The 72,089-nt window shown below is 41.4% G+C and overlaps 1 protein-coding gene across 1 annotated transcript; it reads left to right on the forward strand.

Moving 5' to 3' along the window:
- Positions 1-5,456: 5,456 nt before the first annotated feature.
- On the forward strand, positions 5,457-52,091 carry PIWIL4 (piwi like RNA-mediated gene silencing 4). Its single transcript, XM_041730360.1, has 20 exons — positions 5,457-5,561; positions 6,789-6,867; positions 10,113-10,244; positions 12,489-12,703; positions 17,482-17,603; positions 18,809-18,889; positions 20,346-20,543; positions 22,418-22,529; positions 27,259-27,382; positions 30,568-30,685; positions 33,382-33,493; positions 36,297-36,481; positions 38,873-38,945; positions 43,315-43,515; positions 44,659-44,762; positions 46,955-47,025; positions 48,585-48,738; positions 50,323-50,448; positions 50,560-50,707; positions 51,565-52,091. The coding sequence occupies exons 1-20, from the start codon at positions 5,475-5,477 to the stop codon at positions 51,679-51,681; spliced, it is 2,559 nt and encodes an 852-aa protein (XP_041586294.1). The 5' UTR covers positions 5,457-5,474; the 3' UTR covers positions 51,682-52,091.
- The last annotated feature ends 19,998 nt before the right edge of the window (positions 52,092-72,089 follow it).

Genomic DNA, 72,089 nt, shown 5'->3' on the forward strand with positions numbered 1-72,089 from the left:
TGTGTGTGAGTCTAGGTGAAGATTTGTTAGTTTTGTTGCTCTTTCAAAGGACTGAATTTTATTTAGTTAATTTCAGGTATTGCTTGTATATTATGTTTATTTCCTCTCTAATCTTTACTTTTTCCTTCTTTCTGCTTACTTGAGGTGTAGTTTCTTCTATTTATTTCTTTGACATAAGGTGGAAGTTTAGGTAATTGTTTTGAGACGCTTCTTTTTTTTAATGTATACATAACAATTATAAATTTCCTTCTCAGCACTGCTTTAATAACATCCCATAAATTTTGACATGTTGTGTTTTCATTTTCATTAATCTCAAAGTATTTTCTATTTCCTTTTGGTATCTTCTTTGATCCTGATTATATAGAAGTGCATTGTTTAATTTCTGCACATTTGTGAGTTTCTAAAATTTCTTTCAATTATTGATAAATTTCTAATTCAGTGCCACTGTGATAAGATAACATATTTTGTATTATTTCTATCTTTTTAAATTTATAGAGGTCTGTGGCTTAGCAGTGGTTTATCCTGAAGAATGTTCCATATGCATTTGAGAAGAATGTATATTCCTGGATGAAGTGTTCTGTAAATGTCTGTAAGTTTATCCTGTTGGTTCATAGCATTGTTCAAGTCTTCTCTTTTGTTATTGTTGATCTTCTGCATAGTTGTCTTATCCATTATTGAAAGTGATATACTGAAGTCTCCAACCATCATTATTGTACTGTCTATTTCTCTATTTCTGTCAGTTTTGTTTTCATGTATTTGGTACTTGTTATTAGGTGTATATATGTTTATAATTGTTTTATTTTTCTGATGGATTAGCCCTTTTATCATTATAGAATATCCCTGTTATCTCTACACATATTTTTTAAAAAGTCTCCTTGGTCCACTCCAGCTTTCTTACAGTTGCTGTTTGCCTGGGATATATTTCCCATCCTTTTAATTTTAATCTATTTTTAATTAAATCTCAAGTGTGTCTGCTATAGATAGCATAGTTGGATCTTGTACGGTTTTCAGTCTAATAATCTGTACTTTGATTGACTTGTTTAATCCATCTACATTTAATGTGAATACTGATACAGTTGGATTTATGAAGCCGTTTTCTTTGTTTCTCATGTACTGTCCTTCCTCTTTTACTGACTCCTTTTCATTAAGTGGGTGTTTTTTTTTTTTTTAAGATTTTTAATTTACTTATTCATGAGATACACAGAGAGAGGGAGAGAGAGGCAGAGACATAGGCAGAGAGAGAAGCAGGCTCCATGCAGGGAGCCCGACATGGGACTCGATCCCGGGACTCCAGGATCATGCCCTGGACCAAAGGCAGCACTAAACCACTGAGGTACCCAGGGATCCCCAAGTGGGTGTTTTCTACTCTAATTTTTAAGTTATTAAATGATTTTTCACTATGTTTCTGAGTTATTTTCTAAGTAGATTTTTTGTTTTGTTTTGTTTTCATTCATGAGAGACACAGAGAGAGAGAGAGAGGCAGAGACACAGGCAAAGGGAGAAGCAGGCTCCATGCAGGGAGCCGGTCGTGGGACTCCATCCCAGGTCTCCAGGATCACACCCTGGGCTGAAGGTGGCTCTAAGCGCTGAGCCACCTGGGCTGCCCTCTAAGTAGTTCTTTTGTCATTTTTCTGCAGGGGCATTTGTAATTTTAAATTTTTTTCTTTTTATCATATATAATATTTTGTTTTTGTTTTGTTTTGTTTTATGATAGTCACACAGAGAGAGAGAGAGAGAGAAAGAGAGAGAGAGAGAGGCAGAGACACAGGCAGAGGGAGAAGCAGGCTCCATGCACCAGGAGCCCGATGTGGGATTTGATCCCGGGTCTCCAGGACCGCGCCCTGGGCCAAAGGCAGGCGCCAAACCGCTGCGCCACCCAGGGATCCCCCAGGCCCACTATAAAATGAAATCATGGCTTGAGGTTATTTTGGGCCAAAGGGTGAAGCAAATTTAGACTACAAATCACAGAAGGGTTAGCTCATGATTGCAAATTCCACCAAAGAGTTGTTTGCTACTTTTATTGCTATCCCAAATGCAAATTTCCTTAGAAAACTCTTGTATTGGAGGATAGAGCAGATTTTGTTTTGTTTCACCCTTACTCTGGGGATATGAATCTTGCTTTCTCAGATTTTCAGGGAGAGGATATCTCATATGCTTCCCACATGAGGCTCTAGTCATCATTTCCTGTCTCTTAGAACTCATGAGCCTGAGAAAACGAAAGCTAAGATTTTTATAGATTTGGCAAATGTCCTAAGGATAAAACCAAATTATCTTTCTTGATTAGTGTCCACATTTATATTTTTGGACTAAATGATTATTCTCTTGATTGTTGTACTATACTTTTAGATTTTTAAAAAATATCTTATCAATTGTTTTTAAAAATTTTTTTTAATTTTTATTTATTTATGATAGTCACAGAGAGATAGAGAGAGAGGCAGAGACACAGGCAGAGGGAGAAGCAGGCTCCATGCACCGGGAGCCCGACGTGGGATTCGATCCCGGGTCTCCAGGATCGCGCCCTGGGCCAAAGGCAGGCGCCAAACCGCTGCGCCACCCAGGGATCCCTTATCAATTGTTTTTAGTGGAAGAGGCAACTTAAAAATCTGGTCTATTATGTTACTGAACATGGAATCCCATTAACTATTTTTTCCACTACTGCTCTTTGTCTGGCACCAGGACAGGTCCTGGAATAGAAGTCCACCTAAATTGGTGTTATTTTGTATCTTCTGTAAGCCAGTGCTGGTTTGTCAACTATTTGTTTTCAATATATAGACAGGAATTGAAAGTGAGTGTAAATGACTAAACCTCTACCTATCTTGTCCCAGACTAGTAATTAGTCTAGTCACTAGTAACTAGTAAAAAAAAAGTAACTAGTAAAAAAAGATGAGAATTTTTATTATGTCAGTGGATCTTCATGAACCAGAGATTGAGTAGTACAGTCTCTAAACTAGGACGGTTTTTTAGACTTTGGCTGGGCCACATAAAAACTCATGAATGTTATGGATACTCTCCCCAGAAATATGTGCACATAAAAAGAAATATAAAAGTTAACGTAAAATATCAGTGTATAGATAGATCCTCTGAAATCTTATAGATCTCGGTTTTTTTTTTTTTTAATCCTAGGAACAAACAATGGCAAGGAGATGCTGAATAATCATTTCATCGTTCAACTTATTTGCCACCTCACTTATTTTTGAGTATAAACTGGAGTAGACAAAAGGGGGACCCCATAATAGACTATCAAAGGAATAAGTTGAAAGATGTCATTTATTAGTCACTCATTCATCCAACCAAACCCAAGTGTCTACAATGTACCAGATCAAGTTCAAGATCTCAGATCATTGCTCCAAAAATTAAAATTTACCATTCTTTTTTTTTTCTATCCTTTGCCCCAAGCTCCACCTGTACAATGTTCCCACATTAGAATTTCACACTTACAGAGTCTTGGTAGGAGGCAGACCCCACTCCCCTCTGTAAGAGAAGTAAACTCACTTTGCCAAACATTCCTGCAATCTGACAGAGCATGAGGTTCCAGCACATGCCAGCCTCTAACTCAGGATGTGGTGACTGGCTGGGACAGTGCAGAATGCATTTGGCACAGATAGTATGAATTGCAAAGTGTCATTCAGTTGCCAGGAGCAGCAGAGACAGCAATCTTTACCCCAAGATCCAGTGTCCTGCGTCATTGGAGTGAGTGTTGTGGACAATGGCATTTGTGCTCAGCTGCTCAGCAGCAGGGGCAGTGGTTTCTATGTGGGACCACACAGGGTGGGATTTTGGATTCTGTTCCTGGTTGTGTGGCTGCAAGTCTCTTCTATAGTGTTCCCTGAAATAAAACAAGGCATTTGTATGTCTGTATACATGTAATAAATATAAATAAATATCTCTGTATCTATCTGTCTACCTATGTGTTTCAATTGGAACAATTTGGAATTGATTGTTCACACCAAGAAGTGAAAGAGAAATTCAAGTACCAGAATAGTCTCAGCCAGGATTCAGAGATTTTTTTTCAGCTTTATTGAGATATAGTTAACATATAACATTGTACAAGTTTAAGATGTACAACCTAAAAAAAAAAAGATGTACAATCTGATGATTTGATACTTATATATTGCAAAATGATTACCAATCCAGTGTTAGCTAACACCTGCAAGTTACATAATTACCATTTCTTTTTTTTTTTTTTTTGTGGCGAGTACATTTAAGATCCACTCTCTTAGCAACTCAGATTTTCTTTAAGTTGAGCTGATAATTACTTCCTAAATCTTCTACCTGGCTCTCCTACACAATAGAGAAAACAACGTGCATGTCCCGTAGCGTATGTCTTGACTTTTCCTTCACAGGAAGAAAAAAAAAAAAAATTTAAACGTGGACTTAAGTCCCTTCCCCACCCTGAGGGTTCTCTGATCACTGACTTTAATGGTTCCTGATCTGGTTGAGTGCCAAAGTTGCTTGTGTGTGTGTGTGTGTGTGTGTGTTTAGATTTTGTTTATTTATTTGAGAGAGCGAGAGAGCACAAGCAGGGGGAGTGGCAGAGAGAGAGGGAGAAGCAGACTCCCTACTGAGCAGGGAGCAAGGGCAGGGCTTGATCCCAGGACCCCCAGATCAAGACCTGAGCTGAAGGCGGGTGGTTAACCGGCTGAGCCACCCAGGTGCCTCATGCTTGTGAGTTTATTACAAAATACTCAGGTCTCTTCCCAAATCTGCTGTCTTAGAACGTTGGGAACAGAGCTCAGGGATCACTTATTCAAGCCCTCCGTGTGCCTTCAGCCCAGGGCGCGATCCTGGAGTCCCGGGATCGAGTCCCGCGTCGGGCTCCCTGCGTGGAGCCTGCTTCTCCCTCTACCTGTGTCTCTGCCTCTCTCTCTCTCTCTCTATCATAAATAAATAATAAATATTAAAAAAAAAAAAAAAGCCCTCCGGATGAGGCTGATGCACAGCCCCGTGGCACCTGGTCTCCGTTCTTCCCACTAAATGTGTGATCCGAAGACCAGCAGCAGCAGCAGCACCAAGCTCCTCGTAAACTGGCAACGGATGGAAACGGTTCGCAGAACGGAAGGCTCTGCGGCCGGGGACACCGGGAAAGGGCAGCGCGACGCCACCTTCGCACGGAAGACGGGCGGGAGCCAGGGGCGAGGAAGCCAAATGGGGGCGGGGGGGGAGCTCGGGGGAGCCTGGGCCCCGCCCCGGTCACGTGCCCCGGCCGCCGCGGGTCGGGGGCGGGTTGGGGGCGGTGCGCGCCGCTCCCCCGCGTGGACCGCAGGGTCTGGTCGGCGCGGAGCCGGGAGCCCGGAGCCCGGAGCCCGGAGCCCGTCGCCCCTGCGTGCCCGCGGAGCCCCCGCGCCCCCGCGCCCCCCGCGGAGCCCCCGCGCCCCCGCGCCCCCCGCGGAGCCCCCGCGCCCCCGCGCCGACACCCCGCGCCGACACCCCGCGCAGCCTCCGCCGACACCCCGCGCTCGTCGCCCGCGGGGAACATGAGTGGCCGCGCCCGCGCCAGGGCGAGAGGCAGGGCCCCCGGCCCCAGCGCCACGGAGGTGGGGCGCCCCTCGGCCGCGCCCTCGGTGTGTAGGACTCACGTCCCTCCGGGACGCCACCTCCCTCTGCTCCCACCTGCCTCTCGCCTGTCTTCCCGCTCCACTCCGGGGCTTTCCGGGGTTTCTCACATTTCCCCTGGGGGGGCTTCTCCGAGCTCGGCTGGAGGCCAGGGCGTCCCCCGCTGCCCGCGGTACGTCGACGGTGCCACCGCAGGGCGCGTGACTTAATGCGGTTTGTCGCACCTGTACATGAAATAAGTAATCTCACACGCAGATGTGGTTTCGATTCCCTATTTCTTTTGCCTTTTTTTTTCTTTAAGATTTTATTTATTTATTCATGAGAGACACAGAAAGAGAGAGGCAGAGACCCAGGCGGAGGGAGCCGGCGTGGACTGGTGGACTCGGTCCCGAGACCCCGGGATCACACCCTGAGCAGAAGGCAGACGACGGCTGAGCCCCCCGGGTGCTCCCCAGCCGCTGTTTCTTGACCCACCACTGTGGGCAGGGCCCCCGGCTAGACTTAGGCAACTAGATTAAACTGGCTGGCAAATCCGCAACTTCTGAGCAATGCTACTCCTACCTATCAGTATTTGGAGCTTAGACCAAAAGTTCTCAAGTGAGGAGGCTGTTGTCATTGTGCCTTTAATTTCATGCCGTTGTTTTCTCTTGACTTCATGCATTTTTTAGCAGGCCAATATAAACTGCTTCCTGAACAAGAGGTAGATACTGTGAAAACAAAATATTAATGGTTCATTTGGCCTATTTTGTGATCTAATTTTTGGACTCATTTATTCAGGAGAGTTATTACCTGAGCTGGTGACCCAGGTCCCCTGCGCTCAATGTATTTTTTTGCTACAGATGTGTTCACACTGGAGGCCCCCGTCTGGAGGCGGTGGAAGTATATGAAGGCTGTGTTCATGTGTGTTCATGTGTACGGCTACTGCCTTCCCTCTGAGCTCTCTGGATGTGAGACTCACAGCTCTACCTCTTTACACCTCCAGGTGTAATAACTGTATCTGGTTCATGGTCAGCATTAAAGTTTGAGAAGGGGGAAAAACTATAGCAGGTCCATATCCTTTTTTTCTAGAATGGGCACTCTCTTCTCATCATCTCTTAAGCATTTTGTCTGTTAACATTGTTAGCTCATGGTAATCTGATGACTTAGGACATGCCACAGTTTTTATTTTGTATTATCCTTTTGGGTTATGATTTAACATATTAAATCTGACCAAGGTGTTTTTCTCCCCCTTTTAGCCTACATCTGTTGATACTGGTGACAAGGAAGCATCCTCTTCCAGTGGCTTCGTGGGAACAAGCAGGGTTTCCCAGCAATGTAAGTGCAAGTTGGTCTGCTCCATTCACGTCTGTCCTATCTGAATGGAGCAGGAGTGACTGCTAAGCTTCACAGCAGCTGCTTTATAGCAACAGAGTCACTTCTAGAGCATCCCATATACCTTTTCTCAGAGGATCACCTGTGTTTGTTATGTTTCTTTGGGACTCCCAAACACAGTCTGCCACTGCATTTCTTGCTACTGCCTGGCAGTTGGGCTACAGGCAATAGGAGTACAGTCTTCTGATTTTTTCTGTTCACTGAATAATTTTGAAAAATATTAAAAAATTCTTTATGACATAGGAGTGTCAATGCCACTGCCCTGCAGGGATGGTAGAAACCTGGTACACAACAGCTCCCACTGCTCTCTTCTTTTTCCCCACCCATGGCAGACATCACCTTCTTTTTTTTTTTTTTAAACTTTTTAATTTATTTATGATAGTCACAGAGAAAGAGAGAGAGAGAGAGAGAGAGAGGCAGAGACACAGGCAGAGGGAGAAACAGGCTCCATGCACTGGGAGCCCAACGTGGGATTCGATCCCGGGTCTCCAGGATCACGCCCTGGGCCAAAGGCAGGCGCCAAACCACTGCGCCACCCAGGGATCCCCAGACATCACCTTCTGATGGTAGCTCTTTTCACTGCAAGTCCACATTTGGACTCAGGATATTTATCAACATGCTACTGCAAGTAGCTGCTATCATGGTGTGGGTTGGCATGCCCCATACCCTAGTTTGCTAGGCTGCCATGACAAAGTATCATAGACTAGGTGGCATAAACAATAGAAATGTGGTGTTTCATCATCCTGAAGGCTAGAGGTCCAAGATCAAGGTGTCAAGAGTTGGTTTCTTCTGAGGCTTCTCTCCATGGCTTGTAGATCACTGCCTTCTTTCCGTGTCTTCCCATGGTCTTCCCTCCGTACTTGTGACGTCATCTCTTCTTATAAGGACAAAGTCATATTGGATTAGGGGCTCATGCAAATGACATCATTTTAGCTTAGTTACCTTATTAAAGATCTCATCTCCAAGTAGTTATATTCTGAGATATCAGGGGTTAGATCTTCAATGTAGAGTTTACCCCATAACCACTGCTGAAACCTGTTAGGCATCTCCCTTGCGCTATGATGTTAAATGATTGATTGCTAATAAACATATAACCTCTAAGCACTTAGGTTCTCCCAGACTCTGTGGATCATCACTTTCTCCACCATCAACTGCTTGGCTCTTATTCTCCACTGGGGTTCTTTTAGCTCTACTCAAGTACCCTCTGTGATCTGAGCTCACAGGAGTATATATGGTCCTTCAGAAGACCTGTTCTTAGGGGCCATGCATCAGGTCCAGCACTACTGCTACCATTCAAATCCTGTTCCAGCTTCTCTTGGGACTTTTTTTCTATGTCTGCTGCACATTCTTATAACTAGTGATGGTTGGGGATTGATTTTTTTTAATTGTAGTAAAATATACATAATGTAAAATTTACCATCTTAACCATTTTCAATTGTATACTCTACTGGCATTAAGGACATTCACATTGTTGTTCAACCATCACTACCATCATGTCTAGGACTTTTTTTGTCTTACAAAACTGAAACCCTATACTCAGTAGACAGTAACTCCCCATTTCCTCTTCCCTCTAACCCTTGGCAGTTACCATCTTTTTTAAAAATTTTTTTCTTTTTTAAAGATTTTATTTGAGAGAGAGCCAGTGAGAGAGAGAGAGAGCATGCACGCACACAAGCAGGGGGAAAGGGCAGAAGGAGAGGAAGAAGCAGATTCCCTGCTGATTGGGGAGCCCAACCTGGGGCCTGACACAGGGCTCTATCCCAGGACCAAGAGATCATGACCTGAGTTAAAAGCAGACCCTTAACCAACTGAGCCACCCAGGCACCCCTCGGAACTACCATCTTATGGAAGATTGATTTTTTAGAAACTACCTAACATCTTTTGAAACCTAGAGCAGTGAATGATATGGATAATCTAATAAGAATAATTTTTAAACATTTAAAAAATTAAATAAATGTGATTTTCCTGGAAGACTCAGACTCCACAGAAAGGGTATGAGCAGCAGTTTTGAACAAGTGATGGTGTCATTTGAGAGAATTGCAGTGGTTGTTTCAAAAGACAGAGGTCAAGTCAGAGTCCTAGAGATTGGTCATATGATTACTCGTAATAATATTACTACTACACTTGCTTCGCAGTAATATTCTTTACTTTTATTTATTTATTTTCACATTATCTTCGAAGTGCCAAAGTTGTATCCAGAAATCCAACGTCTCTATGCTTGTTTAAGCAGAAAATGTTCATTTGGAAATATATTTTAATTTCATATTTGCCAGAACCTAACAATAAATAACATGCCCCAAGGTGAAATGCTATCTTTCATTGTCAAAGAAATGATCTAGTAAAAAACTGATAGCAGTGTTCTGGGTGTTTTTCTTCTTTTTTTTTAATTTTTATTTATGATAGTCACAGAGAGAGAGAGAGAGAGAGGCAGAGACACAGGCAGAGGGAGAAGCAGGCTCCATGCAGAGAGCCCGATGTGTGACTCGATCCGGGGTCTCCAGGATCACACCCTGGGCCAAAGGCAGGCACTAAACTGCTGCACCACCCAGGGATCCCCGTTTTTCTTCTTATGATTGAGAGAGGTAAGAGATTTAGCCCCAATCTGGGAAGAAGTTGATGTGGACAGTCTTAGTTTGTGAGTCTTTAGGGTGTTATGCCAGAGCTGATAGAGGGAGAGCTACCCTCCTTAAATGAGTGTGGAGCGGGGCTTTTTCTCCTTAGCCAAGAGGAGAATCAGACTAGACCTAAATAGTATGAGGTATAATTAACTCATGGTTTGTTATTTCTAATAAAACATACGGTGCTTCCTTTACAATTTTCAGTTGTTAGGCTGAAGACTTCTGTATAGTCACGATTGTTTTCAGCATTGGGGGCCAGTTTTAATTAAACCCACAAAAATCTGAGGTTTGGGAGCACTTGGGTGGCTTAGTGGTTGAGCATCTGCCTCCAGCTCAGGTCGTGATCCTGGGGTCCCGGGATGGAGTCCCACATCAGGCTCTCTGCAGGGAGAGCTTCCGACTCTGCCTATGTTTCTGCCTCTCTCTGTGTGTTTCTCATGGATAGATAATAAATCTTTTTTTTTTTTTAAATCTGAGCCTTGGATTTAGATGCAGTTCTGATATAGTATTTGTAAAACAGTATCACTAGAATGAAATATGAGATATTATGGGATTCTCTTCGTATTTTAGGTGAAGATGGTATATCTTCTGGTGATGCTGGATGTACTTTCATTGAAAGAGGTGGGAAAATCAGACGAGACGTCATGGATCTGGGTATCTGTACCAGAGAGAAATTGGCCCATGTGAGAGATTGCAAAAGAGGTACCTCGTTTTCATATTACTTACTCTTTTAGTGTTGACAAATCGTGCTTAAGGAATTCTAATTTCTAGATCTAAAATAAAGTTTATTTATTGACTTAAAAGATATTTATTGAGCATCTGTTATGTTCAGGGCACTATCTAGACACCAGTTGTTTTAGCCTTAACTCTCTCTTTTATTAGTAGAAATAATATTTCCCCCAGACATTTCACTTGTTGAAAAGATTTTCTCCTTATCCTTGGGGGTAGGGGTTAAAAGAGATGCCCTCTTTTCTAACACTTTTCCTATATAGGAATAATAATGTTTCTGGACTTAGCTATAAAAAGGAAGATGTAATCTGTTTTTGGAATTTTTAACATGGTTTCCCGAGTCACCCCTGAAATTGCACCCAGAATTATGGGCATATGCATTTTCATTAGATTCTTGAAAGGCTTTGTGACACCCTCCCAAAAGTCAAGAAAGACTCCCTGATGCAGATCAGTTTTCTTCAAACTTTTTACAACACTAAACAAACAAAAACCAAACCAAACAAACAAACAAAAAAACCCAGATGCATTGTTATCTACCATACACGCATTAACAAAAAATTGAAATAAAGTTTCATGGAACAGTGCTTGCCCTTACTATGTGCCAGGCTCTCTGGTCCATTCTGTTTCATTCTAGTCATTTCATAAAACATGATGGGTTGTCTCATATATTTTCATATCTTCCGCACTAATAGGTCATGATTACAGTTTACAAACACTGGTGTAGATGATTTCCAAGGGTCTTGCCAGCTCTGACATTCTAGGTTGACTCCTCTTTATCCATGAATATGAGCAGCTGAAATGTGTTGCCATTTCCCAGTATACAAGAGAACAAAAGAAAGCTTTCCTTGAATTAAAATAGCACAGGAATTCCTTAGTCCTAACAGATGTCTACCACACGTAGGAACAGAGGACGTACTAACACACACGATGCTCTTTTTCTTTTGACCACCTTGGAGGATCACGTTTCCACTTCCTCCATGAAAGGAAGCAAAATAGTGCCCATTTAATAGAATTCCTTTTTATAAGACAAACACTGGATGATTCCCTACACGAGGAAGTCAGAAGTAGCTCCTTTGTGCTCTCCTAGATTCTGTCCTGGAGGGAGCTTATGTCATCTTGAGGACTGAATAACTATATTAAGGCCATCTCTGAATTTGTCTGACTTTGAAGAGGTGAATAAAAAATTCTGTAGAGGATGGAGTTTCTGGAAGCATACAGGGCCTCCCTATTATCTGTAGAACACAGAAGCCCAGAGACTTTGTGTTTTCATACAAGAAAGGCATATAATTTCTTTCTCTCTCCCTGTTCTCCTATCAATCTCTGAGGGCTTTCCTTGTTCCCTGATTGAACTTTTCAGAATTTTCAGATGTATGGTTAACTTTAGATTATCTGGATTTCCAAGGGGCTGGGGGCTGGTGCTCATAGTAAGAACTGGACAGGGTTTTTGTAATCTAAGAGCAGCATAATTTCAGAGCAGCATGTGAAAATATTAATTGAGCTGATATTTTTTAATTTTAAGAGTTTATTTATTTATTTGAGAGAGAATGAGCAAGCACAGGAGCAGGGGCAGAGGGAGAGGGAGAAGCAGGCTCCCCACTGATCAGGGAGCTTGAAGCATGACTCAATCCCAGGATTCTGGGATCATGACTTGAGCTGAAGGTGGGTGCTTAACCAACTGAGCCACCCTGGTGCCACTCAGAACTGAAAGGCAGGCTCTGGAAAGAGTCCTATGGTAGTTGAATTCTGATGCTTCTCTTCTCCGAAGGACAAGAATGTCAGTGTCTTCTCTTATGTTCTTCTTTTTTTTTTTTTCTTAATTTTATTTATTCAGGAGAGACACAGGGACATAGGTAGAGGGAGAAGCAGGCTCCTCTCAGGGAGCCCAATGCAGGACTCCATCCCAGGACCCCAGTATCCCGCCCTGTGCTGAAGGCAGACGCTCAACCTCTGAGCTGCCCAAGGCATCCCTTCTCTTATGTTCTTATGAGGCCTGCTTTACACATGATCCCTTTTTAATTCCTAAATGTATGTTTGTAGGACTCCATAATGTTATCAGGCTATAGGTTATTAGAGCTTGTTTTGTGTCACTAAACAAGACTCCTTGCTTTACAGCAACAACTATGCATAGGCAAATAAAAATTTTAAATGATATGATTAAGATTAACATGGGGTGATTTTATTTTGGTTAAAAAGTGTATTTTTATTTGTCTTCCTCAGGTTCCAGTGGAGTGCCTGTGAAACTGGTCACAAATCTGTTTAGTTTAGATTTGCCCCAGAACTGGCAGCTATACCAATATCATGTGGCATATGTACCAGAATTAGAATCTAGAAGGCTAAGAATTGCTTTGCTGTATAGTCATGCAGAGTTTTCCAACAAGGCAAAAGCATTTGATGGCACCATCCTTTTTCTTTCACAAAAACTGGAAGACAAGGTACAGTATGGCTAATTTTTATACCTGCACACACATGAATATGCTTATACTCATCCATGTATATTTAAGAGGTTAGGTGATTGTCATAACAATTGGAATGAGTGTCTCACTCATGCCTGTACTCTTTCCTGTTCCCATGCCTGAGAGCAAAAAGACTTCCTAATTAAGACTTCATTAGTAATTGATTTCTTAATTAAAAAGCTGATGATGTGACATTTTAAAAATAAGAACTGTAATACAAACACTGCTTTTTTTTCAACTACTTTCTTTTAGGCAAAGTGTCCTTGAATTAGACATCTTTTTTAAACTTTTTTGAAAATAGGCAAGACTTTAAGAAACACCATTTAGCCTAAGGCTTCAGAGCTTTAAATTTGCTCTACATTTTTTTTTTTTACTCCTGCACAGTAGCATCTGTCTGTCCAAATAACTTGATATCAATCTCTGATTCAAAACCTGTCACTTCTTTCATCATATTAAATACAAATTATTAATATCAATCTTAAGGATATCTTTTAATGGCATGATCATTGAATATGGCAGTGGCATGATTCATCTTCTTTTATCCATGTTTTTGTATCTTCAACATTTCAGTCCTAAAATAAAGATACTGTTATTGATGTTTTTATGATATGCTTTGTTCTAAGGCAGTATTAAAATTCCTACAGGGAAAAAAGAACCAGTTTCTTTATAAAAAATTAAAATTGAACGTTGAATTAGAACTTCATGCTTCTATCCCCAAGAAAGCTTAATCCTTTAGTTCAACATTTTGGACAGGGTGATACCAAGGCATAAATTTAAATTTCAAACTCCATATAAATCTCTGTGAATTTCCTCAAGAAATGAATTTCTGAGCACTCTTGGGACCTTTATCTTTTTATGAGAGCCTGAGATTTATCGGAGCTGCTTGAGTGATTAGTTTCTCTGGATATGGAATTTAAAAATTATACCATAGACTTAAATTTAGGGGCTTTGAAAATCTGGATCTGTAAATTTAGAAACATTTTAATTCATCATGATTCCTTATTGATCCTTCAGTATTTTGTCCTATGACCAAACATCGATAACATGCTAATATCGTGCTTCTCACACTTAAATGATACATTTCAGATGTATTGCTATCGTTAAAGGTCATCTTGTTTTTTTTTGTTTTTTGTTTTTTTTTGTTTTTTAATTTATTTATGATAGTCACACAGAGAGAGAGAGAGGCAGAGACATAGGCAGAGGGAGAAGCAGGCTCCATGCACTGGGAGCCCAACGTGGGATTCGATCCCGGGTCTCCAGGATCGCGCCCTGGGCCAAAGGCAGGCGCTAAACCGCTGTGCCACCGAGGGATCCCCGTCATCTTGTTTTTATAGACAAATTTGCAGTAACAGTAAATTTAATATGTTAATATTATATACCCCCTTTGAGTGGTCCAGCTTACTTCAATTGTACCTAACCAAAATGGAGAAATTTTACTCTACAGATGCTCAGAATAAGTTAATATTACTTGTTTCTCATTCAAAATGAGCATGTAGTATGCACCTTAGAGATGTAATCTAATGAAGAGGCAGGTGACTAAAGAGATTGTAAACACCTAGTGAGACAAATCAGTCCTGTTGACTTTATTTCCCAGGTGATACTAGGTTTTGACAAAAGAATATTGTCCTTATACTTCATTGACATATGGCCTAGTGACAGTGAAATAGGAATAGTAAAAAGAAATAGTGTCCTATCAAACGTGTTACTATGCTCATCTTTTTATTCTGGTCTTAATATTGACTCAGGCTTAATTCTGCATTCCCATCCATCCTCTACACACTTTGTAAGATACTTATTTTTGTTGAGAAAGCCTCTCCACTAATGCATTCATTGCACTCCTGCATAATGCAGTTCACCCTGCCTGTGTATCTATGGCCACAACCTGCTCTCACTGGTCACATCTAGTTGCCACTCTTACACATTCATTCCGCACTTGTAAAGAGCCTAGTCTGTGACTGCCAGGGTGCTACCATCATAGAGGTAATAAGGACAGATAAAACAAGGTTCCTGGCAAAACATTTCAACTTTAGTACCAAAGTTATTTACAACTAAATATTGTGCAAGTTTCTTTATAAATAAATACAGTACAAGATTACATTTCTTGAGTAATCTGCCAGGCTCTTTGTGTGTGTGATCTCACTTAATCCTCTCATCACCTCTGGAGACTTAGATGTCCACGGTCTTCATACAGAGTTTGATGAAAGGAAAGATCTTGCCTGGCAGGATACTTCAGTGTGAGCAATACTGGTCCTGTGGGTAGGGTTTGGGTCAATGAGGGGATGTTGGGGGTAAAGGAGATTCCTAGATGGGAGGATGGGAAGAAGCAAAGGCACAGTGATAGAAGGCGAAGGGCATATTTTAGAAACTTCTGATTGTTCATATTTAGCCAGAAAAGAATGGAACTTGTGCCTCCAAAGGTAGGAAGAATCTTAAATGTCCTGCCAAGGAATAGGGACTGTCTTCCACAGGCCAGTGAAGCCTCAAGAGAGTGTTTCCATGAGAGTTGTGTTAGATTACAGTTACTCTGATTACATCCTGTTGAATGGTTGACAGGAGACAGTGAGAAGATTAATAAAGCGCCACTGGAATCAGCTGGGCAGGATGTCAAAAGGGCTTGGACCAAGGAACAAAGTGCTATTTATTTAACCTTCCTGGGTGCATGTGCTATGGATAAGGATAAGATCAGTGAATTATCCCATTTAATCTTCACAACACTGCGACTGATCTGAGACTTGCTCCCATTTTAGAGGTGGGGAAAGTTCTTAGAAATTGAAGTGGCTTGCTGTGTATCACATAAGCTGCAAGAGGCAGAGCACCAGGATTTGTCCAATTCTCAGTCATATCCTCGTAGGCTCTGTGGTAATAACTGGAACAGCTGAAATAGATTAAAGGTATTGATGGCGTAGGAGTGCTAAGACTTGCCGACTAAATGATTAGCTGACAGACTGAGAAATGAAAGTGCCCTCTGATGCTAGCAGCCAAGGACTGGAGGTGTGTGTGGGGGGGGTGGAGGGGGTGGGGGGGGATGGGCAACAGACACAAGAACCCAAGAGGAGTTGGCCCTTTGGTGAGGGAGGTGCAGGGAGGTGACTTGGCTTAGATGGCTCTTAGGAATGCAGTTCCTGGATGGCTTTCTGAGGGGGGATCACCTGCTGCCACCTTCATGCCAACCCTTCAGCCCAATGTCCTTTGTTGTCTTAAGCCTTTGTCCTGAAATACCTACAATAGTGTAAAAGCATCTCACCTCTTTTGCCTGCTAGACTTCTCCTGGGTGTTGATGAGCTCTTCCTACAGCTATCCAACTCTCCTATCTCACAATTTGAATAAGAAGTCACCTTGGTGAAATATTTTATCCCCTGTGGAAGGACCTGTTTCTTTTTCCATGCAATGAGCCATTCCTGCCCTACATTTTTAGTTCAACCTGAAAGTGACTAAAAGCACACTTTACAGAAAGGAGGAATAAAATATATAAATAGTTACTAACGAACTGACCTCTTCTGATTCTTTACTATTTTGAAAAATTCTTGGTCATTGATTTTTTATTGTCTGATTGGATCACTCTTTTATCCCAAAAGCCTGTACCAAGTCCTATCTGGTCTAAGAAGCTTCAAATTTTGTTGGGCAGCTGGCATAGAAACCTATTCATGCATTCATTCTCTTGTTAGAACATTGTTCCAGGTTATAAGAAACACACAAATTTCTCTAGACCTTTCAAAAATTGATAAAAGCAGATTTCCTGTTTTAATGTTTACTGATCCCCACTTTCACCATGTTTACTTCCCCTCTTGCAAGTCTCCTTATCTTTCCTTCTCCCTTCTTCTCTCCTTTTCTGGTTTTACTTTAATTAAAAAAATTTTTTTTTAAGATTTTATTTATTCATGAGAGACAGAGAGAAAGAGAGAGAGAGAGGCAGAGACACAGGCAGAGAGAGAAGCAGCCTCCGTGCAGGGAGCCTGATGTGGGACTCGATCCCGAGACTCCAGGATCATGCCCCGGGCCGAAGGCAGGCTCTAAACCACTGAGCCACCCAGGGTCCCCTCCTTTTCTGTTTTTTAAAAGATTTATCTATTTATTTGAAAGAAAGCAAGCCTACCCTGCCTGTGAGTGGGGGAGGGGCAGAAGGAGAGGGAGAGAATCCTCAAGCAGCACCCCGCTGGGCACATAGTCTGACCCAGGGCCCCATCCCAGGACCCTGGGATCTTGAACTGAGTTGAAATCAAAAAGTCAGATGCTTAACCAACAGAGCTAAACATCCCTCTGCTTTTCTGTTTTATGAATAAACTTTTGAGAGGCTGTCCTCCAGAATCCATGAACCCAGGATGAGCTGGACAGTTCATTAATAGGCTTCTGGGTGTCTATGAACCCCCTGAAAATGGGCACGTCATTGTGGTATATATGTATGTGAAGTTTTCTTGGGACAATGCCCATAACTTTGATCCGACTCTCAAAGCAATTTGTGACCTGTCCCCCGCACCTCAGCTAAAAAGGTCAAGAAACCCTTTCTTTTTGGATCAAGTCTCTGTACTCCAAGTCTGATTTTGATTTTCTGTTACAAAGTCAGAGAAGAGAGAGAGATGTTGCTTTTCTCGGATTAGCAAGACAGGAAAACCCTCTGAGTGTCGTGTGATTAGATCAGTACATGCTAACACCTGCAGTTTTGTTTGGTGAATGCATATTAAATTGTGATGGCTGTATCATATCTAATTCTTCACATTCGAGGATAATCTAGAGTGCACATTAAGTACATCTCCTTCCAGGTCACAGAATTGTCAAGTGAAACTTCAAAAGGTGAGACTGTAAAGATGACCATCACTCTGATAATGGAGCTGCCAGCAAGTTCCCCCATATGCATCCAGGTCCTCAATATCATCTTCAAAAAGTGAGGTGCCTTCCCTGTTGTGTTAATTGGGGCAAGTGATGCCTTTCAGTACAATGCCTGGGTATGACCACTGTCAACCATCCTGTGGGCCACGTGCCAGCTTTCACGTGGTTGTGCGGTGATGCAGTCCCACAGAGCCTCTCACTGGCTCCCGACTCATCATCCAGTGCTCTTTGGGTTGGGACAAAGAACTCAAGATTTGTAATGTCTCAGCGATAGCAGGGGTTGGGGGACAGGGGTTGGAGTTAGGTGAGGGGCCGGGTCTGTCTTTTCCTGCTCTTCTTTTTTTTGTACCCTCTCCCACCATTCCACCCAGACTGAAAAATCAGGTATGTCTGGGTTAGTAAGCCGAAAGATTTGTTATTCTCCTGGCATCATCAGCTGCTCTCTGCTCTGGCCCCACTCTCCGTACCCCGCCACATGAACCCCTGGGTAGAAGTAAGGTGGTGACCACACTTTTCAGAATCCTTCAGACTAACGTGGGGATCACTTGCCTCGGTGTCAGCTCAGGGGCTGTTGGGTAGAACTCCATAAACTACAGATTTCCTAGCTTCTCCGTGGACCTAGTAAAGAGAATTGAAGAGTGGTGCCTGTAATTCACATTTTTTAGCTCTCTTCCCAGGTGACAGGTGGGAATACAAAGGCTTGTAAACCTGTATTTTCCACACCACTGGTGTGGACCAGCAAGATGATATGTTCAAAAACCTTTGACACCAGCCCTTTGCTGAAGAACAGCCTCTGGACAGGAGGAGGACAGAGGAGGTTGGGTTTGCTGGGGAGGGCATATACAAGGAATCTCCTCTCCCCCACAGATAAGTTCTTTAATTCCAGTCAGATGTCTTGCTAAGTAGCTTTAGATCATGTATTCGACATGATCAGATATGGAGGCTCAGTGACATTTGGTAGCCAAAATCATGCAGTTGTAACCTGTGTTTCTTGACTTACAACACTTCCCCCATGTAATGGGCAGACTCAGAGCAGTGATGTGTGCAGTTCCAGAGGTGGCCAGGGTTAGTTGCTGAAGAGGCAGCCAGGCTACATGGGGAGCTTGAGTAGCCTCATTAGAAATAGCCTCCCCATGTCAATCTACAACTCCCCATATAGTTTTACGTATTTTTGTAATATGTTCAACATGGGTAAAAATTTAGAATTATACTGTTATTAACTGATGTTGATCAAAGATTTTAAAATATATTTATTTGTAGGATCTTTAAAAAGTTGGCCATGTACCAAATTGGACGGAACTTCTATAAGCCTTCTGAGCCCGTGGAAATTCCCCAGCACAAGTAGGTTTCTTTATATTTTCTGTTACCCTGAAATTATTATAATGTGAAGAACATAATTTATGATGCAATATTATACCCTTATGCCTCCTACGAGAGACTGTGTTATGAAAAGTAATGGATTTTTTTTAATTTTCAAGTTTTTTATAGAACGGTGAATGCCAGTGTGAAGCTAGCAGCCTGTTTTCTTATATTAGTGTGCTAGATCATTATCATAAATCCTAGAAGGAATTCTGAAACTGAGTTTTCTGTGTATGACGAGTAACAGTGGAAGCAGAGTAAGCGGCATTATGTTATACCACAGAGTTGAAATTCTGTTTTCCTGCTGACAGGGAGTTAGAACAGCCATGATATTGGGTAAGTAAGGGCCAAACAAGTCAGCTAAACTAAACTGGGAAGAATTTCTACTCTAAACTGGGAAGTAGATGCTTCAGGAAAAGTGATCAGTGGTGTCAAAATGGGTTGTTTGACAGAGAGGCAATTGGCACTCCAAAGACAGATATGTAAACAAAGGAAGGAGTGCATAAAAAGTAGAAAATCAGGGGGCAGGCTGTTTAGCCTCCTGCCAGGTAGGGGGGAAATGATGGGGTTTCCATATGTTAAGTCATTGGGTCACAGTGGTGCATTTAAAGCATCCATCCATCCTTGTCACTAACCTCCTGACCTGGATGAGAAGTTCTTACAGGTCCAATGTTGTGCTGAGCTGGTTGACACCAGTGTGTATGCTCATCCTAAAGGCTAGCTTAGCATCACCGTGAATGAAGTCCACAAAATAAACTGAAATAATAAAAAGAAAAATTTGCTCTTTCTTTCATGTCATTTCCATAAGTTTTTCTTATTCAAAACTTTAGTCCATGGTATTCCTAAATGTGGAAAGGGACTGTAGCCTCTGCTACAGTTTCCCTTGTGTGTTTGCACATAATATCATTTAGATTATGTCTTACTCTCAGGAAGTCTATACACTGTCTGAACCATCGAGTGTGTGCTTTTCTGAACCTGGAGGTTTTCATGCTGGGATAGATCACTCTATAAACCTGTCAATCCTACAGCTGTGACTCTCAACCAAGGGCAGTTTTGCCCTCCCCCAGGACATGTGGCTTTTGGTTATCACAGCCTGGAGACTGCTACTGGCATCTAGCAGGTAGAAGCCAGGAGTGTTGCCAAGCATCCTACCAGGCACAAGATAGCCCCTAACAAAAAATGATCTGGTCCAGAATGTCAGTAGTGCCAAGGTGGAGAAATGCTGCTCTGTGGGAATATATTTATCATAAATATATGTTTAAAGACACTCCAACTAGAAATAAGTAATGTTTTAATCAGCAACTGGAAGAAATCAGAGTAAAGAAAAATTGTTTCATAAAATCTAGAAAATTCGAATGTAGAATCAGCACTTAACAATGATTATTATTTTATGATATGACATTCAAAATATTTACTATTAAATATTTATTTATTTTAGGTTGTCCCTTTGGCCTGGTTTTGCTATTTCTGTGTCACAGTTTGAAAGCAGGCTCCAGTTTACTGCTGATGTGAGTTATAAAGTACTCCGGAATGAGACGGTTCTAGAATTCATGACTGGTATCTGCCAGCAAACTGGCATGTCCTGCTTTGCCCAGATGTGTGAAAAACAGCTGCTTGGGCTTATTGTCCTTACAAGGTAAAGGCCTGCATTTAAAATACTTTTCCTGGGGACTCCTGGGTGGTTCAGCAGTTGAGCGTCTGCCTTTGGCTCAGGGTGTGATCCCCGGTTCAGGATCGAGTCCCACATCAGGCAAGGAGCCTGCTTTCCCCCTGCCTGTGTCTCTGCCTCTCTCTCCGTGTCTCTCATGAATGAATAAATAAAATCTTTAAAAAAAAATAAAAAACTTTCCCCTAGGGAATGAATTCTTCATGCTCTCTGGGACCAAGAATAGCATCAGAGTGTTGTCCTGAGCATGGTTCAGATCAGTTTACTCACCTGTTTAGACCTGGCCCTTCTCAATTGACTGGGGTTCAGGCTTCCTAGAGAGGCATTGCGGAGGCAGGGGGTTGCGGAGAGGGGGTATACCCTCCACCATCTGACATGGTCCTGCATTATCTCTTGCTGCCCTACCCCCCACGCCCAATAGTCAGCTTCAGTGTCTCTGCCTGGATTTTCCACTTCAAATTTTGACTTTTCAATTTCTACTTCCATGAAGTCCAGCTCAAATCTTACTGCTTTTCTGAAGCCTTCACCTGTCTACTCAGTCAGAATTAACTCAGTTACCTCCCCTGTGCTGTTCCAGTAGCACATTGCTCATAGCTGTCTCTTTATAGACATTTTATTTCATTTTATTACATCACAGGAGAGAATATTAGGTCCATGGCTCCTCTTATCTGTAAGACTTTGAGGTCTTTAAGGCTGAGACCTTCCAGTCCCTGGGTTTTTCTAGGTACAATTTGCCTTCATTGCACATTGAACTGAATTAAACACAGATTACGTTACTTCCTGAGTACCAAAAAGCTCGCCAGGTACTGCTGCTAGTCCACAGACAGTTCCTTGAGGGGACATGCTAGCCTTCTCCTATTCTGTTTTGAAATTTCCACTTAAAGTTGTTTCTCTGGGTTATACAGCAAGGAGGTGGGACTTGTAAATTCCGTACTACCCGAGATGAGAAGGCCACCCTCTTCCTCCTGTCCTGATTGTCTTGAATTAGCTTATCGCGTTCTTCCAGAGTAACCTTGCAAAGCATCACGAGCCCAGGAGCAATATGACAAGGAGGTTTCTGTCCTGAGGCTCGTACTGCAAGGGAGGATATTGCAGGTCACACAGTGCTCAGGGGAAACAGAGCTTAGAATGATTTTAGCCAGCCTACTTTGCTGTTTCACTAAGGGCGAGCCCAAGATGGATGGGAGATTACGTGGGGTACTCAGATTGCATGGTTGATCAGCCTTCTTTGGATGCTTTCCTATTTTTTTTTTTTTTTAAGATTTGTTTGAGAGAGAAAGTGAGAGAGCTGGGGAGGGGCAGAGGGACATGGAGAGAGAGAATCTCCAAGCCGACTTGACTCCCCAGTGAGTGCAGAGGCTGGGGTGGGGCTCTATCCCAGGCCCCTGAGATCATGACCTGAGCGATATCAGAGTTGGACATTTAACTGACTGAACCACACAGGCGCCCCTTCTTTGGGGTGCTTTTTATCAGAAAAACTATCTGGGAGCTCAAAAACTCTGAATGACACCAGAAGCTCATGGGAAAGTTTTGAGCAGTGCTTCAGGCTTTAAACATGTAAGAATAATTTACCTGAAGTTAGAGTGTCCCTCAGTGAGAAAAGATTGTGGTCTAATGACTTTCTCACCGGTTTTGTTGGAATATGGAGGTTTTCCTGTGTACTGAATGTTCTTCTCAGATGAAAGCTGATCATTAAAAAAAAAAAAAAAAAAGACTACTCTTGTATTACTGTTGTCATTGCTGAAATTCTAGAGTCTAATACTTTGAATTATAACTATAGTGAAATAGCCACTTTGTCTTGTATGATTTGGAAGAAGAGTTTAAAGATCCCTTGCATTTCCCAGATACAATAATAAAACCTATCGTATCGATGACATTGACTGGTCGGTGAAGCCCACGCACACCTTTCAGAAGCAGGATGGTACTGAGATCACCTACGTGGATTACTATAAACAGGTTGGACTTTTTCCTTTACTCTCATCTCCCTACCTCTTAGCTTAGAGAGGTCTCTCTGATCCTTTCCAAATCTAACGAGTCCCCCAAGTTGTCAGGCGGAGTCTGTTTCTGACATAATTCTTGGACTTGTCCCTTCTCTTCCCACCTTCCTGGGCTTGGTTCAGACCCTCATCCTGTCTCCTGTGGTCCTTCCTGTCGTCTGAGGCATTTCCCTTTGAAGCATGCTGGATATCGTCACTTCCCTGCTTAAAGTATTTCAGGGACCCTTTCGAAGCCAAATCTGAGCTCCCTGAGCTCCCGGGCAGAGCCCTTTTATGATCTGGCCACTCCCTCCCTCTTGAGCCTCCTCTCTCACCACTTTGGTTTTCTTTGTCTGTTCTGCTGTGCTCTCTGTGGTTCCTTCAGTGAGTTACTCCCCTGTGTGTTCTCCTGCGTGCTACTGCCTCTTCCTGGAAACCCCATCATAGCCAGCCCATCACAGACCACCCTTAAATCCTCAGCTTAGCTGTCAACTCTTAGGGGCACCCCTTGGCTCTCTCCCCAGGGGCCCCTTCCTGCATTCAGCACCATCACATTATCCTTGACAGGATGTGAATGGTCTGATCTCCTTCCAGAACCTGGAGCTCTTCATCTCTGGGTACCCAGGGCTAGCGCAGCACCCTGCATGCAGCAGGTACTTAGACACTTGCTGATGGAATCTCCTGCTGCCTCCAGGAGCTGGGTTCATTCACCATTATCACCATTAGCTCTGCCCCCATCTTCCTTCCAGAGACTCCTTCTCTTTGATGTACAATCATATTTCAGTCCCCCAAATCTCACAGATGTTTTCAAAACCAAAAACAAACACATAGCAAAAACTCTTCCTTTCTATCCCTTCAAGAAAAGCTTTTTTTTGTTTTTCCCTCCTTAGCTGATTTCTCTGGAGGCTTATCTTCATTGGCTCCAAGCACCTCTTCCTCCTCCCTAGTCTGGCACCTGGTCTGCTACTATGGAAATAGCTCTCTAAAGGTCAAATTCAGGGGCGCCTGGGTAGCTCAGTGGTTGAGCATCTGCCTTTGGCTCAGGGTGTGATCCTGGGGTCCTGGGATCCAGTCCCATATCGGGCTCCCCGCAGGGAGCCTGCTTCTCCATCTGCCTGTGTCTCTGCTTTTCTTTGTGTATCTCTCATGAATAAATAAATAAAATATTTTTTTAAAAAATAGAGGTCCAATTCAGCTACCATCCTTATCCTGACGGGCTTTTGGTGGCACTGGACACGAGGGATCACTCCCCCCTGGCTGGAGTGGCTCTCTTCCTAGACTCCGAGGTGGAAGGGGGGCACATCCCCGGGGGGCCCTCTGCCAGGTTTTATCGTTGGTCTCAGCCTACCTAGATGTTTCCCCCTTCTTCCCCCCCCCCCCCCCCCGCAGATGTTAAATGCATTTCACCATGATTCCCTGGCTAGGATCTTATCTTCTTACCTCGAGACCTTGCAAATGGAATTTTTTGGCCTTGCCTTCATTCCTGAGTTACATACTCATCTGTTTTCAGACCACATTTGCATAAATGACCAGCAGGCATCTCAGATTAACATCCTTCCTTGTGAATTCATTGTCTTTCCCACTCCCCTTTCTCCTTGGGAATTTAGCCCCTTGCTTCTGTCCTCTTCTTTACCCTCACCTGCTCATTCAATTGTGGCCAAAAGGAGTCCTGCCTCCTTTATCCTTGGCCTCTCCCTGGAACCCAGCCCTATTACAGCTGCATTAATGCAGGGCACTTCATGGATTCCCGTCTGGGGGGTTTTGGTTACCTCGTTATGGTGTCCTTGCCTCCCTCAGCTCTCTTCAGTATGACCTGTCATCCTCACTGCCACCAGCGAGATCTTCCTGAAATGCTGCCCAGAAAGATGGTTAAGGGCATTAGCTATGGAATATGGTAGTCCTGGCACTGGTTGTGTGACCTTGAATTGTAGCAAGTCACTACACTTGGAGTGTCCTGTGTAGAGGGGAGTCGCTGATCTGCCATTCCAGTGCGGCGCAAGCATTGGATGATGTAACCATGCCCACAGAGCTTTAGACCAGTACCTGCACATGCGAGCACTGGATAAATAGATGGTGGAGACCCTGCCCTTCTTTCCCCACCTCCTCTTCCTCATCTCTAGCATCACACACTCTGACCTCATCTCATCTTTTAGCCTCATCTGTCACCACCTTGCTGCCAGGTGGCCCATGCTACTGTCACCCCATCTGCTCACTGTCGCCAAATGTTTCTCAGCCTTTGTTCACGTTTGCTAGACATCTGCACAAATCCACACTGCATCTTTTCCCTTCACCACCAGCTACATCTCCAGCTCCAAAGTCAAATGCCACCTTACTTGTGAAATCCTCTCTGACCTTGCTTCATGTCACATGCACAGAAGAGCTGGCTGTTCTATTCTCTGAGTTCCTGTTCTACACATCACACATTGCTTTAGGATGTCTTCCTTGTAGAATAGGAATGGTATTTGGTTAACCCGTGATGAAGAGTGCCCACCAAGGCATCTTATGCACAATGCGCTCCATACATGTTTGTTTATTAAACACCAAGTTTGTTGAATATTTGGATTTCTTTCCGGCGTGAGTAAATGTGGTCTTTGAACAGAGGTATTTTTATGACCTGTGACATTCTAAAAGGGGAATCGTGGTAAAATCCCATTCATTTTCTTTGTAATGAATTGAGGTTCACTGCATATTTATTGTAATTAGGGAGAAAAAGAAATTGTGCTAATTCTAGAATGGCTTCCTCTCTGTCCCAGGGAAGGAAAGTGAAATTTCTATGTTGTCCACTCTCACAGTGAACATCTTGATTTTGACCTTTATATGTCCCTATTTCTTAAATTTTATTTATTTATTCATGAGAGACATAGAGAGAGGCAGAGACACAGGCAGACGGAGAAGCAGGCTCCCTGGGGGGAGCCTGATGCGGGACTCAATCCAAGGATCCCAGGATCACGCCCAGAGCCAAAGGCGGATGCTCAACCACTGAGCCATCCAGGTGTCCCTGTATGTCCCTATTTTATCTTATGAAAAACATTTTCAAATACTAAGAAAATTAGCACAAGGGAGAGAGTAAAGTTTGCCTTATGACACAGCTTAGGGGGCAGAATTCTTGGCCATGTCCCAGGTAAATACAATTCCCTCTTCCTAGAATGTGCCCCAGCTTTACTACCTGGGACTCTTTATACTCCTGTATTTTCTTCAAGGTTGCTGTCTTGGACTCTGCCTCCTTCATGAAACCTTCCCTGATTTACCAGCCATAAATTGTTTCACTGCCACCACCATACCACCCCCCCACCTCCCTCTCATCCACACAGTACTAAATGGTGTAACAAGCAGAGGTTCCCAAGTCTCAAAGGATAAATCCTGGCTGTGCTGATCTTCATTTATGGGACCTTGGGAAAGTCGTTTAGTTCCTCGTGGGTTTCCTCATCTGTGGAGGGGATGATGATAGTATCTGTCCCATAGGTTTGTTGTCAAGATTAAATGAGGAAAAATACCAGTGCTTAGCATATCATTATTGGTGCTTCTTAACTACTTTGCTTTGTAGTAGTGTAGTTACACGTAAGGTAGGGACAGTGCCTCCCATCTTTGCATCCACTGCAGTTTCGGGAACATAACAAGCACGAATTGCTGTACTAAATTAATTGTGTACTGAATTAATGAATCATATATAAAAACTCTCCTTCTATGAAGGCTTCCCCAACCTGGAGTATTAGTTGCAACCAGCACTTCAAATTGCAATTTCCTGAATTGTTTTTTTATTTTAATGACTTGAAGTCCTTATTGAATTCAGAAACTCTCGCTTCTCACTTCCTTAATTATAATTATTGATATCAGCATCACACAGTGCTCAGACATTTTGTAAATTTTAATTCCAGTTGTTGTGCCATTAGCATTGAGTAAATTATACTGGAAATGAGTGTTAATTGGAATCTTTGCTGTTGGAAAGTAAATGGACTTTTGGCAAGGTGAGAATGTTGAAATTCAAGTTTAGGAAGGGGACAAGGGGTGGGATAGGAATGAACAGATGTGGAGGACTAGACGCCTTGCTAGTGGTTTATGTCCAATACCTCTGAGCTACTGTTCACCTCATTTCACTTTTCCCCAGTGTCAGAGTCCAATTAAGTAGAAGAGCCAAGGATCAGATTTACATTTGTCAGATTTCAAAGCTGCTTCCCTATAACATCATGCTATCCTGGAAATTAGGGACAGTCATGGTTTTTTGGGAAATCTGGAGTTGACTCGGTATAACTCTTGCATAGATATTTTCAGAATGGGTATAGATGCTCAGAGCCATCAGTTAGTTATACATGGAACAGTTGGCCTTGGTCATCAATAGTGGCACGAATAGCTGGCACAAAGTCAGCTCCAGTGGGGCCATTGCACTGTGTACAAAGCCAGCTGGAGGATATTTGGACTCTGGATAAAGCAAGGAAATAATATATTTTTTTTCCTTTTTAAACAATGTTACATTGTAAAGGCTAATAATGAAAATCAGTAATTAAAAACTGACCATGAGAAATGAAAGATGAGCCCTGGGAAGGAAGTGGAAATGAGTGGGTAACCATAGGGATTGGTAGGGATTTTTGTTCTTTATTAGGAAGAATTGTTTTTCTATTCATTTTGGGATTAGCTTGTGGCCTATAAACAAGGACGCTCATTTTACAATGTTTCCATATTAACTTTTCCCTCATTAATCTTGCATTCTCTAGCAATATGATATTACTTTATCTGACCTAAACCAGCCAGTGCTTGTTAGTCTGCTGAAAAGTAAGAGAAATGACAATACTGAGGCTCGGATGGCCCACCTGATACCCGAGCTCTGCTTTATAACAGGTAATGTTTATGCTTTCTACTCCGTCAGACCCCAGGCTCCTGCAGTGGGCAGAACCTGCAGCTCACTGAGTGCCAGAGTATTCATTTAACCCATGGAGGGTGCGCCCGTTAAGTGATGTGTTGACAGAGAAAGTGGGAGGATAGAATGCCCTTTGGGAATTGCTTGGCATAGTAAGAGTTACATGTTTTCTTTATCTCATGTATCCCATTGTTACTTCGACATAAAATAGGCCCCCAGATATTTGCCTAAAACCAAGCTTCTTTTTTATGTGCACAATTCACTTTTTTATTTATGTATTTCAGACCACTAAATTGAAGTAATGATTGACATGTCAAAAGCTGTACATATTTAAGGGCACCTGGTGGCTCACTTGGTTAGGGATCCGACTCTTGGTATCGGGTCAGGTCAAGATCTCAGAGTTGTGAGTTGGAGTCCCGTGTTGGGCTCCATGCTGAGTGTGGAGCCTACTTAGTAAAAAAAAAAAAAAAAAAAAAAAAAAAAAAAAAAATTAATAATCTAATAAAATCTGTACATATTTAATGAATACAACTGGATGAGTTTGAGATATTAAGTGTATATTTTGAAAACCATCATCACCATCAAGGTCTTAGACCTATCCTTCACTTCCCAAAATTTCTTACTTCCCCAATTATTATTATTATTATTTTGACATGCACTATTTTATTTAACTTCTATGTAATCTTTGAAAGTCCCTATGATTTAGGTATAATTATTATTCTCTCCATTTTATAGTTGAGGGAACCGAAGTTAGTAGGTTGCTGTAAGTCCTATGCCTTTTAATAGACAGAATCTAGGATTTTTAAAAAAGATTTTATTTATTCATTTGAAAGAGTGAGTGAGAGAGAGAGCAATGAAATGGGGAGGGGCAAAAAGAGAGGGAGAAGCAGACTCCCTGTGGAGCAGGGAGCCTGATGTGGAGCTGGATCCTGGAACTCCAGAATCTTGACCTGAGCTGAAGGGCAGAGGCTTGCCTGACTGAGCCACCCAAGTATCCCAGAGTTTAGGATTTAAATTTTTACCTGTCCAAAATCAGATCTTAATTTCTTTTTTATAGTACCTCTCGTCCCAGTATAAGAGAGGGGATTCTAGGGAGTCAGTTAAGCTTGGAACCAGAAACCTTACCAGTGGTATTATCTAACTAGAGAGTGAGCTAAAAGGGGACAGCCAAAGAACCAGTTTGAGTTACTTTATTTGGGAAAGACTCTGGAGGTGCTAGTAATTTAATAAGAGATAAGTTCTCAAAGTTAAGCTTTTCTAATCCAGGAATAGTTTACAAATGGTAACACCATGTGTACTGTTACCTCAGGCCTTTGCATTAGCTATTCCCTGTGTGTCAATGTTATTTTTTAAGATTTATTTATCGTTTTAATTCCAGTATAATTAACATACAATGTTATATTAGTTTCAGGTGCACAATGTAATGATTCCACAATTCTGTACATTACTCAGTGCTCAGCAAGATTAGTGTACTCTTAATCCCCTTCACCTATTTCACCCATTCCTCCACCTACCTCCCCTCTTGCAACCACCAGTTTGTTCTTTATATTTTGGAGTCTATCCTTTGTTTGTTTCTTTTTTTCTTTCTTCATTTTTTTTTGTTTCTTAAATTCTACATATGAGTGAAATCATATGGTATTTGTTTTTCTCAGTCTGACTTAATTCACTTGGCATTACATTGTCTAGATCCATCCATGTTGTTATAGGTGGAAATATTTCATTCTTTTTATGGCTGAATAATATTCCATTGTCTATATATATATGCATTCATATACATACATATACACATACCATATCCTCTTTATCCTTTCATTTATTAATGGACACTGAGTTGCTTCCATATGTTGGCTGTTGTAAAGAATGCTTCAGTAAACAAAAGGTGCATGTATATTTTTGAACTAGTGTTTTCATTTTCTTTGGGTAAATACCTAGTACTGAATTTACTGGATCATATAAAACCAAGCTTTTCCCCAGCATTGTTGAACTTCCTAGTATAGGAATCAATGTGACTTTGATTTTCTTCAGGTACATTGTATAGTGACAAAATGACCTTTGTTTTCTTTTTTATGTGAGTTCTATAAGGTAATTCTCACTACAAAGTAGAATCTGAGTAACTGTCTCCAGCACTTTTTTTCATGTTCATTTGATTAATAGAATGGGACTAAACAAGGAAGACTTTCTACCTTTTACATTTTGTTGTCAGTTACAATGTGTATATATTTATTTCACAATTAGAAAAATCAATAAGATATAATTCTTGAAGGGAGGGATGCTCATTCTTAATGATCTTCTGATAATCTAGATCTGCGCAATCCCATATGGTAGCCACTGGCCATATGCATTTATTGAACCCTCAAAATGTGGCTAGCACAACTGAGGGACCAGCTGGAGACCGGCTGTGAGTGTAAAATACAGACTGGATTTCTAAGACTTAGTATGAAAAAACAATGAAAATAACTCATTAATTTTTTTATATTGATTGCATGCTAAAATGTTAACATTTTGGACATATTGAATTAAGTAGTACATATTATTCAAGTAACTTCATGTTTTTTGGCTTTTAAAAATATACATATTTATTTATTTTAGAGAGAGAGAACATGAGAAGGGGGAGGGAGAGGGAGAGGCAAAAGGAGAGGGAGAGAATCTCAGGCAGACTCTGAAGGGAGCCTGATGTGGGGCTCAATCTCACGACCCTGAGATCATGACCTGAGTCACAATCAAAAGTTGGATGCGGGATCCCTGGGTGGCACAGCCGTTTAGCGCCTGCCTTTGGCCCAGGGCGCGATCCTGGAGATCCGGGATTGAATCCCACGTCGGGCTCCCAGTGCATGGAGCCTGCTTCTCCCTCTGCCTATGTCTCTGCCTTTCTCTCTCTCTCTCTCTCTCTCTCTGTGTGTGACTATCATAAATAAATAAATAATTAAAAAAAAAAAGTTGGATGCTTAACTGACAGAGTCACCCAGGTGCCCTTCTTTTTGGCTTTTTAAAATGTGGTTGCTAGAAAATTTAGAATGACATGAGTGGCTTACATTTTTGGGCCAGGGTGCTGTCCATAGGCTAGATCTGGGTCAATTTAAGTGAAAAGCTTAAATTCTGCATAAGCTGGGCTGGTTTACATTGCATGCTATTTGTTTTTTCCCTTTGTTTTCATTTACATTAATAGGGCTGACCCGCCAGGCAACCACTGATTTCCAGCTGATGAAGGTCGTGGCTGAAAAAACCCGTCTCAGCCCTTTGGGAAGGCAGCAGTGCCTGGCCAGGCTTGCTGATGACATTCAGAGGTACTGGGTTGCTCTGCTGGGACCAGAGTGTATCCTGCCTAAGGCCTAATTGATGGAGTTGGATGGTCTACAAAATGTTTTATTCCTTGATGGATTATCTCTCTCCTGTTGACTTAGAGCAAGTGCTTTTGAGTTGTGTTGTCCAGAGCCATAGGTTCATCCCCATTGCCTCAGGACTACAGACTGGGGGAAGGTGGTTAGAGTCCACACTGGCAGAAGTACCACCCAGCTTCAACTAGATGACTATCCTATCATCTGTTTAATAAATACATGGAGGTTTTGGATAAAAATTTGAATGAAGGAAAAGGTTGTAATTAAAAAAAAAAAAAACAGCAACATACTAGGCCCCCAATATTCAGGGTTGAGGACATTCAGATCTTAATATAGTGGTCACAGCACGCTGATCATTAGAAAAATTCTCCTGTGTTGTCTTTATTTTATTTTTTAAAGATTTTATTTATTTATTCATGATAGACACAGAGAGAGGCAGAGATACAGGCAGACGGAGAAACAAGCTCCCTGTGGGAGCCCAATGCAGGACTCAGGCCAGGACCCTGGGATCCTACCCTGAGCTAAAGGCAGAGGCTCAACCACTGAGCCACCCAGGTGCCCTGCTGTGTAGTTTTAAACTTAAGAATACCTTTGAGCCCTTTGGTTTAGCCCATCTACCCTCATACTACATTCTTGTCCTCATTCTGACAGGTTGCTGTCACCTGAGAGGCCAATATTAAACTGCTCCCAGCTTTCCCTTCTGACCTACTAATACTTCACTGTGCAGTTCTCATGTAACCATAGGGCACTTGAAATTGGCTAGTACCACGTCTTGAAATGATCACATTTTGAATTTATTGGGTTAAACCATGACATATATTTAAAAAATAATTTTACTGGACATTTTTTAGTTTTTTAGGGCAGGCATTAGAAAATTTAAAATTGCATATGTGGGTTGCTTTATATTTCTGCTGGATAACAGTGTAGAATGGTCTTTTTTTCTTGAAAGATAAAAAATTTGGAGGATGAACTAGAAATTTTGTAAACAGAAATGTGTGTATGTACACTCAGTAAATATTTGTTTAATGCATGAATGAATCATTATTGAATGGTGTGTATTGTCTCAGATGTTTTCAAATGCATATAGTCATATTCTTTTTAGGAAAATGGCATAGTACTGTCCATCATGTTTTGTAAGTTGCTTTTTCTTGAACTTTTCCATATGGTAAATGTGCATCTCTGTTATCCTTGAGGTCTTATAGTTTTCTATGTTATGGCTACACTTTATATCATTTTTCCTGGCCATCCCCCAGACTTACACCTACTTGAGACATTTCCTGGTTCTCTCCCCTTATTCCAGGCTGTGGATTACTCTTCCTGAAATCACTCCTTGCCACCTTTCAGGAATCCCATTTATTTCAACCCAGTCTCTTGACCGGTGATCACTTCACCCATTTCCTCCTGGGCAGATAGTATCTGAAGCAAAATAATTAATTCAAAGTATTAGTGTGACCAGTCCAGACTTAGCATTAATAGGTGGAAATAATGAGCTGTTGCAGAAAGTCCATGTGAAGAGATTTGAGCTACCCTAAAGAGAGAGGGGAGGCTTTAGTAGGTAAAGCATGAGTCTCATCAGTCTTTTTAGTGAGTGCCTGGCTTTTACCATGGGCTGGCTTCCATGATGGAGGCCAGGAGGCAAAGTCTGTATGGTTGCTCTCCTGAAGGAATTTATAGTTTAACAAAAATGAAAATATATCATAATCTAATGAGATTATACTCAACTATGATTAAGGTTTACTAAGTTATAAACTTAAAGGGCTATACAAATATAAAGCAGTTATTTTTTTAAAAGATTTTATTTATTTATTAATGAGAGACAGAGACAGAGAGAGAGAGAGAGAGAGAGGCAGAGACACAGGCAGAGGGAGGAGCAGGCTCCATGTAGGAAGCCTGACGTGGGGCTCGATCCCAGGTCTCCAGGATCATGCCCTGGGCTAAAGGCGGCGCTAAACCACTGAGCCACCCGGGCTGCCCTAAAGTAGTTATTATTGCTCATACTAACATTCTCATGATCTTTCTGGTGCCCTGTCTATCCTACCAACCTTCTGAAGCCTAAGTCAGTATGTTCCCTTCCTTTGTCATCTTTCATCCACTCCTAAGCCAACTAATTCAGATATTCCCAGAAGACATCTCCACAGACAGAAACTCCATAATATCTCTTTATTAACAAGTTTATTTTCAGGAAAAATGTCTCACATTTATTGAGCATTTAGCATTGCCAGGCTCTGTGGTAGCAGTTTGCATGTGTTGTCAGCTTAATCCTTAGGTCAATCCTCTAAAGTAAGTAGGCTTATTATCCCTATATTTTGCCAATAAGGAAACCATAGCTTTAAAAGATTTGAGTCTTAAGGTCACATATTATGAAATGTCAAGACTAGGAGTTAAACCTTGGTCTGGCTTACAGGCCCTTTTTGCTAACCAGTGTGTCACACTGGAAACCTCCTTCATCACTGCCAATCCCAAATGGGTTCAGTTGTCCCATCATTCTTTTGAGCAAGAAAAAAAAATGGTGAGTAGAAACAGAAGTCAGGAACTAAAAAAAATTAGTCTCCGAATAATTTAGTAAGTTATAATTCTATCTCTAATGATTAAAATTCTTTAGAAAATAAGCACTTTAATGATTTAAAACTCAACTCTATCAACAGAAACAAGTATGCTCGTTTTGAGCTGGAGACCTGGGGGCTGCATTTTGGATGCCAGATGTCTCTGACTGGGCGGGTTTTGCCTTCAGAAAAAATATTAATGCAAGACCATGTAGTAAGTGCTGTGATTCTATTTTCATTTAAAAGTATTTGCTTGAGTGTGTGTAAGTTTGATCATATGCATGAGTGACTAGTGGGCTTGTAATATTCATTTGGTTTCTCCATGGCCATGGCCATGTCCTCCCCTTGTCCTAAAACCTTGAGGTCCCTTCTGTTTTCCTTCTCAATCTGAGTGTACTTGCAAAGGCTTAGCAGTCCCCATTGGACATGATTTAGGTCAGTGTGGTGTGGTTTCTCATTTAAAGATGCATTAGAAAAATGGTATTTCAAGCTATGACAATTTTTTTTCAAGATTTTATTTATTTATGAGAGACACACACAGGGGGAGGGGGCGGTGGTCAGAGACACAGGCAGAGGGAGAAGCAGGCTCCATGCAGGGAGCCTGATGTGGTACTTGATCCCAGGACTCCAGGCTCAGGCCCTGGGCCCAAGGCAGACGCTAAACCACTGAGCCACCCAGGCTGCCATTAAGCTATGACAATTAAAACATGCTCACATATTATTAGGTGTTGTAGTACTCTTGTGTCACCAAAAAGAAAGAAAGAAAGAAAGAAAGAAAGAAAGAAAGAAAGAAAGAAAGAAAGAAGAAAGAAAGAAAGAAAATTTGTAGCAACTGAGAAAATGTTTTAACTGGTGAGGGTTAATTCCAATAGACTAGGTTTCCTGATACGAGGGTTCTTTCTTTCCTCCCAAATTCCCCCTAAAGTAAAATGCTGCTTGGTTGGCATCAAACATGAATGTGTGCAGAGCCCATCCCCAGCTATAGCATTTAGGGAGAGAGAGCCAGCCTGAAGAGACACATCTCTTTCAGGCTTCAGTTGAAGCCATTTTGTATTTTATACAAAAATGGTGCATTATCTTTCTACTTTCCCCTTTGTTTTGCCCATTTTTAAAAAAAGAGTTTATTTATTCATGAGGAGAAGCAGAGACACAGGCAGAAGGAGAAGTAGGATCCTTGCAGGGATCCTGATGCAGGACTTGATCCCAGGACCCTGGGATCATGACCTGAGCCAAAGGCAGATGTTCAACCACTGAGCCAAGCAGGTATCCCTGTTTTGCTGATTTTAAAAGCCAGTTATGTATCATTTCATTTTTAAAGGCCCTCTTCTCACCTTTACCTGGTATAATTAGCTGACATGTGTAACAAATGTAACTGAGCAACGAAAGTTTCATGTTGGTGGCATGGGAATTTTTCATCATTTCTTTTGTATATTCTATCCAAGTTGCCAAAAGCCTCATTGGAGAAGCTGAGGAAAAACTACTTTGAAAAACAAAAGAGAAACAAAGTTTGTAAAGTACCAAAAAACAAGCCCCCTTTTAATAAAGATTTTGGTCAGGAGTCAATAAAGAGAAGCTCAGTTTCAGTTCTACATATGAAGCGGGGTATAAATATTTGATATAATTTGTCTCATCATCTCTGTAAGCAAAATCCTATTTCTCAGAGCTTCTTGGTGTATCTTTGAGCATGGAAACAGTTCTTAGGAGAAGGAGCACTAAAATGGGAGAACTCGCACCCTGGCGGTGGTCGTGGCTGGCAAGAGCTGTCTCGAGATGTTTGCTTTTCTGAAATTGGATTCTAGGAACTGAGTAGATTAAAGGGTCTCAGGCCTCAGAGTGCCTTGAACAGTTGTCCTGGGGCTCCCACCAGCCCGTAGCAAGTAGGAATGTCAGGGAGAATAAATGAGAATGAACCATGACTCCAGAGAGAATCATCAAAGGAGGGCTGACCCTTCCTTCTTTACATTTGCTTCCTGGAACTGAGTCCCTGCCTGGCCACCTAGTGAGTGAGAGTGCCTGAGGTTGGATTTCAGAGTGCTTGGTGGAAAGTACCCTGATGGCAACCCCAGGAGGATCAATCTAAATCTATCACTGGGCACCAAGTGGTTACATAATCTCTCTCAGCCACAGCTTTGGAGTCTATAAAACTACCGGATTATAATACTTCTTACATTCATGTGCTGATGAGTGAATGGGAACATGTTAACATGTAGATTCTGAGTCAGTAGGTCTGGAATGGGGCCCAGGACTCTGCATTTCTAACAAGCTCTCAGGAGATAGCCATGCTGAGTAGCAAGGGATTCCGTTACACTGTGATCCTTTTAGATTCTAACAGGGGCCCTTCCTGGCTCACTAAACCAAAGACATTTCCATTCAATTCTGGTCCGTGGGTATAAGCAGAAGGGTACTAACCCACCTAAAGTCTCCCCTCTTCGGTGCAGGGAACTGAGTTTTCCTGGTCACCCTGGCAGGGGCAGGGGAAACCATCCAAGAATGAGAAAGGAGTTTGTGCCCTGGCCCCATCTTTGCTCCCAGACATAGCTACCCCTAGCAGAATGTATGTTCTTAACTGCCCTGTAGCGTTGGTTAGTGTAGTTTGATGACCTAGATTATCAACAGTCAGCACTTTCTCTTTGAGGTAGCTTTATGCCTAAAGAGACTGAATTAGGCCACTTGCCTGAGACATTCTTATTAAAGGTCATCGATCTTAGAGCTGGAAGGGAACCTAGAGGTCTTTGAATCGGACATCTTTCTCTGCACACTGTGGAGGCCCATGAGGTAGAGACCTGCCCAACCACCTGCAGCCAGGGAGTGGCTGACCTGTGGTCATGCTCAGATCCAGGAAGCCCATGGATTCTGTCCAAACGTGCAGTGCTTGGATCAGTGTTTTAAGTCTGTGAATAGCCAGCTGTACTGCGTAGTTCTCTTAACGACAAATGTGGACCATCTTCATGCTATCTTTATTTAACTGCTCTCTGAATAAATGTCTTCAACCCTTTCATAATCATTGTTTTTCTCAGTGTCAACCTGTGTCTGCTGCTGAGTGGTCCAAGGACATGCGGAATTGCAAGATTTTAAGTGCACGGCCTTTGAATAAGTGGTTGATTATATGTAGCAACAGAGATAAAAATGTGGCTGAGGACTTTTTGCACTGCCTGAGAAGAGCTGGAAGTTCCATGGGATTTAATGTGGACTACCCCAAAAAGTGAGAATATGCAGGAAATCATCCCAACTATTTTCATATAATAATTTGGTTTAGTTAGAAGATCAGAAATGGTGGCTCATGTAGCTACAAAAGCTTTATCTCAGTAAATTTTCCTAATATAAAGTACAAAGAGAATAGTTATAAGTAGATAGATTTTGCAGTGACTAAATTTTTATACAGTTAAAATATATTTTATGTTGATCTTTGTAAAACTGTTTTCACAGTTCTTTCGGCAATAGTCTCATTACCCTAATCTCTTCAGTACTAGTTGGGGCATAAATCCTGAATAAATCCATTAGCTTTTCCCCCTTACTTCTTTCATATCAATTATTTATAAAACTTAACAGCAAACAGGATATTGAAAAATATAAAAGTTGCATTTCCTAACTTACTTGATACATTTTATGCTTTAAAATTTAACATAAAAATAGACTGAAATAAGCTTTTCTGATTCTCTTACTGTAGTATAAGACTATTTAGTTTTCTGATAAAAGCAAGGGCATTTAGTCTTTGAACATTTATTGAGTGTCTACTGTATACTAGAGACTATGCCATTTGCTGGGGATGAGAAAGAAATAAATCTCTGTCAGTTTAGAACACAATCACTCAAAGTTGGATATTGTTTCCTTTAGAATAGCAATAAGTTTGGTCATGCCTCATCTTATTGAGCTTGATATGCTTAATAAGGAGGAATGCATACTTCTTTTGGTTGCTGTTATAGTGGAGGGGCAAATGTTCTAATTGGCAAGGGGGACGTTATTTTTTAAATATGTGGTTACTAATTAATTACATCAGCAGTGCAAGCATTGTTGAAAACCACAGATCCCCCCCTAAAGTCTCATTTTACACTGTAGTTTAGAATGCTCCTCTTATCACATCTGTTAACAAATTGCCTGGTTTCAGTTTCACCTGCTCTAATTTCTCTTAACCCAGCAGCTAAAAAAAGCAGGAAAAGATTAATGGAAGAACCTAGAGTCACAGACCCTGGGACAACAGCACAGGCTCTTTCTTACATGAATTCCACGAATGAACCCTATGCTATGTTCTATTCTTAGCCTGTTTTATTTAAAAGCCCATATTTTATTCCATCTTTTTTCTTTCCCATGAAGTATCCATTTACCAGTTTTATTTATTTATTTAAGAGAGAAGAAGAGTGAGAGAGCTGGGTGGGGACGGGCAGAGGGAGAAAGAGAATTTTTTTATAAAGATTTTATTTATTTGAGAGTGACTGAGTGAACAAGAGAGAGAAAACACGAGCTGGGGGAGGGGCACAGAGGCAGAGGGAGAAGCAGACCCCCCACTCAGCAGGGAGCCCGACATAGGGCTCGATTCTGGGACTCAGGATCATGACCAGAGCCGAAGGCAGATGCTTAACTGACTGAGCCATACAGGTGCCACCAGAAAGAGGGAATGAGAGAATCTTTTTTTTTTTTGGAATGAGAGAATCTTAAGCAGACTCCTTGCTCAGCACAGAGACCAATGAGGGGCTTGATCTCATCACCCTGAGATCATGACACGAGCCAAAATCAAGAGCCAGGTGTTTAACCGACTGAGCCACCCAGGTGCCCTTTCCCTCTTAGACTGATGTGCAAAGTTCCTCCCATCTGAAACATTTGCCTGATGAATTTGGAAAGATGGCTGTTGAGTCAGCCTGCAAGGGGTTGAATTGCCAAAGTCAGAAACGTTTAGTTGTTTTAACAGAGCTGTAGCTCCATTCCTGGAGCTTAGAATCAGTGAGCAGGAAACAGTGGTCCTGCCACCTGCTGGGCCAGTTTGAAAAGGCCACTGGGCGTTAGGACCATCCAACCCTATAGACCTATCAGAAGCTGATTCTACATAAAGAAACTGTATCTTTGAAGTCCTCTGTGGGAATTATTTCTATAGCATCTGGCCCCTAACATAATGTAATAAGCACAGTACTTGCTGACTGATACAGGCTAAATATCCCACACTCTAAACAAGCGGTCACTAAGGAAAAAAAAATCTTTTAGTCTGAACCATTCAGATTAACTGAATAGCTTGGTCCCTTTAGTCTGATGATTTTTGAGACTTTTGAAGTTCTCATGGAGATTCAGTATTAGAGAAATCCTAATCCCAATTTAACTCGAACCAGTTTCAGACGCTTGGTATTGAGACTAGTGATTTTAAAAGCTCATTTGCAACTTCATTTTGAACAACAGAATTATTAATTGTAGGAATTATATATAATTGCAAAAATCACATTTTCCACCAAACTATTTTTAAGCTAATAAAAATGATAATTAAATGTTTTGGTGTTTCTTGTAGGGGAATTATAAAAATCTGTTTGTATGATTTCTAATTCTATGATGATGTGCTACTAAAAAGGGAATTATAGAATTATATATTCTCAAAACTAATCTTTTTATGTAGCATAAAAGTTCAAGAAAATCCAGCTGCATTCCTTAGCGCTCTACAGAAACATGTTGATCCTGATGTTCAGTTGGTAAGTATAGAATATTTTTTTTGATGTATAATTTTTACTTTTTCTCTATGTCTCATAGTCTTCTTTCCCTGGAAGAAGGAAGTGAGCATATTGTCCTATGATATGTTTGCAAATTGCTCTGCATTTCCCCAAGAACCCAAGAAAGTATTAATCTTAGTATTTTAGTCAATATTTTGTTTCATTTTCATATTTCTAATATTAATTTTTAAATACCTGTTTTTGCCCCTGTTGCATCCTCTTAGATGTCTACATATTTTTTCACTTGCTGAGGGGTCATCTTTTATTCATGATTTAAGATACAATGACCCCCACTGTATCCCATAAATACTGGGGCCCCCAGTGTTTCAGTGGATTCTTTGAGGGTTTGGGTTTTTCCATGTCACCTGTGGCTGCTTCTTCTGGATTCTCGTTCTCTTTCATGAGTGCCATTCCCCTGCACTGCGTCAGCTCCACAGCTGCCTCATTACAAAGAATTGTGTGTGTGTGTGCACGAGTGTAGCTGACTTTGCAGAAGTTTTGGGGCCAAGGCATGATTACGGCACACCCCAACATTCTAGAGGAGTTAAAATCGCCATCCTTGTTCTTAAGAATCTCTCAGCCAGGGATCCCTGGGTGGCGCAGTGGTTTGGCGCCTGCCTTTGGCCCAGGGCGCGGTCCTGGAGACCCAGGATCGAATCCCACATCAGGCTCCCGGTGCATGGAGCCTGCTTCTCCCTCTGCCTGTGTCTCTGCCTCTCTCTCTCTCTCTCTCTCTCTCTGTGACGATCATAAATAAATAAAAATTTAAAAGAAAAAAAAAAAAGAATCTCTCAGCCATTCCTCCTTCTTGGAAATGCTTCCTCTTCCAGACCCCAGCCTTTCACTGCACTGTAGTGTCTTACCTCCCTAGCTCATGCATCTGGACTCCCAGCATTCTTCTCTGCATGTCCTGCAGAGCAGCTTAGCCATCTCTTTTAGTTGGACACAAAGAAAGGCCCATAAGGATGTTATACTAAACAAAGGGAACTTTAACCCTAAGAGCATTTTTTTTTCTTAAAAATAAACTTAACAGAAAGATCGTAAGAATCTTACGATCTTACGATACATATCCTTCATCCAGATTCTCCAATTGTTGACATTTTATTATATTTGTTTTATTGTTTATTTCCTTCCTATATCTATCTATCTATCTATCTATCTATCTATCTATCTATCTATCAATCATCTTTTTTCTTGAGCCATTTGAGACTGGCTACAGAAATGCCCATTGCCCTTGAATACTTTAGTACATAATCTCTAAGGTCACTCTCCTACAGAACCATAGGACAACCATCAAAATCCAGAAACAGTAAGACCAGCTAATCCACAGACTCCATTCACATTTCTCCATTTGTCCTCAAAATGTCCTCTCTAGTAAAAAGATCTAATGCATTGTAATTAGTTGTCCTGTCTCTTTAGACTCTCCTTCAATCTGGAACAGTTTTATAGTTTTTGATGACCTTCCAATTTTGAAGAGTATAGACCACTTATTACATATAATGTCCCTCAATATGGGTTTGTCTGATGTTTCCTTATAATTCAGTCCAGGTTATACACTTTTGGCAGGAGTATCACAGTAATGATTCTGTGTTCTTAATGTGTCCTACCAGGAGGCACCCCATTAATTAATTAAGGTGGTATCTGCCAAGTCTTTCTGTTGTACATTTACTCTTCTCTTTGCAATTAATCAGATGTTTTTGTTTTTTACAGGGAGATACTTGAGACTGTAAATATCCTGTTTCTCATCAAACTTTTACCTGCTAGTTTTAGGATCCATTGATAATTCTTATCTGAACCCATTATTGCTATGGTGATTGCCAAATGGTGGCTTCCTAGTTTCATACATTTAGTATGTAGCATTGTATTTCCTTCTACAATTAGTAGGTAGCATTATGTTATAAGGAAGACTTTTCTCTTCTCCCCATTTCTTTATTTATATCGGTATAGATTCATGGTTTTCTATTTTACCAGCTTCTAATCTATTACTACTATTATTTATTTTGATGTCCAAATTGTTCTTGATTTTGTTAATGGGAGACCCATTCAGGTTGGCTTCTGTGTCTTTTTGACATGTCCCCATCTTTTCTGGGGACACTTCCTTACTGTCTGGGACAGTAAGGTATTCCAATTTAATCTTGAAGTTTTATTGCCCAGCTCTGGAATTAGATATTTCTCCAATGAGCTGTGATCCTTTTGGTAGAAAACAAAATCTGGGCAACTGAATGTGCTTATTTGTTGCTGGGGTGTCACTGCTCCTAGGCTTTCTCAATGGGCAAAGCTAGGAATATGTGTAGCATGTGTCTACATACGTACTCATATACAGTTGACCCTTGAACAGTATAGGGTTTAGTTTGGGGGTACAGGCCCTTGCACAGCCAAAAATCTCCATATGACTTTTGACTCCTACAAAATTTAATTCCTATAGCCTAACTGTTGACTGGAAGCCTTATAACGTAGTTGATTAACACATATTTTGTACTTTATATATGCCATATACTGTATTCTTACAATAAAGTAGGCTAGAGAAAAGAAAATGTTAAGAAAACCGTAAGGAAGAGGAGATACGTTTACAGTACTGGACTATATTTATCCAAAAAATCTGCATATAAATAGACTTGCACAGTTTATTTATTTATTTTTAAAGATTTTATTTATTTATTCATGAGATACACAGAGAGAGGGAGACAGAGGCAGAGACACAGGCAGAGGGAGAAGCAGGCTCCATGCAGGGAGCCTGACGTGGGACTCAATCCCGGGTCTCCAGGATCATGCCCTGGGCCAAAGGCAGGCACTAAACTGCTGAGCCACCCAGGGATCCCCATACTTGCACAGTTTAAACCTGTGTTGTTCAAGGGCCAACTGTTCGTACATATACACTTACATCGATGTTATTACCACGTGTGTCTATGTATTTGTTAAAATCATGTTTGATGGGCAGCCTCGGTGGCTCAGTGGTTTAGCGCCACCTTCAGTCCGGGGCATGATCCTGGAGACGTGGGATGGAGACCCATGTCAGGCTCCCTGCATGGAGCCTGCTTCTCCCTCTGCCTGTGTCTCTGCCTCTGTCTCTGTCTCTGTCTCTCTGTGTGTGTCTCTCGTGAATAAAATAAAATCTTTAAAAAACAAAACAAAACAAAAACGTGTTTGCAACTCCAGTTCCAATCCAACACCACAGGGAAGTGTTCCCATATCCATATTAGTACATATTGTTCCCCCATCTCTACTGGGGGAAGCATGGCTCCTGTTATTCACATATCACTTACACCTCCATCCCCCTCATAGGCAACCAGTCTCACTTGTCTCCGACCTTCTTTTGACCCTAGTCCCCGTTGGACCACTGCCTTGTTCTGTCACCTGCCTTGCCTGGTCCCAAATTCATTAGGATGGAAGGAAGGAATACTCCTAAGAGGATTTTGCTGACAAATATATTTCCCTATTTTATATGATTAAGGGTAAATGATTTTAGCCCTTGACATTATGGTATTTTGAACAAATCTATAGGTGAAAAATCACTTTGTCTTCTGCTAAATATGACAATGGCTATTTTTTCTATCATTTGGTGGTTTTGAAGGTAAGGAGTAAAAGATGGAGAAGAGATGCAGGTAGGTAAGGAGAGGCCTTTTGGAGAGAAACACCCAACAAGAAATAGGGACAGAGGAGCCCCTGGGTAGCTCAGTGGTTGAGCATTATTTGGCTCAGGGCGTGATTCTGTGGTACTGGAATTGAGTCTGGCATTGGCCTCACCACCGGGAGCCTGCTTCTCCCTCTGCCTATGTGGCTGCCTCTCTCTGTGTGTCTGTCATGGATAAATAAAGTCTTAAAAAAGGGAGAGAGAGAGAGAGAGAGAGAGAGAGAGAGAGAGAGAGAGAGATGAGAGAAAGGGAAAGCCAAGAGGGATGGGTAGCTTTGAGGTGGGACTGCAGGGTGGATGGCTTAAAAGGGGCATTTCAAATGGTATTGGCCAATGGTCAGTGGCTAAGGGCCATTTAAGACAAGTTTAGTCATGTTAATATTTGCTTCTTCAGAAATTAAGGGCAAGAGATATTTGGAGAATCCATGTATTCATTTTTTTTTTGAGAGAGAGAGAGAGAGAGAGAGAGAGAGAGAGCACCCCCATGTGCAAAGGTGGTGGAGAAGGAGAGAGAATCTTAAGCAAACTCCATGCCCAGCACAGAGCCCAGCCCAGGGCTCCTTCTCAAATCTGTGAGATTGTGACCTGAGCTGAAATCAGGAGTCAGATGCTTAACTGGCTGAGCCACCCGGGTTCCCCTCAGTTTTTATAAAGCTACTTCTAAGCATAAGTAAATTGACTTTTTTCTTCCTTTTTTTTTTTTTTTTTTTGGTCTTTTAGGTAATGTGTATCCTGCCTTCTAATCAGAAGAGCTACTATGATTCCATTAAAAAATATCTGAACTCCTTCTGCCCAGTGCCGAGCCAGTGTGCGCTTACACGGACTTTGAATAAAAAGCAGATGATGATGAGCATCGCTACCAGGATTGCCATGCAAATGGCCTGTAAACTCGGAGGCGAACTGTGGGCTGTCGAGATCCCTGTGAGCATTCTGTTACGGTTTTCCTTTTAGGAATCAATCAATCCTTTTATTAATTGAAAAATGACATCAAAGTGGGTGATATTTTCAAATGACCTTGCAAGTATTTGTTTTGTTTGTTGGGTCTGTTGTTTCTCTGTCTGCTCTGGGTTCTGGCAGGACGCAGGACACCACGCAGAAGGTGAGGTGTGGCTCCTGTTCTCCGGGAGCTTCAGGCAAGCTGTTAACAGAACAAATCATGACAGAGAATCTAGGTTGGCACAGACTTGGAGGGACTTGATCTGGAGCCTCCCTGCCACTATAGGAAATCTGTGCTCCATGGTCTCTGCTTTTATCAGCTTTCAGCAGCTGCTGGCTGGCTCTCAGAGGAGCTCTGCATCTTAGAGAGGGCCTCCCCAGAGCTCTAATCTTGAACCATGGTGGGAACTGAGAAATCCTCTTCTCATTCCTCAACTATTGGCCACTGTGGAAGGGAGTGAGGGGATGGGAGGTGAGGGAATGTTGTCCATTCCCTTGCATTTCCATAACCAGGAGTTTGTGGCAGGCCCCAGTTGCCTCCCTGGAGGGGCATAGATAGCGAACGAGGGTCCCTTAGACATCTGAAGAGTGAGGAGTGGACGTCTTCAGATCCCTCCAGCCCAAAGGCCCGGGATAAATGACTGGCCACTTTCCCAGACCCCTTGAGCCACTGATGGCACCCACCTCCATAAAGGATGGTAGCTATTTTGCACTACCGTGAGTCTCTTTTTTTTAAAGATTTTATTTATTTATTCATGAGAGACAGCGAAAAGCAGAAACACAAGCAGAGGGAGAAGCAGGCTCTCTGCGGGGAACCTGATATGGGACTTGATCCCAGGACCCAGGGATCACGACCTGAGCCAAAGGCAGATCCTCAACCACTGAGCCATCCAGGCATCCTTCCATTGAGTCTCTTAAACAAAGTATGTACCATATTTATCCCTCCATCTTTGAATCTCTTTGGTTTCTGTTTTAATAGTCTGCTTCATCTGGACCCTGGTCTCACTGGCATATAGCTTAACTTAAATAATAACTAGGACCAATTTTTTAAAAAAAACTTCATATTAAATCATCATTTGGGGAAAAGATGCCCCATTCCATTAAATCATGAAAAATTTACTTTTACAGTTAAAGTCCCTGATGGTGGTCGGGATTGATGTCTGTAAAGATGAATTCAGCAAGGATATGGTGGTGGTTGGATTTGTGGCCAGTATTAACCCCAGAATCACCAGGTACTTTTACAGTTACCCCAACATCTCCTCTAATTATTGTTTGTGATTTAACTAAGAACCCTACAGCAGGAAACAGTTTGTATTCTTCACTTGTTTTAAAAATATGAACACTTTAGACATAAATTATACTTACAGATAAAAATGTGATTGATAATATTAAGATAATATGTAGCCTGGTGAAAAAAGTGTATCTATGCAGACTTTAGGACAAGCTATCACTCGTATATCTGTCAAATTTTCCCCAAACTACAGATGATGGAAATTCTTATGTATTTACTTTCTATGCATCTGCACTGTTTTGGGTCTTGTACCAGGAACTTTACATACATCACGTCAAGCAGCTGAGCTTGGAATCAGATTGCTTGGATTTGTATCCTATTCTGCCACTTGCTTATTCTGTGTCTGACATCTGGCTATTTAAGTTTGCTGTGCCTCACTTGTAGTCACCTGTAAAATGGGGATGACAATGATGCCTATTTCATAGGGCATGTTTGGAAATTACATAAGATCAAAGTGCTTAAAACACAGCCTCCCATAGTAATTGCTCAGTACATGCTTGTAGTTGTTGACACTTGTAGACGGTTGATGTAGTTGTTCATACAGCTGTTGAAAACAAGCAGTTTTAGGAATAACTAAACATTAAATATTGACCCCTAGCACTTATTAAATTATGGTTCTTAGACTCGTTTGTCTATTTGCAACTAAGTAATGTGTTTGAGGCTGTAGGAACTCTTTGTGATGTATTTCATTCCTGGATGTAAGCTGTTTGATTCACTCCATTAAATTTGTGGTCAGGTATACATTCAGGATGGTGAGAAACAGGGAAAGTAGCTTCATCCATGTTGTGCGAGATCCCATTAAATGTGTCACTCCGTTAATCAGGCAGATAAAGGACTTTCAGTTCGTTCACCACACTCCTAATTGTGTCATTACTGGCATATATAATAATGAATATTGGTGTGTACTGACCATTAAGTTATGACTTTCTCTCTCCAAGTGCTCTTACTGAATTAATGACTTCAGCAAGAGAACTTCTGAAATTTAAATAAGTTAATCATGTTCAGATCTCAAGTCCAAAAGGCTCATCGATAGGAGTCGAAGTTGATGCTTGAGAAATTTTTTAATGTTTTGAATAATAGATCTGCTAAGCTAATAAATTCCTTTATAATAACATAGTGGCTTCTATTTATTATTGTTTATTTTGTGCCAAGTACAGTGCTAATAAGTACTTTACATATTTTATCTAATTTAATTTTTACAACCTTATGAGGTAGTAACTACTTCACCACCTTGCATATTTCCTTGGTACAGACGAGGAAACCGACGTTTAGGTTCACATAGCAAAGTCACATGGCTGGTGAGTATACCAGCCAGGATTTGAACCCAACTATGTCTGATGTAGTGGTAGGCTTTAGTTTCCCTTACCAATAAATTGCTTTTGGGGAGGGAAGGCTTTTAATATAATTGTGCTCATATAGCATATACAAAATAATGAGCATTAAGTTTTACTCAAAATGTCTATTTCATTTTATTTTGATTGAGGTATAATAACGTACAACATTATATTGGTTTCATTGTTCAACATAATGATTCAGTATTTGTACATATTGCAAAATGGTCACCGCAGTAAGCCTAGTTAATATCATCACATACAAAGTTATAAAATCCATTTTTCTTGTGATGAGGACTTTCAAGATCTACTCTGTTAGCACCTCTCAAATATACAATACAACATTATTAACTATACTCACCATGGTATTCATTACATCCCCAGGACTTATTTTGTATCAGGAAGTTTTTATTCTTTTATCTCCTTCACCTTGCACCCCCATTCCCACCCCCTGCCTCTGGTGACCACAAGTCTGCTCTCTGTTTCTATGAGATTTTTTTTCTTAATTTCACATTTAAGTGAGATCATACAATACTTGTTTTTCTGACTTATTTCACTTGGCATAATGTCCTCAAGGTCCATTCATGTCATCACAAATGGCAAGATTTTATTCGTTTGTATGGCTAAATAGTATTCCAGATGTGTGTGCACACACTCGCCAGTGCTTATCACAGCGTCTTTATCCATTCTCCCATCGATGGACACTTAGGTTGTTTTCTGTTTCTTCATTTAATCCTAATGCATGTTTATAGTAGACATTGTGAATTTGAACTTTAATTTTGTTTTTTTTTTCTCACTTTAGGTGGTTTTCTCGCTGTATTCTTCAGAGAACAACGACTGACGTTGCAGACTGCTTAAAAGTTTTCATGACTGGTACTAAAAGTGTAGCAGTGGGGCGAGGGGGTGGGCTCCAAGCACTGTTCTTTCAGTGCATGTGCCTGTAGTAGACAAGGTGGTGGAAGCAGACTCCCTAAATCTGCTTGAGTCAACTGTCACCTGGTTGGAGGTTCCCAATGCTGTGCCCTGACCCATGCTCCTAGATGCTGTAGAATTTACATTTGTCATCTCTGTGTGATAAACAGATAGCCAAGAGGAGGGGGCTTTGTAGCTTTTGATGACTCTGGCAAGCAGTGCAAAGGCCAAAGGAATCTACCCCAGAGAAAGAAGGATTGTGACAGAGTTGGGGTGAGGTCTAGAATAGGAAGGAGGCCTTTGGGGAGGGGAGAGGAATGCTGGTAGGTGAAGTGTGGCATAGCGGGAGGAGATGGAGAAGGAGGTAGAGGAGGAAGGGTGCCTTCTTCATAGTGGGTTGCAGTGGCAACAGTGTCTGGGGCTCCCATCTCCTCCCCAGCCCTGGTCAGGATCTGGCCTTGCCACTCCCTAGCAGTGTGGTTTATACAATTCACTTCTTCTGATCCAAATTTTTCCCATCTATAAACTTTGAGTAAGAGGATAAATATTATTTCCTTAAAAAAGTAAATTTGGTGATATATGTGTTGATTATGGCCTTATGTATATGATCATCCTTCTATTAAACTAAAATGAATTTCCTGGACGATAAACTCTCCTAAAAATTGCCCAATATGTACCTGAAAATAATTATTTTGTATATATAACTTTGCCCTCACTTCAAAGCTGGGTCCTTATTTTAAGTAATTATGAAAAGTTTCTGTTGAGTAGGAGTTACTGTCTGGTCTCTGCTCTTAAGGCAATTTCTAGTTGTAGTGGGTGGACATGTTTTCAAAGTTCATATTGTCAGTGCAACTTAGAATCTAATTGGGTGAGTTCATGGTAAGAGATGCTTTCAGAAGAGCAGCCACGTCCTTTCCTTATGTTTTCATATTTATGCTCATTAGAGAAGAAAATGACATGAAATTATCCAGTCTTTATCTATTGATAGCATTTAAAGGCTTGAAAAAACTAAATTAGTATTAATTTGGCTTGGGGACTTTATTTCTATCGCATGACTTAATTTTTTGCTTAAATATTAAAGTTTTACTAAAAAATATATGCTAAGTTTAAGAATATGTTATGCCATAGAAATCATTATGATTCCTCAAATAGCAGAGATGTGGAATGTTCCCTGAAGCTTTTTTTTTTTTTTTAAGATTTTATTTATTTATTCATGAGAGGCACAGAGAGAGAGAGGCAGAGACACAGGCCCAGGGAGAAGCAGGCTCCATGCAGGGAGCCCGATGTGGGACTCGATCCCAGGACTCTAGGATCACGGCCTAGGCTGAAGGCAGGTACTCAACCGCTAAGCCACCCAGGGATCCCCAAAGTTTTCTATTTTTATATTATTGCAGTTATAACTCCAATTAGAAATTACCCTCTTTTGCAGTGATCTGTAAAAAATTGATTTAAAACATTGAACACTAATGGGGATAGCATTGGAGAAGTCATTCTTTTCTTACCAACAATAAATTCTGCAGGAGCACTCAACAAATGGTACAAGCACAACCATGGTTTGCCAGCACGGATAGTTGTGTACCGGGATGGGGTAGGGGACGGTCAGCTAAAAACACTGATTGAATATGAAGTTCCACAGCTGCTGAGCAGTGTGACAGAAGCAAGTTCAAATACCAGGTACTAAATTAGTGTTCTTCCCCCACACTTGCAATTATAGCACATTGATTATAATTATTAAAATTAATATATGCCAGCATCTTTTTTTTTGTCATGCAGTTAAGTTGGGCTCTGTGTCTGCATCATGTGAGTGCAGCCAGATGGATAGAGTGCCCCTAGATTGGAGGGTAGGGGCGGGGCGAGCTAGGAGAGGGCACCTGGAGGAAGGCAGGTGTCCTCCAGAGCAGCTGGCTGGGAGATTCAGCTGCTGGCGGTGAAGATGCTTCATACATATTAATATGCCCTGGGTCTAAATAAACTGTGGTTTCAAATTCAAGACCCAAATCACCGCCCAGGGATAAGGCCAAGGTCAGAGGGAGGCGCTGAAAGGAGTGGGTGGAGGGCAGGGCCGGCTGTGCTGCAGATGGAAGTCAGACCACCCTAAACACCTTGCTCCATTGCCGCGCTTCTAGATTCAGTGGTGTAGTACATGTTCTCCAGTGAGTATGTCATGTGGCAGGTCTGAGAAAAATATGAGAACTGACAGAGGAAGCGGATAATCTCAAATTGGCTTCTTAAAATATTCAGAGGGCGTCTCACTCCAAGCAGAGCACCTCATTCGTCTGTGGGGTGACACCACCATCACCACCAGCAACCAAAGTCACAGCCATGAGCCACAGAGGAGCTGAATTCTGACCTCCCCAGGGACTGGCAATGAGGAGGGAGCCCATAATGGCTTGGGGGCAGCATAGCCTGCAGCTGCATCCAGACCCTCTTGGCCAAACGCTCTCCCTCCCTGCTGACCTCCAGTAACTGTGTCTGTTCAGAATCACAAGTATGCGATTTGGGGCTAGCAGGAGCATGTTTTGCTAAACATGATGGTTTAAAGACATGCTGACGGTGCTAAAGACATCTCTTGCAGTACATCAACTTTTAAAAGTTTCAGTATTGAAAACAAGAATACATTTTTTAAATAAAACGTTCAAAGTGAAATTCCACCATATCTTTGCATCCCAGAGGTTCCTTTGGGAATGATGGCCAGTGTTTGGAATTGGCCTTGGCTTTAGCAAATCCTGACCTTAATCCGTAGTCATTCAATATTTGGCTCAAGTGTACATTTGTCCACCCATCCATCCTCCTGGGTGTGTGTCTTGCAGGATTCAGAAGTGATGATTTGAGGAGTAAGAGGGACTGGTGGGTCTCTGCTATTCAGAAATTGAGAAGAAGGGTGAAATGAAATGGGACTGTTGCTAACAAAAAGAGGAAAGCTTGTCTCCGTGGAAAATGTTCCTTTAGCGGCGCTCATTGAAGCTCACTGCCCTCCTAACTGTTCCCTCCTGTCCCCTTCATATGATACAAACCAGCCTAGGGACTGGACATACTGCACTTTTGTGACACGTGAGGACAGTCTCTAGTTTTGAAAACTGTATCTCAGAGGGGAGTTGAGGTTGGAGGTAATTTTGACTTTCTTCATTTTTGCAGTGTTTGTTTAATGAATGGATTTGTTTATCTAGAAATTACAAAAAAAAAAAAAAAAGATGAATAGAAAGCTGCAAGCTTGGTTTTGTTTCTCTGCATCTTACTTTTTGCCTTTCCGGTTCCAAGCCCCAAACTGTCAGTGATTGTGGTCCGGAAGAAGTGCACGCCACGATTCTTCACAGAAACCGACCGATCCGTGCAGAACCCGCCCCTGGGCACCGTGGTGGACTCGGAAGCAACTCGTCCTGAGTGGCAAGTGCTGTTCCAAAGCCAGTTTCTAACGAAACGGTTGCTCTGTGATCTTCAAGTTAGGGCTCATTCCATTTGCCTTCTTGCCCACATTCATTCTGCTTTTCTGCTCAGGTACGATTTCTACTTGATCAGTCGGGCTGCCTGCCGGGGAACCGTCAGTCCCACCCACTATAATGTCATCTACGATGACAATGGCTTGAAGCCCGATCACATGCAGAGACTTACGTTCAAACTGTGCCATCTGTACTACAACTGGCCGGTGAGTGACCACTGGGGACACTCAGGGGTCCCCCCCACCCGGGGACTGCCACTCCATTCACTTTTGTATCCCTACACCCAGCATGATGCCTGACTTCACAAAGGAGGAATGAATGAATGCCATAGCAACAAAGTAGCAATGACTCTTAACATTATGATTATTACTAATTTATAACATTAATATTTATAGTGTCTAGAGGACTTTATTCTGTGCATTATCTTATGCAAATCAGGGTATTGTTATTTCCAAGTTACAGTTGAGGAGGTTGCCGCCAACTCAGACACTGTGTCTGGTGGGGATGTAACCAGACATGTCTGTCCTGTGTTCCTGTGCACAAAGCCAAGGGCTGCTCTCAAGGTCCAAGGCCAAGGTTTGCCCTGAGCCCCTTGGAGCCCCGAGTCACAGGAAACTTAGATCAAGGCCAAGTGTGAAGGCTCCCAGCTCCACAAAGCCAGAGGGCCCTCCACCCTGGCTTGCTCCATGAGTCTGTGCTCCCCATGAGTGCTGTTGCCCTTTGTTGTGTGAGTTTAGTTATTGTTTACTTACAAATGCATTCTACAGTGTATGGAATTAGCAGAGGATAAAGGAACATAAATTGCTTTGAAGAACAAGTTAACCTCCTTTTTTTTTTTTTTTAAGATTTTGTTTATTTAATCATGCATGACACAGAGAGAGAGAGAGAAGCAGAGACATAGGCAGAAGGAGAAGCAGGCTCCCCGGAGGGAGCCTGATGTGGGAACTCAGTGCCAGGACCCCAGGATTACACCCTGAGCCTAAGGCACACGCTAAACCACTAGTGCCACGCAAGTGTCCCACAAGTTGATCTCTTAACTGCTATCAATATTTTTTCTCCACAGGGCCTAATCAGTATCCCAGCCCCCTGTCAGTATGCCCACAAGCTGACCTTTCTGGTGGCCCAGAGCATTCACAAAGAACCAAGTTTGGAATTATCCAACTCTCTCTTCTACCTGTGATGGTGTGAACCATGGGCATCCCTAGATGAGCAGTCTGAGGAGTAGCTGGTATATTTTGTCCAAACCTGCCAGAGGTGTGCAAGTCTGTGATTGGGGAAAGGAGATGGAGCTTAGTTTTAACTTTTGGAAAAACACCCACCACAATTTCATCTGAAATGGTTCAAAAGAAATGTATATTGTTATATTTTAAAGAGTTCCATGCTGGGAGTAAATTCTCATGCTGATAAATGGAATCAAAAGGTACCATCATCTGTAAGTAATTCCACAAAGCTGAATATCCTCTAAGAAAATAAGTGTCTGCATAATGTTTTTGATGTAGGGAAATAGGGTCTCATTCCCACCCAAAATTTTGCAGAGTTTTGTTAAATAATGTCATAGAAAGTTTTGTAGAGTGGTTTAAATAGTTATTAGAAAATAAAGAAAATTCAGAGCATCACATATTGTGTTTAGCGTTATTTGAATTTCGGTCGAAGTTACATGCAAACCTCCTGCTTGGTTTTTAGCAAAGACTTCCCTGCTGCCCACACCACCACCACTCTGAGTGATATTTCTAAGTCAGAACATACCACTTGCTCTCTTGTTGGTACTTTATTTCACTTCAAAGCAAGTGCTCTCATTAATGACCTTGCTTCCCACTGCATTGAGAAAAGAGGTTTCACAAGAAGAGAGCGAGAGCGTGCACAGGCCCCCGCCCCTCTCCCCGCCCAGGGACGGGGTCTGTGCTCCTTCGGGTACCAAGTCCCATTCCCGCTGACCCAGGAAGGGGGCTGCTCTGTGCATTCTCTCCTCTCCCTCTGGCTGCATACCTTCTTCCCTCACACCGGGTCATTCCCAGCATCGTGATACATAGCCTGTTAGTTCTCCCATCTTAAAAACAGAACTACTTCCTCCTGCAGTGACCACCCCATTTCTTTGCTCCTCTTTATAGAAAAACTCAGAAAACTAGTTTATGCCTGATTTATCAAATTCCTTACTCCAATCAGAATTTCGCCACCAGCCACTATAGCAAAATTGCTTTTGTTGAGGTCACCAATGACCTCTGCTTTGCTAAACTGGACTGTGGGTTCTCGGGCCTTGCCTTCCTGATGGATCCTAGCATTTGACCCAGTTGGCCATTTCCTCCACCCGAGACACTAGAGTGGCCTCTAGGATAACACTGTCTCTTCAACTGTATCAGTCCCTCATTCCCTGTCTCCTTTGCTGGCTTCCTCTCATCTTCTCGTCCTTTTCATGTAAGAATGCCCCTAGGAATAAGAACATGATTATGAGTAAAAAATATTTTGAAGGGGAAGGATCATCTGGAAGGCCACATGAAGGGGGGTGCAGGGAGCCACAGGTGCTCTCTGGAGGTGTGAGGTCCCATAAGGTGGCCCTAAGAACACTGTTTCTTTGCAAGTTTTTCCCAGGCCTGATAAAAAGACATCTAACGGTTCAGTTTCAGGAATAATGATAATAACCATTTGTGGGGCTCAGGGTTGGAGGTTAGGACAGTGTGGGCACGGAGCCGAGCACTTTACGTAGACTCTTACTCTCCACAACAATTGTATCAGGTGCCATCATGACCATTTTACAGGCGACGAAACTGAGGATTCAAGATGCCATGTGGCTCACCAAAGTTTTTTATAAGGTCAATAAATTGTAGAGCTAGAATTTGTCCTCAGGTGTGTTTGACTCCAAAATCTGCGAGATGAACTATAAGACACTGCCTTAATTACATGTACTGTAAGATTTTCAAAATTTCTCCCTGAGTTCTTAGGTGAGGAAGTGTCTCATATGACTTAAGGTTGGCATTATATACCAAGGCGTTGTTCCAGTCCAGAGTGGTTATGTGCTTGATGTTGTTTTCTCCCTTCCAAGTGCGATAATGCTGTAAAGTGCCACCAACCTAGCAGCTGCCTTGTATAAATCAACATGCAGCACTTGAATTAGCAATATAGAGGCCTGCGGAGCTGCTTACTCTTACCTATGAAGTACTGCCCAACACCGTGGCTCCTTACCACTTTAGCCCACCAGGGGGCACACAAGAATTGTCATATGGGCAGAGCCTGTTCCCTGGGGAGGGGAGGAGGGGCTGCCACACACACACACACACTCTTGCCCACATGGTGCAAGAGATCCTGGAGGGATAATCAAGTAATATCCCAGAGGACAATGTGGGATTAGGAAAATCTTCATTTGTGCTCTGGTTCCAACACTTTTAGCTGTGGAAAGTGATAATCTCCCCTCTCTGAAACTCAGTTACCCAATATGTTCTAAGAGAAGGGGTTGGTATAGGTCAGTGGTGCTCAACCTTGGAAACAATAGAACTTTCCACATTTATTTATTTATTTATTTATTAGGTTTGAGAGTGCTTTAATGGGGAGCGCTTCCGGGCGAGGTTCCATGACTCAAGAGAGGTGGCCCGAGTCAGGGAAGTCGCCGAACTTTCCACATTTAAAAGCTTTTTTTTAAAAAAAAAATACAAATGTCTAGATCCACCTCCAGAAATAGTGATTTAATCAGTCTGACACAAAACTGGGTCATCTATTTTCAATTTCTGCTGGTGATTCTGCTGGTTAGCCAGGGTTGAAGACTCCTGGTCTGGAGCAGTACTGGGTTGGAATCCCAGAACCACCACTTACTAGCTGTATGATCCTGGTCAAGTTACTTAACCTCTCTGGGCCTCAGTGTATCTACTTGTAAAGACATCTAACAATGTCCACACTGCAGGGTTTTTATAAGGATTAGAAATACCAAATCTAAAGTATCTGGCTTCAATAAAGAACAGCTTTATTATTATATCTCATGAGAGGAAAAGAATCGTAGAAATGTCATTTCTAATTCAACTGTTGAATATCTACCCAGGGAAAATGAAAACAGTAATGCAAAATATTGCACTGCTGTGTTTATTATAGTATTATTTACAATAGCCATGGAAACAGCGTAAGTGTCCATGAGTAGATGAATGGATAAGGAAAATGTGGTATATATACACAATGGAGGGGATCCTTGGGTGGCGCAGCCGTTTAGCGCCTGCCTTTGGCCCAGGGCACGATCCTGGAGACCCGGGATCGAATCCCACGTCGGGCTCCGGTGCATGGAGCCTGCTTCTCCCTCTGCCTGTGTCTCTGCCTCTCTCTCTCTCTCTCTTTGTGTGACTATCATAAATAAATTGAAATTAAATATATATATATATATATATACACAATGGAATATCACACAGCAATAAAAAAGGATGAGATCGTGCCATTTGAGACAACGTGGGTGGAGCTAGAGGGTATTATGCTAAGTGAAATAAGTCAGGCTGAGAAAGACAAATACCATATGATTCCACATACAAATGGAATTTTAAAAAAGGAATTAATGAAAAAAGACAATCAGAACTATAAATTCAGAGAATAAAAAGATGGGGAGGAGGGGGTGTGGGCACAATGGGTGAAGGGGAGAGGGAGATACAGTCCTCCAGTAATGGAAAGAGCAAAAGGAAGGCAGTCAGTGACACCGTGATAGTGATGTAACGGGACAGACATGGTGATTACACTTTCGGTGAACATAGCGTAATGGATAAACTTGTCAAATTGCTATGTTGGACACCTGAAAATGACATAACGTTGTATGTCAACTATACTGAAAAAAAAGTAAGAATTTAGTCGACAAACACTAAGGGGCACATATAACTGCTAGGTTCTGAATTCATCTACAATCTTGTTTAAGGAAAAGCCTAATATTTTTTCTAGATATAAGCAAGTCTACCACTTGCTGTTGTATGGAGAAAGTTCTTTGGTTTTGTTTTTATTTTGGAGGTGAGGAGACTTTTTTTTTTTTTTTTTTTTTTGGTGAGGAGACTTTTGAAGAGAGTATACTTTAAATACATTTACAAGGCACCCAAGAGGTGCACCAACCACTCAGATGTTCCTAGGCTGTCTGACAGGATCCACCACAATTTTCATGTGTGTTTTTTTAAATTAAAAATTTTATTTATTTATTCATGAGAGACACACAGAGAGAGGCAGAGACATAGACAGAGGGAGAAGAAGGCTCCCCGTGGGGAGACTGATGGCAGACCTCGATCCTAGGACCCTGGGACCATGCCTCAAGCCAAAAGCAGCCATTCAAACACTGAGCCATCCAGACGTCCCCACAATTTTCATGTTGAGGCATGATCTCCTGGGCTGCTCCTAGGTGCTGACTCGACTCAACAGAGGTTCTAGATTTGGACCACTTCGGCCCAGCATAAAAATCCACTATTGGGCAGTCTCCACTAGACTATTCCTCTTAGACCAAACCAGGGCTTTCTGAGGACCACCCATAGTTTGAGGCTTTTCCATCCTTTTAAATATTGGAATTTGAGTTAGCAATTTTCCATATTGGACTTTGAGTTAGCAATTTTCCACATTGGACTTTGAGTTGGCAATTTTCCATGGGACAACTTAGTCTTAAACCTTTCTAACACACTTAAAGGTCCCAGACATGAAATGTCAAGTGCTCTTGAGAACTGTTGTCAAATGTTTGAGTTTTGTTGCTCAGATTAACCTATACTCTTCACTTTCAATTTGATCCAGTGTCCACTGGCCAGGAATAATCTAACAGCACCTCCTAGAAAGATGAGGTAAGGACTTACTTCAAATGGCAAGAGACCAAGCACAATTGAAGAACTTATAGCTGGGTCAAGTTCCTTCCAATTTATTGAAAAAGTTTTCTTAATCTTTGATTTGAAAATCAGAAAAATAATAGATGTACATTTTGGAATATTTGGAAGGTACAAAAAAGTATAATGAAGTGGAAAAACAACCACATTAGTACAACTACTACCCCCAGAAGTATATATCGTCAACACTGATATGTACTTTTTATTTAGTACCTTAACTATACCATATTCATAGTTTTCTTTGCTTCATTTTTCACATAAGATATGGCATGAGTATTTTCATATTTTATTAAAATATTTTCATAGCATGAGTCTTTTTTTAAAATTTTAATTCAAGTATAGTTAACATACAGTGTTATATTAATTGCAGGTGTACAATATAGTGATGCAACAGTTATACGCATTACTCAGTGCTCATCATAGGAAGTGCACTCTTAATCCCCTTCTCCTGTTTCACCCATCCCCCCGCCCATCTCTCCCCTGGAAACCATCTGTTGTCTATAATCAAGAGTCCACTTCTTGGTTTGGCTTTTCCACCCTTTGTTTGCTGTTTTATTTCTTAAATTTCACATATGAGTGAAATCATGTGGTATTTGTCTTTTCCTACCTGACTTATTTTGCTTAGCATTATACTCTCTAGATCCATCCATGTTGCTGCAAGTGGCAAGATTTCATTCATTCTTTTTATGGCTGAGTAATATTCTGTTGTATAGATATACCACATCTTCTTTATTCATTCATCTACTGATGGACACTTGGGTTGCTTCCACAGGTTGGCTATCTTCATGCTGCAGTGAACATAGGAATGCATATATCATTTTGAATTAATGTTTTCATATTCTTTGGGTAAATACCCAGTAGTGCAATTACTGGACCATAGGCTAGTTCTATTTTTAATTTTTTGAGGAACTTCCATATTGCCTTCCCCAGTGGCTGCACCGGTTTGCATTCCTACCAACAATGTACAAGGGTTCCTTTTTCTCCACATCCTTGCCAATTCTTGTTGTTTCTTAAGTTTTTGATTTTAGCCATTCTGACAGATGTGAGGTAATATCTCATGTGGTTTTGATTTTCAAAACTTAGCGATGTTAAGCATCTTTTCATGTGTCTGTTGGCCATCTGGATGTCTTCTTTGCAGAAATGTCTGGCTGTGTCTTTTGCCCAAATTTTAATTGGATTATTTGTTTTTTGGAGGTTGAGTTCTTTATATATTTTGGATACAAACCCTTTATTGAATATATCATTTGCAAATATCTTCTCCTATTCTATAGATTGTCTTTTAGTTTTGTTGTTATTTGCTGTGCAGAAGCTTTTTTTTTAAAGATTTTTATTTATTTAAATATGAGAGACACAGAGAGAGAGCAGAGACACAAGCAGAGGAAGAATCAGGCTCCCTGTAGAGAGCCCAATACAGGACTTGATCCCAGGACCCAGGAATCACTAGCTGAGCCAAAGTCAGAAGCTCAACCACTGAGCCACCCAGGTGCCCCTGTGCAGAAGCTTTTTATTTTGATGTAGTCCCAGGAGTTTATTTTTGCTTTTGTTTCCCTTGCCTTGGGAAACATATCTAGAAAAATGTTGCAATGGCCAATATGAGAGACATTACTGCCTGTACTCTCTTCTAGGATTTTTATGGTTCCAAATCTTACATGTAGGCCCTTTATCCATTTGAGTTAATTTCATATATGGTGGGAGAAAGTGGTCAAGTTTCATTCTCTTGCATGTAGCTGCTCAGTTTTGCCAGCACAATTTTTGAACAGACTGCCCTTTCCCCAGTGTACATTCTTGCTTCCTTTACCAAAGATTATTTAAACATATAATTGTGGGTTTGTTTCTGGGCTTTCTGTTTTGTTCCACTGACCTATATGTCTATTTTTGTGCCAATACCATATTGTTCTGATTACTACAATGTAAATCTTAAGGATTGAACAGATTTTCTTGTACAGATGTAACAGTTAACTTGGTCCCCTCTTTATTGTACCTCTAGGTTGTTTCTAATTTCTTTTTTAGAAGACAGCATAAAGTTTTTTCTTCCCAGTATTTGAGATTGGTGCCTTGAGTTAGATTCCTTAAAGTGAAATTAGTAATTCAAAAAGTTAGAAAACTTAAAAAGGAGAGAATACTTGTAAGTTGCTTAGTATATTTATTAAATGTCTTTCAAAACTGTCAAATTCTATGCTCTCACAGCGGCACCCTAGTTAGTAAGCTTTGTACATTCTTATTAAAAAAAACTATTTTAATATGGTAGATGTCAGGGGCGCCTGGGTGGCTCATTTGGTGGAGCATCAAACTCATCAGACTCTTGATTTCAGCTCAGGTCATGATCTCATGGTCCTGAGATCAAGCCCTGCATTGGGCTGTGTGCTCAGTGGAGAGTCTGCTTGAGATGCTCTCTCTCTCTCTCCCTCTAAAATAAATAAATAAGTCTTTAAAAAGTTAATATGGTAGTAGTGCCTGGGTGGTTCAGTTGGTTAAGCGACCGACTTTGATTTCAGCTCAGGTCATGATCTCAGGGTCCTGGGATCCCCACATTGGGCTCTGTCCTCAGCATGGAGTCCGCTTGTCCCTCTCCTTCTGCTCCTCCTCCCTCTCTCTCTCTTTCAAATAAATAAATAAATAAGTTAAATAAATGAAATCTTAAAAAAATAATATAGTAGATGTCAGAGGATTTATTTTATTATTATTTATTAATTATTAATAAAAGAAGACAATTTGAAAATGTTTCTTTGCCATTTGTATTTTTGTTTATGTTTTTCTTATCAACTTCTAGGAGTATTTTCTTTTTTTTTTTTTTTAAGGATTTTGTTTATTTATTCATGAGAGAGAGAGACAGAGAGAGAGAGAGAGAGAGAGAGAAGCAGAGACACAGGCAGAGGGAGAAGCAGGCTCCATGCAAGGAGCCTGACGTGAGACTCAATCTGGGGACTCCAGGATCAGGCCCCGGGTGAAGATGGTGCTAAACTGCTGAGCCACCTGGGTTGCCCATATTTTATTTTCTAAAGGTAGTAAGTAATACTTTGCCATACTTTGTAGCTATGTTCCCAATTTACTATCTGATTTTAAATTTTGCTTATGCAGCTTCTTTAGCTACAGATACTTAAAGTTTATATATTCAAATTATCACTATTTTTTTTAAGATTATGAAAGCAGATCTGGGATTTGAAACCTAGAGAATCTATCCCCATCTAGAGATTCGAGGATTTTTTTTGTTTTGATTTTCTTTCATTTAACTCTAAAGCCATCCAGATTTTATTGTAGTGTAAAGTAAGTACTAACCCCCTTTTTTTTCCCAAACAATTCTGGAAAATAATTGTTGGATTTGAGAAAGAACCAAGTAGAAATCCTATAAATGAAAAAAAAATAGAATCATTGAAATAAAAATCTCAATAGATTTGTCGAGACTAAAAATACATGAACACAGAATTTAGAAATTGGACATCAGCCTTTGGGAAATCACTTTTTTTGGGCGAGGGTGGGAATCACTTAGAATGCAATACGTAGAGACAACGTACCATGAAACACCCCACCACACATTTGGTGGAAGGTCCAGACACAGGCAATACAGGGAACGAAGCAGGAGGTAGAGGCAACTTTCAAAGAGCGAATCCCCAAGATTACTCCAAATTGAAACATACATTCTTACAGTGAAATGAAAAACCACAGGTAGGATGAATAAGAAATTTCATACCTAACACGTTGTGATGAAACTGCAGAATATCAACAATAAAAGGAAAATCTTAAAAGATCAGGGAAGAAATGCAGACTTGCAGACTGCCTGCAAAGAAATAAATACACTGCCTGTAAGCTTCCTATTGTAAGAATTGGTGAGAAAAAAATAGAATATCTTTAACATTTTGAGAGAAAAGAATAATGCAGCTAGAACTCTGCACAGCTAAATGGTTTGTTTTTGGAGAATGAGCAATAAATTAAAAACATTTTTAAATTGTATTTAAATTCAATTAATTAACATATATTAACATATATTATGTTATATATAACATATATATTAACATATATATAACATATTATTGGTTTCAGAGGTAGAGATCAGTGATACATCAATCTTATACATCATGTGCCCTCCTTAATGTCCATCATCCAGTTATGCTGTCCCACCATGCCCCTCCCCTCCCTCCACCTTGTTTTTTTTTCCTATGATTAAGAGTCTCTAGGGACGGCTGGGTGGCTCAGCGGTTGAGCATCTGCCTTTGGCTCAGGGCGTGATCCTGGGGTCCAGGAATCGAGTTCCACATCGGGCTCCCTGCATGGAGCCTGTTTCTCCCTCTGCCTGTGTCTCTGCCTCAATCTCCCTCTGTGTCTCTCATAAATAAATAAATAAATCCTTGGGATCCCTGGGTGGCGCAGCGGTTTGGTGCCTGCCTTTGGCCCAGGGCGTGATCCTGGAGACCGGGGATCGAATCCCACGTTGGGCTCCCGGTGCATGGAGCCTGCTTCTCCCTCTGCCTATGTCTCTGCCTGTCTCTCTCTCTCTCTCTCTCTGTGTGACTATCATAAAAAAATAAATAAAAATAAATAAATAAATAAATAAATCCTTAAAAAAAAGAGTCTTTTATGGTTTGTCTCCATCTCTGATTTCATCTTTATTTTGCCCTCTATGAGTGATAAATTTAAAAATTCAAATATAGTGTTTACTGCCCACAGACCCTTGCTGAAAGAACTACTAAAGAATGTGCTTCAGTAAGACAGAAAACAAACCTGTAGAACAAAGAAAGGAGGACCAAAGAAATCAGCAAAATATGTAGGAAATCTAAATTAGCATGGGCTGTTCTAACAAAGTATGTTTCTTGCTCCTGTTAAGAAAATGTTGGAAGTCAACATAGACAACAAGCAAGATTAGAGCCTTTAGAGGAAGCTAACATGTGCACAGGTCCTTCCTTATCTTGTTAGGGAGGAGGTCAGACATAGTAACTTTGCATTTCATTACAAGATAAGGTTAAAATGTATTTTCTCTGAGTATTTTCTCAAAGGATAAATACTCCATTACTCTGAATTGGTAGAAGGGAAGAAAAGAGCATAAATGATACTATCAACTCAATAAAGGGTAAGTAAAGAGAAGAGGAAGAGTAAAGAAAAAAAGAGCAGGGTAAACAGAAACATCAGCTAAGAATGGTACATATACACTCAAAAATACAATTAATCTTTATATAGTATATGTAAGGATACAGTTTCACTTATTGGAGACCATGTAATAAAATAATATTAGGAATAAAAAATGTACAGTAGAAGCCTGCTTAGGTGGGTCAGTTGGTTAAGCAGCCAACACTTGATTTCAGCTCAGGTCATGATCTCAGCGTGGTGGCATCAAGCCCCTCCTCAGGCTCTGTACTCAGCTGGGGTCTGCTTGAGAATTTCTCTTCCTCTCCTTCTGCCCCTTCCCCCTGGTGAGCATGCATGTGCACACTCTCTCTTTCAATAAGGAAGTAAATCTTTTAAAAAAGTAGTAGAGATTTAAAAATATCGTGTGAATATTATAACACCTTATGCCAGTAATCATGAAATTTTGAAAGACAGGGAAAATTTTCTAGGAATATGTAAGTTAACACAATTTACCCAAAAAAAGAAACAGAGAAATTTACTCTAGTGGTTATGAGCACAGATTCCACAGCCAGACTGCCTGTGTTTGATTTTGGCTCTGCCATTACTATGTCAGCTTGAGCACGCTACCTAATCCCTTTTTGCTTCAATTTGCTCATAAGTAAAACGGGAATAATAATTGCACCTAGGTTATAAGACTGCTGTGTTGATTAAATAAGAATTAGTTGTTGAAATGCATAGATTAGAACAGGGGCCTGGCACTGTGTGTTACCTACTGCTAATATGGGAATAACAAAATTATAAGATTGCATCTGTAGTAAAAAATATCCTCCCTAAAAAGAAAACAGAGCCAGAGGATTTACAGCTATTACTATAGTCATAAGGAAAAAATAATTCCTATCTTATACAAACTGCTCCAGAGAGAAGACAAAGAGAAAACGCCATTCAATTTATTTTAGGAGACAATGTAATTTGACTCCAAAACTAGTTAAAGACAGTATAAAACAGAAAATTACATGCCAACCTCACTTATAGACATAGATGTAAAATCTCCAAGTAAAAGATTAAGACATCTAGTTTGGGAGCATAAAGGAATATGTTTTCAAAGTAAGACCAAGGTTTATCCAAGGAATGCATAGAAGCTTTAACACAAGACAATTTACCAATGTCATTCACCAAGGAGCAGATTTAAAAAGGCAATTCACACGATCCCTGTAATAGGTTCAGACCAAGCACTCAGTAAAATTTACAACTCATCTGTGATTTACTAAGACAATTCCTAAAGTATAAATAGAAGGGAACTTGAACATACTGGACTTAAAACAAAAGCTGCTAACAAAAATCTCTATTGTATCATAATACATTTTATCAAAGATCCCAAAATAAATGTTAGAGGCTTTTCTATAAAAATCAAGAGCAAGACAAAGATAGCCACTACCACCCTGATAATAGTTATTGTCAATACTGTGGTAGAACTTCTAGCGAATAATGCAGTGGAGAAACATGGATCAAGGGATCCCTGGGTGGTGCAGCGGTTTGGCGCCTGCCTTTGGCCCAGGGCGCGATCCTGGAGACCTGGGATCGAATCCCACGTCGGGCTCCCGGTGCATGGAGCCTGCTTCTCCCTCTGCCTGTGTCTCTGCCCCTTCTCTCTCTGTGAGTGACTATAATAAATTAAAAAAAAAAAAAAAAGAAAGAAACATGGATCAAAAAAGAAGAGACAAGGTGGCTCAACAGTTTAGCGCCCCCTTCAGCCCAGCCTGCTTCTCCCTCTGCCTGTGTCTCTGCCTCTCTCTCTCCCGTGTCTCTCATGAATAAATAAATAAAATCTAAAAAGAGAAAAAAGAAAAAAAGAGACAAATTATCATTATTTGTTCACGGTATGATTGCTTATTTTTTTTTTTAAGTATTTCTTTTTTTTAAGATTTTATTTTATTTTATTTTATTTTTTTTTTAATTAACTTTTATTGGTGTTTAATTTACCAACATACAGAAAAACACCCAGTGCTCATCCCGTCAAGTGTCCACCTCAGTGCCCGTCACCCATTCCCCTCCAACACCCGCCCTCCTCCCCTTCCACCACCCCTAGTTCGTTTCCCCGAGTTAGGAGTCTTTATGTTCTGTCTCCCTTCCTGATATTTCCCAACATTTCTTTTCCCTTCCTTTATATTCCCTTTCACTATTATTCATATTCCCCAAATGAATGAGAACATACACTGTTTGTCCTTCTCCGATTGACTTATTTCACTCAGCATAATACCCTCCAGTTCCATCCACGTTGAAGCAAATGGTGGGTATTTGTCGTTTCTAATTGCTGAGTAATATTCCATTGTATACATAAACCACATCTTCTTTATCCATTCATCTTTCGATGGACACCGAGGCTCCTTCCACAGTTTGGCTATTGTGGCCATTGCTGATAGAAACATCGGGGTGCAGGTGTCCCGACGTTTCATTGCATCTGAATCTTTGGGGTAAATCCCCAACAGTGCAATTGCTGGGTCGTAGGGCAGGTCTATTTTTAACTCTTTGAGGAACCTCCACACAGTTTTCCAGAGTGGCTGCACCAGTTCACATTCCCACCAACAGTGTAAGAGGGTTCCCTTTTCTCCGCATCCTCTCCAACATTTGTTGTTTCCTGCCTTGTTAATTTTCCCCATTCTCACTGGTGTGAGGTGGTATCTCATTGTGGTTTTGATTTGTATTTCCCTGATGGCAAGTGATGCAGAGCATTTTCTCATGTGCATGTTGGCCATGTCCATGTCTTCCTCTGTGAGATTTCTCTTCATGTCTTTTGCCCATTTCATGATTGGATTGTTTGTTTCTTTGGTGTTGAGTTTAATAAGTTCTTTATAGATTTTGGAAACTAGCCCTTTATCTGATATGTCATTTGCAAATATCTTCTCCCATTCTGTAGGTTGTCTTTTAGTTTTGTTGACTGTATCCTTTGCTGTGCAAAAGCTTCTTATCTTGATGAAGTCCCAATAGTTCATTTTTGCTTTTGTTTCTTTTGCCTTCGTGGATGTATCTTGCAAGAAGTTACTGTGGCCAAGTTCAAAAAGGGTGTTGCTTGTGTTCTCCTCTAGGATTTTGATGGAATCTTGTCTCACATTTAGATCTCTCATCCATTTTGAGTTTATCTTTGTGTATGGTGAAAGAGAGTGGTCCAGTTTCATTCTTCTGCATGTGGATGTCCAATTTTCCCAGCACCATTTATTGAAGAGACTGTCTTTCTTCCAATGGATAGTCTTTCCTCCTTTATCGAATATTAGATGGCCGTACATTTCAGGGTCCACTTCTGGGTTCTCTATTCTGTTCCATTGATCTATGTGTCTGTTTTTGTGCCAGTACCACACTGTCTTGATGACCACAGCTTTGTAATACAACCTGAAATCTGGCATTGTGATGCCCCCAGCTAAGGTTTTCTTTTTTAAAATTCCCCTGGCTATTCGGGGTCTTTTCTGATTCCACACAAATCTTAAAATAATTTGTTCTAACTCTCTGAAGAAAGTCCATGGTATTTTGATAGGGATTGCATTAAACGTGTAAATTGCCCTGGGTAACATTGACATTTTTACAATATTAATTCTGCCAATCCATGAGCATGGAATATTTTTCCATCTCTTTGTGTCTTCCTCAATTTCTTTCAGAAGTGTTCTATAGTTTTTAGGGTATAGATCTTTTACCTCTTTGGTTAGGTTTATTCCTAGGTATCTTATGCTTTTGGGTGCAATTGTAAATGGGATTGACTCCTTAATTTCTCTTTCTTCAGTCTCCTTGTTAGTGTATAGAAATGCCATTGATTTCTGGGCATTGATTTTGTATCCTGCCATGCTACCAAATTGCTGTATGAGTTCTAGCAATCTGGGGGTGGAGGCTTTTGGGTTTTCTATGTAGAGTATCATGTCATCGGCGAAGAGGGAGAGTTTGACTTCTTCTTTGCCAATTTGAATGCCTTTAATGTCTTTTTGTTGTCTGATTGCTGAGGCGAGGACTTCCAGAACTATGTTGAACAGCAGTGGTGAGAGTGGACATCCCTGTCTTGTTCCTGATCTTAGGGGAAAGGCTCCCAGTGCTTCCCCATTGAGAATGATATTTGCTGTGGGCTTTTCGTAGATGGCTTTTAAGATGTCGAGGAAAGTTCCCTCTATCCCAACACTCTGAAGGGTTTTGATCAGGAATGGATGCTGTATTTTGTCAAATGCTTTCTCTGCATCTAATGAGAGTATCATATGGCTCTTGGTTTTTCTCTTGCTGATATGATGAATCACATTGATGGTTTTACGAGTGTTGAACCAGCCTTGTGTCCCAGGGATAAATCCTACTTGGTCATGGTGAATAATTTTCTTAATGTGTTGTTGGATCCTATTGGCTAGTATCTTGTTGAGAATTTTTGCATCCATGTTCATCAGGGATATTGGTCTGTAATTCTCCTTTTTGGTGGGGTCTTTGGATGGTTTCAGAATTAAGGTGATGCTGGCCTCATAGAACGAATTTGGAAGTACTCCATCTCTTTCTATCTTTCCAAACAGCTTTAGTAGAATAGGTATGATTTCTTCTTTAAACGTTTGATAGAATTCCCCTGGGAAGCCATCTGGCCCTGGACTCTTGTGTCTTGGGAGGTTTTTGATGACTGCTTCAATTTCCTCCCTGGTTATTGGCCTGTTCAGGTTTTCTATTTCTTCCTGCTCCAGTTTTGGTAGTTTGTGGCTTTCCAGGAATGCGTCCATTTCTTCTAGATTTCCTAATTTATTGGCATACAGCTGTTCATAATATGTTTTTAAAATCGTTTGTATTTCCTTGGTGTTGGTAGTGATGTCCCCTTTCTCATTCATGATTTTATTAATTTGAGTCTTCTCTCTCTTCTTTTTAATAAGGTTGGCTAATGGTTTATCTATCTTATTAATTCTTTCAAAGAACCAACTCCTGGTTCTGTTGATCTGTTCCACAGTTCTTTTGGTCTCGATATCATTGAGTTCTGCTCGAATTTTAATTAACTCTCTTCTTCTGCTGGGGGTGGGGTCTATTTGTTGCTTTTTCTCTAGTTCCTTTATGTGTAAGGTGAGCTTTTGAATTTGAGATCTTTCCAGTTTTTGAATGTATGCTTGTATTGCGATGTATTTCCCCCTCAGGACTGCTTTTGCTGCATCCCAAAGATTTTGAACGGTTGTATCTTCATTTTCATTAGTTTCCATGAATCTTTTTAATTCTTCCTTAATTTCCTGGTTGACCTTTTCATCTTTTAGCAGGATGGTCCTTAACCTCCACGTGTTTGTGGTCCTTCCATATTTCTTGTTGTGATTAAGTTCTAATTTCAAGGCATTATGGTCTGAGAATATACAGGGGACTATCCCGATCTTTTGGTATCGGTTCAGACCCGATTTGTGACCCAGTATGTGGTCTATTCTGGAGAAAGTTCCATGTGCACTTGAGAAGAATGTGTATTCAGTTGAGTTTGGATGTAAAGTTCTGTAGATATCTGTGAAATCCATCTGGTCCAGTGTATCATTTAAAGCTCTCGTTTCTTTGGAGATATTGTGCTTAGAAGACCTATCCAGGGTAGAAAGAGCTAGATTGAAGTCACCAAGTATAAGTGTATTATTATCAAGGTATTTCTTGAGTTTGGTTATTAATTGGTTTAAATATTTGGCAGCTCCCACATTCGGGGCATATATATTGAGGATTGTTAAGTCCTCTTGTTGGATAGATCCTTTGAGTATGAGATAGTGTCCCTCTTCATCTCTCACTATAGTCTTCGGGGTAAATTTTAATTTATCTGATATAAGGATGGCAACCCCTGCTTTCTTTTGAGGACCATTTGAATGGTAAATGGTTCTCCAACCTTTTATTTTCAGGTTGTAGGTGTCCTTCTGTCTAAAATGAGTCTCTTGTAGACAGCAAATAGATGGGTCCTGCTTTTTTATCCAGTCTGAAACCCTGCGCCTTTTGATGGGGTCATTAAGCCCGTTCACATTCAGAGTTACTATTGATAGATATGAGTTTAGTGTCATCATATCTATTCAGTCCTTGTTTTTGTGGATTGTTCCACTGAACTTAAAGGGGAATTTTAAGAGTCCCCCTTAAAATTTCTTGCAGAGCTGGTTTGGAGGTTACATATTCTTTCAGTTCCTGCCTGTCTTGGAAGCTCTTTATCTCTCCTTCCATTTTGAATGAAAGCCTTGCGGGGTAAAGTATTCTTGGTTGCATGTTCTTTTCATTTAGGACCCTGAATATATCCTGCCAGCCCTTTCTGGCCTGCCAGGTCTCTGTGGAGAGGTCTGCTGTTACCCTAATATTCCTCCCCATAAAAGTCAGGGACTTTTTTTCTCTTGCTGCTTTAAGGATCTTCTCCTTATCATTGGAATTTGCAAGCTTCACTATTAAATGTCGAGGTGTTGAACGGTTTTTGTTGATTTTAGGGGGGGATCTCTCTATTTCCTGGATCTGAATGCCTGTTTCCCTTCCCAGATTCGGAAAGTTTTCAGCTAGGATTTGTTCAAATACATATTCTGGCCCTCTGTCCCTTTCCGCGCCCTCGGGAACCCCAATTAAACGTAGGTTTTTCTTCCTCAGGCTATCATTTATTTCCCTTAATCTATCCTCATGGTCTTTTAATTGCCTGTCTCTTTTTTCCTCAGTTTCCCTCTTTGCCATCAACTTGTCTTCTATGTCACTCACTCGTTCTTCCACCTCGTCAAGCCTCGTCGTTAGGACTTCTAGCTTGGATTGCATCTCATTTAATTGATTTTTAATTTCTGCCTGATTAGATCTAAATTCTGCAGTCATGAAGTCTCTTGAGTCCTTTATGGTTTTTTCTAGAGCCACCAGTAGCTGTAAAATAGTGCTTCTGAATTGGCTTTCTGACATTGAATTGTAATCCATATTTTGTAACTCTGTGGGAGAGTGGGCTGTTTCTGATTCTTTTTTTTGAGGTGAGGTTTTCCTTCTAGTCATTTTGCTCAGTGCAGAGTGGCCAAAAACAAGTTGTATTGGGAAAAGGAGAAAAAGAGAGAGAAGGAAAGAAAAGAGAAAAAGAAAAAAGAGAAGAAAAAAATAGGGGAAAAAGAGAAGAAAAAGAAAGAAAAAGAAAGAAAGGAGAAAAAAGAAAAAAGGGGGGGTGGGGGAAGCAATCAGAAATCAAGAAGAAAGAGAGAAAAAAAAGCACAAAACAAAAAAACAAAAACAAAAACAAAAACAAAAACAAACAAAAACAAAAAACAAAAAAAAACCACGGGGGAGTATCTTCCGATTCTGTGTAGTTTAAGTCCCTTGACTTCCCTTGGAACTGGTCCGTCTCGCTGGTCTTCTGGGGGAGGGGCCTGCTGTGCTGATTCTCAGGTGTTGGCACTTGGGAGAGCTGCTCTGCCCCTGCCTGGTGCAGGGCTCGGTGGGGGTTGTTGACCCCGTGAGGCCCCGGGAGGAAGCCACAGTGGCGGGGGCAGCTCTGGGACCCTGGATCCAGCCCCCGCAGTAGCTCCGGGGCTCTCCTTCTGCAGGGCCTGGGGGCTCCGGGGCGGGGCCGCTGATCTGCTCAGTTCCAGGCAGGAGCGTCCTTGCTGTCCTGGGCCCTCCCGGCCTCTGCCTGTCCCGGGGGAGGCCGGATCCTGGGCTGTGTCCCGGCGCCCTGTGCTCCGGAGCCTGCGCTGTTGGATTCGCGCTCCCGCCCAGCAGCCCCCTCCGCGGAGCCGCCGCCCGAGCCTCTCCGAGCTGTTCCCGGAGCCGCGCAGCCCCCTCCGCGCGGAGCTTCTTCCTCTGCGCGAGCCGCCGCCGCTGAGCTGTTCCCGGAGCCGCGCAGCCCCCTCCGCGGAGCCGCCGCCCGAGCCCCTCCGAGCTGTTCCCGGAGCCGCGCAGCCCCCTCCGCGCGGAGCTTCTTCCTCCGCCCGAGCCGCCGCCGCCGAGCTGCTCCCGGAGCCCCGCAGCCCCCTCCGCGGAGCCGCCGCCCGAGCCCCTCCGAGCTGCTCCGGGCCCCGCCGAGCGCTGCAGCCCTTAGGGAGCTCGGCGCATCTCCCGGGGCGCAGTTCCTCTGTTACTGTCCCAGGGAGCCCGAGGGCATCCCCGCCTTTCTGGGGATCCTGCGCCAATTCCCGGGGAGCCCCTTTCCGCGGGGAAGGTCGGTGCAGCTCCTGCTCCTCCGGGCCGGGGCTCTCCTGTCCTGGGGACACTCGCCCCGGCCTCAGCCCGGCTCCTCGGGGGCCCCTCCCCCTTGGAGGCCTTTTGTGTCTTTATTTCTTTTTCCCCGTCTTCCTACCTGGTAGAAGCGCGAACTCTTCTCACTGGAGCGTTCCAGCTGGTCTCTCTTTAAATCTCAGGCCGAATTCGTAGGTTTTCAGGATGATTGGATGGTTTTCTAGGTAATTTGCTGAGGACCGGTGACTTGGAGACCCTACTCCTCCGCCATCTTGCCCCTCCCCCCTATGATTGCTTATTTAGAAAAATCTAAGAAATCCTACAGAAGTAATAAAATTATTCAACAAGATAGATCATATAAACCTGCCTTCAAAAACAAATAGCGTTCCTTTTTTAAACAGATTTTTCTTTGTTTTGACCAGGGAAGTTATTTATTATTATTATTATCATTATTATTTTGAGAGAGAGTGAGTGCAAGTGAGGTGGGAGAGGGAGAAGCAAAGAGGAAGGGTGAGGGAGAGAATCACAAGAAGTCTCTAAGTGCAACATGTCTCCTATCATGACCTGAGTCAAAATCCAGAGTTGGATGCTTAACCAACTAAGCCACCCAGGAACCCCCTAAAGCAAATAGTATTCCTGCAAGATAATATTTACACAAAGAAATTGAAACAAATTTAATCTAGCAATAGAAGTAATTTGATGCCCAAGAGTCAATATAACAGAAAAATTAAAATTTTTACTGAGAAATTTTCAAAAACTATATTGAAGATATACATAAGGTCTTAAAAAATAAACTGTCTCATGAATAGGAAGATTCAGTGTGGTAAAGGTGGTCATCTTCCCCCAGATAAATCTATAATGCTAGTGCAATTCCAATAAAATCCCTAATATGGTTTTCTATAAATTATTATAAAATTATTTTAAAATCCATGTGGCAGAAAAAAGTGCAGAAATATCTAGTGCAATTCTGAAAGAGGGTAACAAGCAGGGAATGCTTATCTTACTAGGCATCAGAGTTTTTGTTTTTTTTTTAAGATTTTTGTATTTATTCATGAGAGACAGAGAGAGAGGCAGAGATACAGGCAGAGGGAGAAGCAGGCTCCATGCAGGGAGCCTGATGTGGGACTTGATCCCGGGATTCCAGGATCACACCCTGGGCTGAAGGCAGGCACTAAACCGCTGAGCCACCCAGGGATCCCCAGCATCAGAGTTCTATTATGAAATAATAAGTACAGCAGTGTGGCTTTGGCTGATCCATAGATAAAAGATCAATTGAACAGATTAGGAATTCCAAAACAGGTAATTGCATATACAGATGCTGTCATTTAATGGAGCTGACATAGATCAGAGATAAAAGGATGAATGACTTCAATAAAAGGTCTTGGGCAGCTGGACTTCCTGCACAGAGAAAATTAAAACTCTATCTTATGCAGAAAAAAAGTGGAGGGGAATTTCATGTAGATTAAAGACCTACACATTAAAAACTATAAAAATTTATAACAACTAGAAGAAAATACAAAGAATATTTTTAGGATAATAGGGTAGGAAAAACTTCTTAAGAATATACAAAACAGTATAAATTATACAAGAAAAGAATGATCGTTTTGACTATGTCAAAATGTCATATTCTGAATGACAAATGAGAATAATCATGCTACAAAAGAAGCAGCAGGCTAGCACAGTGGACTTGTAACAGAAAATAGGAAAGATTATTCTCTAAAATATGTAAACAAAACAAAACATAACAAACCCAAAAAACCGCTATCAGGTTGATTAAAAAACAAAACAAAACCAGAGAAAAAAGAAAAGGAGGCCCAATAGTAAAGTGGGCAAAAAAAGGAACAGGCAATCCAAGTACAGTCAGGGGAACCAAATGCTAATGAATATATGAGCTGATGCTCAAGTTCACCAATAAGGAAATTAAAATGAGATTTAATTTTACATTTGTACATTCAGAAAAAAAAGTGAAAGTCTGCTTTAACTGTTGGTGGGAATGTGGGGAAATAAATGTTGCTGGAGTGTGAACTGGTACGCTCATAATGGAAGGTTCATACTCTACAAATCAGCCGTTGTCCTCCAGGTGTGCACTGTGGAGAGTCTCTGGTGTGTGTGCACAGGAAGGGAACAGGTAAAATATACAGTGGTCACACTATAGGATACCAAGGTAAAAGATGGGGGGCTGCTAGGTAGGTCTTGCAGGTCTCCACGAATCGTTCTCAGAAATGATGTTGAGTGAAACACGAATGAGGTGTGTGCAATGCCATTCATGGAAACATTTTAAAATACATATAACATAGCATATATTTGCCTGTGTGCAAGCATGATGCATCCCCACAGAGTAAAAGGGGAAAGTGGAGATGGAACATTACATGCAGAGTTTAAGACGGTTGCATCTATGAGGTTGGGAGTGTTTTTGAGGCTATAGATACAGATGCTCAATAACAAGGATCTAAACTTCCATTTGGGGACCCTGGGTGGCTCAGGGTTTGACGGTCTGCCTTTGGCTCAGGTCACGATCCTGGGGTCCTGGGATCAAGTCTTGGATTGGGCTCCCCGTGGGGAGCCTGCTTCTCCCTCTGCCTGTGTCTCTGCCTTTCTC

Source organism: Vulpes lagopus, chromosome 15 (assembly GCF_018345385.1).
Source record: "Vulpes lagopus strain Blue_001 chromosome 15, ASM1834538v1, whole genome shotgun sequence".
Classification (NCBI taxonomy): Eukaryota; Metazoa; Chordata; class Mammalia; order Carnivora; family Canidae; genus Vulpes; species Vulpes lagopus.

Bases quoted from the DNA above. Each gene is read 5' to 3' on its own strand.
- PIWIL4 (XM_041730360.1), top strand. From the start codon at position 5,475: ATGAGTGGCCGCGCCCGCGCCAGGGCGAGAGGCAGGGCCCCCGGCCCC. The intron at 36,482-38,872 runs GTGAGAATATGC...CTTTTTATGTAG, and splicing joins AATGTGGACTACCCCAAAAA to CATAAAAGTTCAAGAAAATC. The intron at 43,516-44,658 runs GTGAGCATTCTG...TTACTTTTACAG, and splicing joins TGTGGGCTGTCGAGATCCCT to TTAAAGTCCCTGATGGTGGT.